Here is a 71,856-nt window from a genome sequence, read left to right as displayed (position 1 = left end):
AAATAAAAAAAATCCTAAACATTCTGTCTGTTTCAAATTTTTAATCATTTACACCAATCGTTTCTATCAAGCATGTCACATCGCAAAGCAAAATAAAGTACGCCAATGCCTTGCTGAACCATTACTTTTCCAAACAATAGACATAAGAACATCCAAATCACATTTGTTTTATCTAAAATAAAATATTGCCAGGAAATGTGCTCCAAAACTTACAGTTATTTTTTTATTATTCTGCTTTTGAGATAAAAAAAAAAAAAAAACCTATGCTGAAAGACTGGTTAAGGGCTTAAAAGCATGCTAGAAGTCCTTCGCAAGTCCTCATCGGCTTTTTACCTCGTCATTGAATTCACGACAACCAATTAGGTGCCACGACAAGTAGGGACACACAAAACGACGACGTTTTGACGGTGAGGAAAAGGAACTAAAATCAAAATCCCATATTTGTTTCATCCTTAAATTAGCTTGTTGGGTGGAAAAGACGCAAACTTTGCTGCTACAGATGACATCACACCATGGTCCCCACACATCTTTGGTCTTTAGTTTCTTCATGTTTTGGGTTTGAAATTTTGGACTTTTAATTTTAGTGTTAAGAACATTTCATGGTAAAAAAATATAGTAAATTTTTTTTTTAAGTTTTTAGCATATAATTAAAAATATTTTTATTATTTGTATTGATTTGATATATCAAGTTAATTTAACATGATAAATATCATCTTAACTTTACCTTATTTTAATTATTTTTTTATGGTTCTTTTCAACTTACTTATAAATATAACAACTCATGTACCATAAATGTATGTTTATCCTATTAACTTCTCTCTTTCCTTCTTACTTTCTTGTCGACTCGATCTTTACTGATTTATGCATCAAAATACAAATATAAGAAACATCTCGTACCTTTACCTTTAATCGTTTTTTTCTTTTACATTCATAAGAATACCCTTAGATTGGAGCTCGGCACCAATATTTGGCTCACCAGGTAAGAGATACTGTATTAACTAAGCACAAAATAATGCCACCAAGAAAAAAGACCTTAGAAAAAGGAGAGGCAATTGCCCTAATTGGAATATAAATTAAGGCCAGCATTTTGTTTGTCCAGCTCAATCACAGACGGGACCGACCATGGAACAATTTCAAACCCTGATAGAACAAATACAGGCTCTTAAGCGGATGTTGCAAACTATAACCTTAACACAAGTTTCAAAAGTGTCGAACTTAATCACACCTGACCAAGAAACCATTGTCGGACAACCATCTACTAAGAGGCAGAAGCTTTTTCAGCTTTCAGAGAAGAAAAACACACAAACCTAACTCATCAACATTCTAGCCATAATTTCACGCATGCCACAACCTAAAAATCTAAACAAGTAGATCATGAATTTTAATCGAATAGAGATTTGAAAGCTCGGATGTAAGTTATAAAAAAAGAACTAAAAGTGAAGGCAATGACATTTGAGGATGAGCTCAAGTTTTCAGAGACCTTACCATTTACTAAAGAAATTGGCAGAGCCATGCCTCCTAAAGGATTTAAAATGTCAACCTTGGAGACATACGACGATAATTTTGACCCCTTTGATCATTCAAAACTTTATAGAACTAACACGATGATGTAGGGATAGACGAGGCTCTAATATACAAAGGTCTAGCCACTACGTTAAAAGGTGCAGCTCGATATTGGCACAACAGCTTGGGGCATAGATCAATCACTACATTCAAAGAGCTCAGCCACTTGTTTCTGTCCATATTTATAAGTAGTCGAAGAGCAAAAAAAATGACCTTAAGCTTGATGTCAATTCACCAAGGGCGAAATGAATATTTGAAAAGCTATGTCACATGTTTTAATGTGAAAGCTTTAAAGGTTAAAGATTTGGATCAGATGGTCGCTGTTGCCATACTGATAAATGGACTCAATGATAAGAAGTACCATTTAAAGTTGATATTATCATTAAAATCATCTAAAATTTTGATTGATATCCTATTAATAATATAGAAATACTTTAATGCTGAAGCTACAATGAAAACTAACTGATGTGAGAGAGGCTTATCCCTTCTTCTCGATGGCTAAGGTAATATAGGCTCATCATTTTTTTTCGATCATAAAAAAGGTAAGGATTTTAAAAATCCTTCACCAAGAAAGAAACAACATAAAGCTATAAGCTTTAGTAGAGAAAGAAGTTATACTGCATTGAATACCTCTCGTGAGAAGATTCTGATACAAATTAAAAAAAATTCCTACTTCAGATGGCCTAAGCCATTGAAACAAAACACAAAGAGGGATTCGACAAAAAATATACCTTTTATAAGGACATTGATTATAATACCGAAGATCGTGTTAACCTAAAAGATGAGATTGAAGCTCTAATAAGATAAGATTAGTTAAAAATATTTGTGAGATAAAAAAAAAACCAACTTAGAATGGACTACAGACAAGACCATAAAATGCTCACCCGAGGCAAAGAAAAAATAATAGAGTAAGGAAGAAAGGAGGTCCACGTAGAAGAGCCAAATAAAAAAAAAAGGCCAAGCTAACAATAGTAGGCTAATTACAGAGGTGATTAACGTGATCGCAAAAGGTAACTCCACCTAGATGAAAAGAAAGTTTAACCCATGTATGGTAATAGTAGTAGACACCTTGACCAAAAAAAAAAAAACTAGAGAGGCGAATCAGTTTCATTTAGCTAAAAAGATTTAGAGGAAATCCAACACCTGCACGATGATGTCATAGTGATCATAGCCTTTGTATATAACTATGTGGCTAAAAAAATCTTATTTGGTAATGGGAGTTCGACCAATGTCATAGACTACGACTGTTTAAAAAAAATAGAGATTAGGAAAGATTAGTTGATGCTGATCACCACCACATTAATAGACTCTGGGAATGAGTAGGTGTTCATAAGAAGAATTATCAAGCTTCCGATCTTCTTAGAGATTGAATTGAAAATAATTACCTCGGTTATAGAATTCACAGTAATAGATGTCTCATCTACCTATAACATGGTATTAGGTCTACCTAACTAGTCTGTTATGTGAATTATAGGCTCAGTTACCCATTTGAAAAAAAATTTCCAACACCTAGAAAGGTTGGAAAAGTTCAAGGAGATTAGTCCATGGTACGACAATGTTATGCCACAATAATAAAGGGTAAGACTAGGAAGCGACAAGTACCTTAATCGACATCAAGATCAAAAGCAAAAAAGAACCAATACAGGAAATCGATAAAAAGTAAAAAATACTAATAAAAATGTAGAACGTAAGATCGACCTAGGAGAAATGCACTTTTATGTCGCTTTAAGCTCATGAGCTTTGAAAAAGTTTAATTTTATTTCATTTCTTGAATTTTTTGAGACAACATTAGAAATGACTGAGGTTCTAAGTTGATGTGAACAATTTGACGTTACTTGGACTGAGCTAACACATTGACTAAAATGTAGCATGAAATGAAAAATATACTTCACTTTTACTAATACGTTCAATAAATTCTTTCATACTAATCATTACGTCGGGATTTATTTTTACGAAAAATTATCCCAACCTAATTGAACAAAAAAAGATAATTGATCAAAGACCATATTTGGATGCAAACCAACTCAAGCCAACAATGACCTTATGACAATCTTATTTTGGAATAATATTTCTAAAAAATACATACAGATCAGAATAAAGCTCTAACATAAAGACCAACTAATTTAACTGATAAAAGATAATGTTGACCTGCTTGCTTGGACATAGTCTAATATACCCAAAATTGATATTGAAGTGATGGTTTACAGACTGCACACTAATTTCGAGGTAAAATCAATTTGATAAAAGAAAATAACTTTTACCCTCAAAAGGTAATAGGCCATTGAGAAAGAAATTGATAAATTATTGAGAGCTGACTTTATCAAAAAAGTTTACTATCTTGAATAAATAGCCAACGCGATCGTGATAAAAAAGCATAGTAAAAAATGAAAAATATATGTGGATTTTACTGACTTGAATAAAGTTTGCTCGAAAGATAGCTTTTTTTTCCTAACATAGATCGACTATCAGATGATAGTATAAAGCATGGCCTTATCAACTTCATAGATGCCTATTTTGACTATAATTAGATCAAAATGTTAAAAGAGGACAAGGATAAAAGACTTTTATTACTGAGAAAGAATTTTACTATTATAAGGTCATACCTTTCAGATTGAAGAATGGAAGGGTGACTTACCAAAGATTGATGAACAAGGTGTTTAAAGACCAGATTGATTACAATATACATGTATATGTAAATGACATGATAGTCAAAAGTAAGAGTATGATTGAGCATCTAAAAGATCTCAAAGGAATCTTCAACACTTTAAGAAAGTATAATATGAGACTTAACCCTAGCAAATGCATTTTTAAAATTACATCAGGCAAGTTCTTCAGTTACATAATTAATAAAAAAAAAATATAAGTGAACCTCGAAAAGGTTAAAGCAATCCTAGAAATAATCATATCGACTTCGATAAAAGAAATACAGAGGTTAACCAATAGAATAGTAGCGCTTAGTCAATTCATGTCCTCGATAGAACAATATCTACCATTCTTCAAAATTTCAAGAATGTCTCTGACTTCAAGTGGACACCTCGATGCTAAAAAGTTTTTAATGAACTCAAAAAAGTTTTTATCCTCATAGTCTATCTTATCTAAACTAAGGATTAATGAAATATTGTACTTATATTTAGCCAGCACAGATCAAGTTATCAGCTCATCTTAGTCCATAAAGAAAAAAAAAATGATCGATCTATTTTACAAGTAACGTATTTGATAAGGCCTGAAGTTAACTACAATGGCATAGAAAATTTGGGCTAGGCCATTATCACTTCAACCAAAAAACTCAAGCTATACTTCTAAGCTCACATGATCCACATCCTAATCGATCAACCATTAAGACAAGTTTTACAAAAACCTAAAATGTTGAAAAGGCTAATTAAATGAGCAGTAGAGCTCAATGAATTTAACATACACATTTCACCCAGATTAGCATAAAAATCATAGGTGTCAACAGATTTCGTCGTAGAACATACCTCGATACAACCGAAAAGACAATTTGAAAAAATGATGAAACCCTAGATAAGGATAATTGGAAGCTCTATGTCGATATATCAACTATAAGTTAAGGCTAAAGAATCGATTTTATTCTGATCAACTTGAAAAGACTACAGTATCCATACGCTTTGAGATTCAAATTCATGGTATCTAATAATGAAATGAAATATAAAACATTGATAACCGACCAAAGTTTGGCAATCGAGCTAAATGTTTAACACATAACTACTTATAGCAACTCCCAACTGATGATTGATCAGATAAATGGAGAGTTTAGAGCTCGAAAAAATGAAATTCAAAAATATTTTGACAAAGTGCTAGCCTTGGTAGCTAGTTTTAAGAAAGCTAAGGTAAAAAAAATACCGAGGTTAAAAAATTCAATAACAAACTTTCTATCTAAATTGGCTTCAGAAGAAGAAACGATAAGTTCAAATTGAGTTCTAGTAGAAAAACTAGCGTATAAAAGTACTAAGGACAAGTTCATGGGATAGGTAATAAAGAAAAAATCCTGGATGCCACCAATTAAAGCAAACGTGACTATGTAAGTATTACTCAATGAAAGAGTTCGGGCTAAGACATTGATAAGAAAGGCTTTCGAATACATAGTGATAAAAAAAATTATATAAAAGATTTTTTAACCTATCCTACTTAAGATATGTTGATGAAAAAGAGGTAGAGTACATCTTACGAGAAATTCATAAAAAAATATATAAAAGTCACCTTAAACCTCGATTTTTGACTTATAAAGTACTAAGATAGGGTTATTACTAGCCCATCATTAGAAAATATACGATCAAATTAGTGAAGATACGGCAAGTGTCAAAGATTTGCCCATGTGTAACATCTTTTCTCAACTGAGCTTACTCTTATCATCAGGCCATGGCTATTCATGTAGTGAAGAATGGATGTCTTAAGATCATTTACCTCGGTCACAAGTCAGAGGAGATTCATTTTAGTGGCAATAGATTACGTCATAAAATGATTGGAAGCTGAAGCCAAATACCATTACCACGGAAGCACAAATTAAGAAATTCGTGTAAAAAAATATTGTCTGTAGATTCAGATTAACTTAATCTATAATAACGGATAATGGCAAACAATTAAAAAATTTAAGGTTCAAAGAATTGTGCTCAAATCTTCACATCAACCTCAAGTTCATGTCAGTTACCCACCCTCAATCCAATGGGTAGGCCAAAGTTACATATAAAAGCATATTAGAAACTCTGAAAAAGAGGCTCGATGTGACAAAAGGGAAGTGGGTTGACGAGCTACCTTTAGTTTTATTAACCTTGAGGAAGACCATGGAAGTGGCCACTGGTGAAACCACCATTCACTTGGTATTTAAAATAGAGGTAGTAGTGTTGATTGAGATCAATCTATCGAGCTTAAAAGTTAAATTGGCATAAAAAAATAAAAATACACTTAAGGTTGACCTCGACCTCACCAAAGAATAAATAGACATAGTCCTAACACGGATTATAGCCTATCAGCAAAAGGCAACCAATTATTATGATAAGAAGGTCTAATGTAAGCATATCAGGAATGTCAACCTAGTACTTAAAAAAGTTAAAGCTTCAGGGGTAGGTGATCAAGACAACAAATTGGCCCCAACGTAAAAAAGATCATATATTGTTAAAGAGGTTGTTCACTATGTGACTTACAAATTATAGGATCTCAATGGTGACATCATCTTAAGGACATGAAACTTAGACAATTTAAAGATTTATTATCAATAGCTCGGTATAAATCGAGCTCATACTTGCATTATTTTATAAATGGCATTACCATTTCAAGGATGTGAAATGCAAATCAAGTATATTACCATTGGATCGATTCAAATCAAGCTTACATTTGTATTATTTTATACATGAACACATGAATTAAATTATCTTCGTTAAGCTTATACTTAAGTGATTTGAAGAAATTTGACCTAGAACTTGTAATTATCTTTAATTTAAATCGATTAACCATTCTCAAACTTGTGCAAACAAAAAAAATGACAATAAATCTGAGCTAAAACTTGAAAAAAAATTTTCTATTTCATTGTAACAAAATACATCGGTTAAAGTATGGTATATCATTACAAAAAGCTAGTCTCACAAAAAAATTTACAAAGTCAAAAATAAAAAATTATAGAATTTATTCATCAGTAGAACAGTGTGAAAGGAACACTCTTATCAGCAAGAGTAGGAAGGATGATTTCACTTTTGACGACCTTCACAATTTTCTCCTTGATCCCCAAGGTAGCCTCACCTTTATCCTCCTCTTGCTTTTTCTCATCTTCATTGGGTTGATTTGGATGAGCTTTTGATTTGATATTGTTGATATTAATATCAGAGAGATCGAGATTGAGAAAAAAAAATTTGAATTGTACCTTATTTTTGACCAGTTGAAAGGCATTAAGTACATTTTTTTTTTTAACTTTACTTTCATTTAAAGAAAATCATCAGAAGCCTTGTACTCCTTTATAGCCTTTACTTTAAGCTCTTTCTTTTTATTATTCCTAGCCTTTAGCTCAGACCCTTAGCATTGTGATTTCAGCTTGAGCATCATTCAGCTTCAATTTTACTTATTCTTTTATAGATTCGACTGAAGCCTTATCAACTGAAATGGCCTTTCAGCTTCACTGTTAACTTATATACCTTTTTCCTCAACTTAACCTCTTTTTTGTGAGACGCATTGAAATTTGACCTAATGTTACCCAATGCTTTTGAGCTCTTTTTGTGCTTATTAGCAAGGGTAGCTATATCCTTCACAACTTTTAGCATATGCTCCATGGCAAGATAAGCATAGTAGAGGCCTTGGCTACTATTTTTCACAAGCTTAGATAAAAACTTCTTTTGGACTGTACGAAAAGATCTTAGACTTAAAAAAATAAAAACAATAATAATAACAAAAAATTGAGTTGAAGTCAAGATATACTCAACATGATGAGGAACCATAACTTTGTAGAACCTCCTAACTATGTCAAGGTTGGAGATGGGGTCATCCGTTAGAGCATACTCCAATCCTGTGGATATTCTCTTTGAGCTAGGTTTTAGCACCCTAGCTTCAGGGTTCTTAAAAGCAGAAAAAGAGGTCTTCACCCATGGTCTTTTAGCGAGAGAATGTGGTGTTAACATTGATATGAAAGATAAGTTCTGATCAGCCTTAGCTTTTGACTTTTGACTTGAAAAAAAACGATGCATAAAGGTGTTTACTACTTTATCTCCCCCACGGGATGGGTCCCCAAGCTAGATCTTCTTTTGGTTTTTTTTGGACCTCAGGGTGTATTGGTACAGTAAAAAGTCAGAGTCATCATTATCGACTATTTTTGAAAAATTGAGCTAACAGTTAGATAAAAAGTTAACTTAAAACAAACTTTACAAGGTTATTTCAAACCTACCCTAATACTTCATCTTGTTTATTACTTTCAGGGAGTTCAAAATTGATTTGAGCACACAACTCTTTTGTGCTCAAAACTTGCTTACCTCTCGCCCTAGCATTCTTTTTATTGCATCGTTACCCTTCTTTAGATATTGGTTAAACTAATAAATTATCTTTGCATAGTTATGTCCTTTAATAATATGGGGGATTAGGTTGTCATCTTGCTACTCTTACTAACCTTTCCTTAGTTTTACCTTATAACTCTCAGCCTCTCCAAAACTCATACTAGAGGATATGGTTAGAAATAAATACTGAAGTGAGTGGAGAAACAACTTTGAAAGCTAGAAAGCTATTGAGATAAAAAATTTTAGGTCAGATTGAACGTAAAAAAAATGAAAGGTGAAAAATTGAAGCCCTACCAACCCTTTATATAGACGCATTGTAGACTAAATAGATGACGTGTTTTGAGCCACGTGTCGAAGCATGGGTAAAAAAACATCTTTTCATTTTTTGGTTTTAAATTTTTTCACTCAAACCACCTCTCTCTTTATTTAATGTTGTCAGATCGACCTAACTGAACGAATTTTAGGTTGGACCATTTATATCGGACAATCGTCAAAGGTAAACCAAGAGCTCGATTCACCTTCAGTGTCCAAAATAGAAGCTCAAATTCAAAATTTTGATAAATACAAGTCTTACCATGGCCAACAAACTCCAGCACTAATCTCGAATCGTTCTTGACAATTATTACCTCGGTAACATTTAAATCGATTATGCACTCAATCCAAAATACACGTGTGAGATTGGATAACTGTTAAGTCAGATCATGACTCAAAGCTAGTTATCATCCAAAATCGACCTCCCCTACAATGTCAGCCTTCGACGAACCAAGCTGTCAATCTATTCCTTCAGCCAATCTGTCCCACACCGGGGATGTCAGTAATAAATTTGACTATCTGATACTCAGACCACCTGATGTGAGGATAGAGTGTTAGAAGCATTTGATGGTTAAAAGAATATAGTGATCTTTTTTCCTCTTAAAGCCTAAAGTAAACAATTAAGGGTATCTTTGTCATTTGTGCTAACCTAACATGTTAGGTTGGACTATCATAGTCAATGCTACTTCAGCTTAGCCCTATCTTAATTATCTCCTTATAGCCCTATTCAGCTTACTTATAAATATGAAGACTTAAATACTATAAAGGCAGGGTCATCCCATTTATTTTTCTATCTTTTTTCTACTTTTTTATCGACCTAATTTTTATTAGCTTGCATATCAGAGTACAGATATAGAAAATATCTCATGCTTTTACCTCTAACTATCTTTTTTTTACATTTATGAAAATACTCTCAAGTTGAAGCTTGACACCAACACTTAAATCTTGGCTAATTTATGAGTTTTTTTAGAAATCTAGTTAGACGAAAGGGTAGAATAAGAAAAATGAAATCTTTGGTGTCTATTTAAGAATTTTTTTACGATGATGAGCAGTGGCCGAAGTGGTTGACGATCATCGGTGTGGCAACAAGTTGTCGAGTTCTGGAAATTAAGATGGTCGGAGGAAATGTTAAAGAGGAGAGAGGAAATATTATGGATTTTTTTGTTTAAATCGAAAATTTTGTTTCATTTTTTCTTCAAATGTTTTGTTTTGTTTTGTTTTTTTAAATTGGTTTAGTTAATTAATGATTTAAGTTGTTAAATTTAATTTTGAAAAAAATTCAAAATTTTTTTTAATATACATTGTCGACGTGGTTTAAAACTAATCTTATGCAATATAGCGTGAATTTAATCCACGTAAGAAACATTTTAATATTAAGACAACAAAAAATGTCAAATCGTACTAGTCAACGATCGGCAAATTTTAATGAAAAATATTAAATGAAGTTAGTATTCGGAATAAAATTGATAAATTAAAATAATATAAAAATTAAATTTAGATAAATTATAGTAAAAAGTAAATTTAAATTTTAAAAAAGTATAGGGCTAACGGGTATAATTTGACAAAAAAATATATTTACTATTAACAATAACGGCAAGAAAAAGAATGAACTGAGTTTGAAAAGAGGTTTGTTTTTATTTGGTCAAGGCGTTCGGGAAAAAGTTGTTTAGAAAGCAATGACAATGGTAGAGTTGTAATAATGTAGCAAAACAAGGACTGACTTTGTAGGAAGCTTAACTGTAACTAAAGCGCATTTTTTGCTATAGGAGTAGAGTAGCTTTCCTTCAGCTCAGCCTCAGGACTCAGACCTCCTCTGTCCCTGACAGCTATAACCTCAGTCAGCTGCCTCTCTCTCTCTCGTATAACACTCCGCCCCAGCGCCCCCCCCCCCCCCCCCCCAAAAAAAAAAAAAAAGAGAAAGAAGAGGGTTGGTTTCTTTTTGCTTATCTATTTTCCTGCGTATCCAAAACAATACCACTGCTTACAAATGATGTATCTTTAGAACCCCAAACCAAAAATCGCTTCTCTTTTTCAACTCTTGAAATGCAGTCTCGTGTTTGAATCAGTTCCGACATTGTCTGTAACAGATGCAGCTGGTTGAGTTGGAGTTTGAGGTTAGTTGCTCATTTCAGTTTCACCAATTTCCGGATCTGAAAGGCCGCCCTGCTTCTTTTACAAATGCGGCTGACTGCTGAGCCCACCTCCGTTCAACCTTTACTTTCACTCAACTCCTGTTAGCTCCCCTCACTCACTCCTCAATTGGATTTGGATGCTGTTTCCCAAGGTTTCATTCTTTGCTCTTCTTCTGAAATTCGCTTTGTTTCTTTCAACTGTTTTTAAGTTGATATATTCTCAGCATTGATTTTGCCTCTCATAATCAAGCTTGTAGATCTGAGCCATCTGGGGAATGTTTCAGTTTTTTTCATCAATTCGTAACATTCCCATCATATTTCTTTAGTCAATGGTGATTCAACAATATGTGGGTTTCTTCTATTTTCTCAAAGTTCTCATTTTTCGTTAAAAAACACTTTTTTTCTTTTTTGCTTATGTGCAAATGTTGATTTCATTTTCATCTTTTCCACCTCTTTTCTTGCGCATTGCAGGTTAGGTAGTTCAACTACTCTACCCTCTGCCTCAACCTGTCTCAATTTTGAAATTTCCCTTTCTTTAAAAAAAAAAAAACCATTACTTGAAACTTGAAAGAAAGTAGCTCCGAGATCTTATGAAATTACTGTCTTAATTATCACAATATATCTATAAAAATTCTCCTTTATTTGTAATCTAAAAGAGTGTAGCTTACTTTTCCCAAGAATATTCTTCTTTTGGTGCTCTTTAATGGAATAGCACTAATCCCTGTCACCATTTTGTTGTTTTTAAGACCCCTTTTCACTTTAGCTTTGAACTTGATTTTTTTTTTTATTTACTTCCACTCCAGGCTCTTTAATAAGATAGTATGATAGCAAAGATTTTTATTCCAAATATTTTCCTTCTCCCATTTATTTTTGGGGACGTTGAAATGTGATAGACGAAGTCTAATCTCTCAAGTTTATTCCTTCTAATTTGTCCTTCTTACTTGAAAAAAGATAAAGCAAATAATATTCATTAAAAAAATGAGATACCTCTTATATTATTAGACATAAAGAGAATGCCATTTTTGTTATGAGAAGCAATTGAAAAAGAATTTTCTTTTGGAATAAGTTGTTTTCTTTTTCTTTGGATAAAGACATGTTGATAATTTGGATTCAACTCTGAACTCACTGTCCACAATCAATATCGTTATTCAAATGCTCACTGGATGTCAAAACCAGTGCCCTTCTTGTGGTCAGATTGTCAATGTTGTTTCTTACTTGATGTGTTTCCCCTTGCTTTTAAAAATTTATATGTTTCGTATTCCTTTTCATGGTGCCTCGTAGGGGAGAATGCCAAACCAATTTCTTATTGCATATGTTTCCCCTTCCTTTCAGAAAATTATTAGAGTGCAGCTAGTTAGAATTTTAACAACTGCTGACACTCATAGAGCAGAGTGCCGAAGTACTTTCCTACTGTGTATGCTTAATCCTCCTTTTAAAATGAATAAAACTGCGACTAGTTGGAATTCAGCACTGCCTCGTGAAGAGAATTATAATGTACATTCTCATTGGGTATGTTTTCCCTTCTAAAGTATAGAAGCACACCTAGTTGGAATTTCAGCAACTGCTGAGTTTATGCTGAATCAAGTCTTTTTTGTACATGAGCATTAATTTCAATGACCTTCAGGGTATGTTGGTTGGTGACAGTTAATTAATAGGTCGTCTGATAGAATCTTAGCTATTTCATTTTCCTTTGCTCTGGGTACATCAGATTGTTCTTGTATCATCCCCTTGTGTTTTGTACTTTTCATGCTTGTGACAGAATGGTTTTGCATCGCATTCTTGCTTCTATAAATATTGGTTTTTAGTTCCTCATCATGCAGGCTGCCTAATATTTTCTGGTCCTTTGTTTTAAACAGGATATCAGCGTCGTCTACAGAGGTTACATTTTCCTCACCATAGTCATTGCCATATTCCCTGCACCAAACCTCAACCTATGAAGTTCTGCCTGAGTTCAGTGTTTTCTCTCCTTGTCATCATATGCAATTTTCTTCCTCTAATAGTTGCTGATCTAAACTCAGATAAGCAAGCCCTTCTTGAATTTGCTGCTGCTGTCCGCCACCGTCGAAATCTTAACTGGAACTCAACCAACCCAATATGCACGTCCTGGGTTGGCGTCAAGTGCACTCAAGATAATTCTGGTGTGTTTTCCCTCAGGCTTCCCGGGGTTGGATTCATAGGCAGTATCCCGTCCAACATCCTTGGTAAATTAGGTGACCTCAGGATTCTCAGCCTTCGATCTAATCGCTTCAATGGTGATCTTCCATCAGATATTACCACCCTTCCATCACTCCAATACCTCTTCCTTCAACATAATAACTTCTCTGGCGATCTTCCTGTTTCCTTTTCCCCCCAACTCAATGTATTGGATCTTTCATTCAATTCCTTTACCGGCAGCATTCCAAAAGCCATACAAAACTTGACACTGCTTACTGGCTTGAACCTTCAGAACAACAACCTCTCTGGACCAATTCCTAATCTTAACCTTACTAGGCTCAAGCATTTGAATTTAAGTTACAACCAGCTTAGTGGTTCAATCCCATTACCCCTTCAAAGATTCCCTAATTCATCCTTCGTAGGAAACTCACTGTTATGTGGACTGCCTCTACAGCCCTGCTCTCATCCTCCATCGCCATCTCCTGCTTATTCTCCACCCCCACCAGCATTTCCTCAAAAAAGAAGCTCCAAAAAGAAACTGAGTTTGGGAGTTATTATTGCCATTGCAGTTGGAGGGTCTGTGGTGCTGTTTCTTTTAGCTTTAATTATCTTATGCTGCTGTCTGAAGAAAAAGGATAATGGAGGAAGTGGTGTATTGAAGGGGAAGGCTCCTGGTGGTGGCAGGAGTGAGAAGCCAAAAGAGGAGTTTGGCAGTGGGGTGCAAGAACCTGAGAAAAACAAGCTAGTGTTCTTTGAAGGATGTTCTTATAATTTTGACCTGGAGGATTTATTAAGAGCTTCAGCTGAAGTTCTGGGAAAGGGTAGTTATGGCACAGCTTATAAGGCTGTTCTCGAGGAATCCACAACAGTGGTAGTGAAGAGGCTGAAGGAAGTGGTTGTAAGTAAGAAGGATTTTGAGCAGCAGATGGAGATTATAGGAAGAGTTGGGCAGCACCGAAATGTTGTACCACTCCGAGCTTATTATTACTCCAAGGATGAGAAGCTCTTAGTTTATGATTATTTACCAGGCGGCAGCTTATCCACACTTTTGCATGGTACATGTTTTCTTCTCTTTGTGTTTCTCTTCTTTCCAAGTAATTCCGTCTCCCCTACCCCCAATTTCAGTTTCAAACAATTTCTAAGTAAATTTGAGGAAAATAAGCATGTAATAATTCATGCATTTTGATAACAGGAAACAAGGGGGGTGGAAGAACCCCATTAGACTGGGAATCCAGAGTAAAAATCTCCCTTGGCGTTGCCAGAGGAATTGCCCACGTCCATTCTATGGGAGGTCCAAAATTTACTCATGGAAATGTCAAGTCCTCAAATGTTCTCCTCAATCAAGATCTTGACGGGTGCATCTCTGATTTGGGTTTGACTCCTCTTATGAATGTCCCTGCGACTCCATCACGGACAGCAGGGTATCGTGCTCCTGAGGTGATTGAAACCCGTAAGCATACTCATAAATCGGATGTGTACAGCTTTGGTGTCCTGCTCCTTGAGATGCTGACTGGGAAAGCACCACTCCAATCACCTAGACGGGACGACATGGTTGATCTTCCTAGGTGGGTTCAATCTGTTGTGAGGGAGGAATGGACAGCCGAGGTGTTTGACGTTGAGTTGATGAGGTTCCAAAACATTGAAGAAGAAATGGTGCAGATGTTACAAATTGCAATGGCATGTGTGGCGAAGGTGCCAGACATGCGACCTAACATGGATGAAGTTGTTAGAATGATCGAAGAAGTCCGGCAATCAGACTCAGAGAACCGGCCATCTTCTGAAGAGAACAAGTGAAAAGATTCAAATGTGCAGACGCCGTCATTGTCCAAACCAAACGCAGCTGCATTGTGCTTTTAGGAATGGGCTAGTAAGGTTTTCCCACACATTATCTGACCTTACATGCATGCCTGGCTTCTCAAAGTTAAAGTCAGTGTGGTTGTGTAATTTTTCTGATTCTGAGGGATGAAGTGTTATGTATTTTTCACATTAATTTAATTAGGAGGGTTTTCTTTTTCCGGATTTGTTGTAATATTCATATTCAGCAATTGATTTGCGCTTACTTCAATGAAATTAAGAACTTTTGAGTATCCTTTTCAATATTGCTTACTGGTCTATTCCTTACCTGCGAAAGTAAATGTTAGTGGGTTGGGTAGGTAGTTGGTCCAAGTGGCTTTTACATCTAACATCTTCATGTTATTACTCCAAGCTTTGCTGTCGTGATCTTAGTTAAGTAATTTTTCCTTTTCCGGTCAAAAATATGTTGGCTTGAGCTAAGGGCCAAGGAGTATCAATAACTTCGTCATCATCGTGGTGGTCATCATGTGGATCGAAATGGTCAGATTTCAATCGCCAAAGAATCGGATTTAGAAGAATCGTCATGTAAATGTAACAAAAGAAAAAAAAAATCTTTTGTAAGGATAAGATTCTTCAAAGTGACAGTTGGTAAGGCAATTAAAAATGTATAGAAACTATTTGCTGTTATTGCAATAGAAGAATGTGTTGAAAAAGGTTGGAGATTGAACAAAAGAAATTGACATTAACTAGCTTTATAAAAAAATGGAAAATGGCTATTGAATTTATTAAAGGGAAGCAGAAACGAGGCAAATTGGAAAGAAAGCAAAAGTTGGAGGATAAGAGTGTAAAATCAAACAAAACAAAGGTCTGAGGATCGGATAGAATGCAATTTGTTTCCTTTCATTTCAATTCCTTAAAATAAAATAAAATAAATACTAGTCCAGAGGCCAACTCCTCTTTTTGACTTGAGCTCGAGGACGTTAATCTTACGCTAACCCAAAAATATTATTGAATGGGAAAATTCTAGAAGAGCAAAGCAAAGCTAGCAAGCAACCCTCCTTTATTTCGCCCTTTTCATTTTCCCTTTCTTGCTCGTCAGCTTGCGGTTTCTAATTTTGAATCTTCACATTTTCTTCAAATTTGGGTGTTAGGTAAGCTGTTTCTCCGTCTCTCCGCTTTGTTTTTGTTTTTTCTTTGCCTGTCGTTTTAGAGAATAATTGAGGGTGGTGAATCAGGTGATTGATTATTGGGTTTGTGAATTCGATGGCATCGAAAAGGATACTCAAAGAGCTCAAGGATTTGCAGAAGGATCCTCCAACCTCCTGCAGTGCTGGTTGCTTTCAACGTCTTCCTTTTTTTCTTTACAATCCTTAAAAAGAATAAAGATGTTTACTATTTTACTTAGTTTCTTTCAAGTTTCATCCTTACCTTCCTTGCTTCCTAATCCTCTCACGTCTTTCCGTCTTTTTCGCTGATTTATTTTTGTGTTCAACCCAGATCCAAAAGCTTTCATTTTGACAATCATTTCCCAATCTTTGTCTCAAAACGGATTTTTGTAACTGCTTTTCACTTGTTCATTTTCATTCAATGTAGGCCCTGTAGCTGAAGACATGTTTCATTGGCAAGCAACCATTATGGGGCCTGCTGATAGCCCATATGCCGGAGGAGTCTTTCTAGTCTCCATTCATTTCCCACCTGATTACCCATTTAAGCCGCCTAAGGTACTTTTTCCTCTCGATACCGCCAACTCTGTTTTACTGTATATCTTCTTTGCCTTACAACAATGCCAAAACCTTATCATCCTGAAGACCTAGTATGTGAGAGAAGGGAATTCTGGGACGGAGGGCTCTTGTTAAATGAGCAACTCTCGGTTAGCTCTCTGACTTAGTTTTAGATGGAGTTGGTGTCGGAACAAACCCATGACTTCAATTGATATGTTTCTGCTTCCCACTCATAAACAATTTTCATCCTTTTTCCATTTTCGGATATCCAAACAAATTTGTCCATTTCTATTAAAGTGAAACTAAAGTCGGGATAATTGTGAAATCTACTGCAATACTTCACATGGATTAGAGTATAGCTACATAAACTCTTATATGATATTGAATCGTGCCAGTGGCTAATATGATCATATTGGCATCATTTGTTTTCTAGGATGAAATTAACAAGAATGAAAAGAATAGCATTCATCTCTGTGTAGTAGGATTGTTGTGAATCAAAAGGGGACATGCATATTTATTGTAACTTTTCTCATTAGCTCTCCTCAACATGGACCTTGTAGCAATCTACAACATCTTTTGGGGAAAATAAATGTTCTCTGGATTGTGGTTTCCCTGCTAGAGAAGAAGTGTTGTTGTTGAATAGGGAGAGTGGAAAATGAATGGAGGGAGGAAGAATGTGGTCATAAGTTGTGGTGAAGAAGAAGGCCTGTAAATTGCAAACACAGACACATTTTCGAACATTTATGCATGTATTCATGCAAACTTTTGTATTGAAGTTGTTGTAGTTGTTGCCAAATCATAATTAAGACTTGAGAAAATAGTATGTTCCTGATTATTACTTATTAAAGATATGAATGGGACAACTTGATTATATCCCTTTTTGTGTTTCAGGTTGCATTTAGGACCAAAGTGTTCCACCCAAATATCAATAGCAATGGAAGCATATGCTTAGATATTCTTAAAGAACAATGGAGCCCTGCACTAACCATTTCCAAGGTTTGATTTAGTAGTTTTCCTCTCCTTTCTCTTTGTCATTAATCAGCTATTAGTCTTTGATGAAATTGAGATCCAGCTGATTTATTTATTAATAGATGTACATGAGCACCAGCTTTTTAATGAAGCTAAGTAGAGTTGCAATGTGCTTGTTTTGACACATTTCACTCGAAAATCTCTTTATAATCCTTTTTAGAAATTATTGCAAATTATGGATAATATACTGGTTTGCTTTTTATAATCCATAATTTCAACTTTTATACACAGCTTGTGTCTTTTGATTGGTGGTGTAATTCAATGCTTGGTTCCATGAGTTTCTCAGATTGGGATTGGATTATAGATGTGTTGATCATCTCTTGGTTGGAGGGGTAGTATCTCAGTATGCTTATTTATTTACTTGAACGGAGTACATTGCCACTGATGGCTTCTTTATTTGCTAATTCATACGGTAGTGGATTGTACCACCAAAGAAAAGTGTCTATGAAGTACATGGCTGTATTTTTGCTCTTAGGGGAAATACAAGCACCATTCTAAGGTAGTGTATGAAGAACCTTGAAATGGTTTTCTTCATTTATCAAATGCCACCAAAACCTCCCAACGTAAATTCCAGGAAAATGAATAGTACTGTTTGTATGCATTAAATGGAGCATACTTTGTAAATGGCGAAAGCTAGGGTAACAGGAATGTAACTTTTGCACATTAATACATGGTGCTTTGCTTTTATGGTTTGATGTGGTTTTATGCATGCAGCTCTGTATTTAAGCCTTACAAATGTTTGGTGCAAAGTAGGTTATAGTGCTTCTTTCTCATCAACTATGTTGCATGTTTTAGGTGCTGTTGTCTATTTGTTCCCTGTTAACGGACCCAAACCCGGACGATCCACTTGTTCCTGAAATTGCTCATATGTACAAGACTGACAGGGCCAAGTATGAGGCAACTGCTCGTAGCTGGACTCAGAAGTATGCAATGGGTTAATGGTAATAAATTCCCCAGTAATGCCCAAAAAAGAAAAGGGATTTTCTAGTTCTAATTTTGTTTAGTTGAAGGAAAAGAACTATGTTAGAGTGATATATCTCTCAATGTTCTTGTCGGGGATTCAAAAGTCTTTGAGGAATTCATTCTATCATTTTCTGAATATTTATTTGAGGACAATAGTGGGAGAAAACTGTAATGTAATGTTGCTGTGTTGTAGCCAAACTGAACGGTCTGCTTGGTGCTTGCCTATCTCTTTCCAATGTGAAATAATGCTTTAACTGCAATTTTTAAAATACTAGTGATGTTTTGCTTGGGATTCTGTACGAGGTCGTATCGTCAATTACACTAACTGATTCTATATGTTTTCCTAAGTTTATAGCTATAAATATAGTAGAATTTTGATGATACAGTTTCCAAAAAGAAAAAACGTCCTGACGACATGAATATGTGGGATGAAAGAAACCCTTTATAAACGTTTTCCTTTTGTTTATTCATCCTACTTTTCATTTTCACCTCCCTCTTTTTCCTCTTATTTTCTCTTGTTCCGTTAACCTTTTTAATATTTTCTGGGCTGTCTTTTGTGTCTTTTTGTACCCTACTTTCCCCTTGGAAGCTCTGCTGCTGGTTGCTGATCTTCTAGATAGGATGCTAGCTTGGTTTCAGTTTGTATTCTGTATGATCTTTGAATTGTTGCAGGAGTAAGATACCGGGAGAAGTTGACAAACCCATTTCGAGAAAAAGAGCGAGAAAGTCTGGAACTGCTAATATCTGATTAACTTGTCCTTTATTCGAGTTATAATGGCATTCCTCAATGGGCCTTCCCAAAAAGCTGATTAACTTTTGGTTGAGCGCAAATGCTGAAAGAGAGTAAACCAGTTTGGTTATTAAGCGTTAAGGATAATCGAGCATGAAAAGCAGTGCGTTGGAAGATGTTGAAACCACAAGAATTATTGAAAAAGCAGCTTTCAGCTGCTTAGGCAAAAAAGGAATTAGTTTTCCGTGGCTCGTGCAGGAAAGGGATGCGTGGCTCCTAAGGATAAAAAATGAAACTGACTTCTTGTCACAAACCTTTTCAATTTTTTCAATGAAATAATGGTGCATGTTTCAACATCGCCAGACTTGTTTTTGGTGGCAGCACACGCTTACCCTTTTCGAGCTTAAATTGAGCAGCTAAGTACAGTGGAAACCATAGAAAGATCGTTGTTTTTAAGGAGTAAACATAAATCACGGAAAACATGGGCATTGCTGATGTTTAAACTCTGATTCATCATTCAGAAAGAAAGCCTTCAATTACTCTGGCTTGAAAGGGAGGGATAACGATGGTTTAACATGATCTGCCTCCAAGTACTGTTGTGTGAGTTCAAATTCGCCACCTCTCTTTTGCACCCTGGATTTTGATTTTACTGATGGTTTTGGGTTGAATGGAAGACATTATAACCCAAAGATTTGGTAAGTTGAGAGACCACATCTGTATACATTTACATTGATTCTGAAATGCATAGTCAAGATATAATGATCGATCACACCCTCAAATGAGCCCATTAGTACATATTAAACGTGCAGACTTCCACAAAAAGGCTAAGCAAATAGAATTAGCAGATGTTAAGTCGCTTGGCCGACAAGCAAAAGAGGGGGCTGGGCACCTGTGCCGCTCTACTCCATCTTGCTTCACATGCTGACCCATTGCTACCTCTTGACTTTGCTTCTTCTTCGAGCCAAAAGCCACCAAACGCTACACTTTTTCAACATTTTAATGGGTAATTCTTTTTCAAGCCTGATTCCTCGCTCTCTTATATGATACTATATGCCACATGATTATTGCTTAACATAGCACATTTGTTTTTGTTAATTAGTTATATGCATTTGTGTTTGCGTCTCTTTATTTAATTTGAAAAATTAATATATTCACATGTGTCTTTATTACATGTATGTGTATATATAGGTTGTTTTCTGCTGAGATTGTTGTTCTTAAAAGCATTCTAATAAGAACAATATTCCTTTTCCTTCTAATAATCAAATATAGTTTTATTTCAGAAGGTCCTCCTCAGCAACAGTAACATGACAAGAAGAGGAGAGATCTTATTCTGCATTTAGGGAATCTGTAGTTTTGTAGCAGCTATAAAGAATATTTGTCATAATCCTGTCTTTCTTAAAATAAAAGATTGCTACTTTGCTCGACTCTGCCAACTTTCAAGCAGCTAAATATATGAATACTTGAGGGAGTTATGGAACATAGAAGATGAAGTGCCACATTCAGGCATCCTAAACCATGTGGTAATTGACAAGATTTGAAGATTGTCGGAAAGCAGCTAGCTAGCTTTTTGAGAGTCGCACAGCACAGGCACAACAACAGGCATCCAAGACGGAAATCGATCTGTGATTATGGGTTTTGTTGTGTAAGAAAAGTCATTAACTATTTAACCCACATTTCCCGTTGTTTTGAAAATCTACATCAATTTGTGGTCGTCTTTCAAGTATGACCAACACTCGACTTGGTAGCAATTAATTGCCTTTTTTTAATTACGTTAATGTCTGTGATAGTATTTACTATTTACCAAAGATTTAAACTATAATAACATTTATCGGAATTACTATACTACTTGTTCGAATTTAGACTGAAATTCAAAATATTTTTTCTTGTCATTTGACAAATACTCGCAATACAAACACAAAATTGGATATGCAATTCAAATAGTACAGCAAATAATATTTAATTTAAACTGCAACTTTTCATGTTTAAAAAAAATGAAGTGGATACCTCAGTTTTAATAATTAAGTAATTTAATCTTAAAATTAAAATTATGGTTATCCAAGGGAAGACAAAGAAACAACTAGTAGTAGTATTAGTAGTAACTACTTGTGGAAAAAAAGATTGGCCGCGGTGCTATCATCTGCAGTTCTACACATCCTATCATAATTATCATTGTTTAGAAGGTTCTACTTCAATATTAATCACAATGGGCAGTGGGGGAAGGGAGAGGAGTTGGACAACCCATTCTTTAGAGTTTAGGAGTCGTGGTCTATGCTTTAATTAATTAATTAATTACCACGCTAGTTAAAACATGGTGAGATAACGGGAAAATGAGGAAAAATGGGAAAACGAGAAGAGTGACTTTCAAGTTTTCACTAGTCAACTGAGGGCAGCTCGACTCAGTGTTTCCGTCTCCTTCCCGACAATGACACAGATTCCACAAGATAATAGTTTACAAATTTAATCACCTTACTCCCAACCAACGTCAAAATGCCCCTATATATACCTCTCTTCTTCTACTTCTTCTTCTTCTCAATTCCTGGCTCTTTACTTCCTCGGTCTGTTTCTCTCTTTTTATTTTTTTTCCAAACAAAATCCACATATAAAATTATTAACTTCGCTTCATTCTCACTCAATTTCGGTGCGTGTAAAGTATTAGTGTCATTCCCTCCCAAACCCCGGTTCCATACTTAGCAGTGTAGTGTGTCAACTCAAAAATATTGGTAGTCATCAAGCTTAAGTTTTGGAATTGGGATCCATGTTAGGACCCAGCCCAAGAAACTATTTTGTTGCAGCCTCCTTCTTTACCCCATGATAAGCACGCAGTCGGAGTCCCACCACTCGTATGCCGGTATGTTCAAATTCACAGAGCACGTCATCACCTCCATCAAACGTCCTCCACAACCAGCTAGAAATATCCCTCAAAAGGTTCTAAGAATCATCCTCACAGACGCAGATGCCACCGATTCTTCCAGTGACGAAGAACATGATGAGCAACCAACACTAACTAGAAGTCGAATTAGACGCATAAACACGGTAAGGAGAGTGAAAAGGCATGTCAAAGAGATCAACTTTCAACCACTATTCCCATCATCATCAGCCTCTACTACTAAGTTACCAGTCAAGCAACAACCAAGCACAAAAAGAGAGAGACCATCCCCGCAATCTGACGTCACTCGCTGTAAAAAGTTTAGAGGAGTTCGGCAGAGGGTCTGGGGACGCTGGGCAGCAGAGATACGAGACCCCAACCAACGCAAACGGGTGTGGCTTGGCACTTTTGACACCCCTGAGGAAGCTGCTACCGCCTACGACAAAGCTGCCCTCTTGCTCAGGGGTCCAAACGCAGTCACCAACTTCTCTATCCCAGTTTTGGAGGAAAAGGAAGCCCCAGTTGACCAAAGTCAAGGCGACGCCTTTGACTCCTCAACACCCTGCTGTTCTCCCTCTTCTTCCTCGTCTGTTCTGCGCTACGAGGAATGGACGCCGTCTGACGGATTGGGGCACATGGAGGTTGACGTTGGCACTTCTGGTTTCCAGATTGATGTTCCCTCCTACTCTACGGATCTCTTCTTATCGGATGAGTTGTTTGCCCAACAACAGGAAGATGAAATCTCCGACTTTAACGTTGACGATTTCTTGGTCTTGGATTAGCACCATTTTCTTATACTATTAACACTACAACTATCAGTATTTTTATAATTATTAGACGAGGAATATTTTTGGCCCAAAAACAGGGGTAGTATTTTAGTCGTCGTAGTAGTACACTACTATTTTGGTGAGTGGAGAGATTCTTCTTGGGTTTTATTATTATTTTTTTTTTGGGTATGCAGTATGTAGTTGTACTTGCCCGGCGGAGGTGGCAGCTGTTGGTTATGTGGCGGTGATTGGTCCGCCGTTCTGTTGATTATATTTCCTAAACTGTCCCTCCTTATTTTGATAGTCAAACTACGGAGTGTAATACTGTAATTACAGCGAGTTTAGCCCATTTTGTCTCTTGAAATCTTTAACTTGATTTTTCTTTGTGTGTATTTAAATTTTATTAATTTATTATTTAGAAGACGCTTTTTATGTATTAAAAAAAAAAAAAAAGCTTTTTATGTTGTAAGTAATACAGCCGCCAAATTGTTACTATTGCTATATAAAAAAACACCTCGTATTCATCTCATATACCCAAAAAGAAAAATCGCTGCTGTTATACTAAGCCCTTTTGTGCGACAAATGTTAGACACAAGTATCCACGTTCTTGTGCTGCGTTGAAAATTCAGAGACTGATATTTGTCAAGTGGTAAGAGATAATCGGTTTCAGATTTGAGATTTGCTTAGATGTCACGCCACGCGTTGAAAAGCAAAGTAAAAGTTTTAATTATTGTTATTACAAAATCAAAACAAAATTAAGAAAGAAAAAAGAATGATAATGGTCTCAGTGGTTGAATAAATCTTCTTCTGCTGCTGGCAATGGGCTAAATGGCTATAGATTGACAAAGACATCGATGAATACTAACAATAATAAAGTGGAGGCATAGTTGAAAGATTCAAACGTTGTAAATGTGCTCAGAAAAAAAGTAGACGCCGCCCGGCTCCCTCAATGGCTTCAAAAGGCTCGCACTCACACCACGCCATGAGGCATCGTTGGCTCTTGTCGGATATTTTGGGCTCCACCCCCGATTTCAGAGATGGGCACGGCTGATTAGATTAGATGCTATATTTCCCAAATCACTCACGCTATCTTTTTAACTACTATGTATCTAACTTTTGTTTTTAGTATCATATATTAGCTTCAAATTTATTTTTTTACCAATTAGTATATATATGCCAATTTATTTTCAAAATAAATAAATAATTACGTGTCAATTTGTTGAAAACTATAATTAACTTTTCTCAAAATTTATCTTACAGTAATAATATTGCAATTGATGATTTTTTATTATCAGAATAATTTCATAATTATTTTTTAAAAAAATTCAAACAAAGTAACACTTTTCCTTTGAAACATTGAGACGGTGCGCCGTCGTTTGATCTTCAATAATAGTTAATAATTAATTAATTATATGTTAATTTCTATTGAGGAACAACCACCAAATTAATTTAAGCATATTCTATTATATATAAAGTTGTTCTCTCCTATGGAATTTTTCTTCCATTAATTTTGATCTGTTGCTAATAAAGGAATGGAGCGTCAACCGGATGCAGGACTTAAATTTGAGCTTGCATGAGACTAATTTAAGTGTTGTTCACCTCCATTGCTTCGGGCACAGATCTTTCTCTGATGGAGTAATGATAACGACGCACGTGCTAAGTAGCCTAAGCACGCATCTGCAGAGAGTGGATATTTAGGGGGGTTGGTGGGGGCGGCCCAGGGACCCAATAATAGGGTGTCGAAGCTGGTGGTTCACAAATTTCAAGGACCCACCGTAATGGATCACGATCACCCGTTCTGCGTAATAATAGTAATAATTTGATAATGGAATTTGAATTGATAACGGAAAATTGGAAATACACAAGAGGCTGTGCACCGACGGCTGCAGAAAGATTTGAAGTGCTGTTTGCCTGTTACTTTCCACGTAGGAAAACGCGGAGGGAATTGCCTTTCTTTCGCGGTTAAAGAAGTTTGGGATAATGGAAATGGCGTCAAGTTTGACAATTCCTAACAAAATGTTAAGCAATGAGTGGTGGAAACTGAAACGGGATTCCAGTAGCCCCACGGTTGGTCACCAAACTGATACGAAAGTTATAAAAGCCAAAATCTAGCCATCACCACCGCCTCCCACTATCACCCCATTATTAAATCCTCTTCTCCCTGTGAAATGTGATCAATATCGATTCAAGCCCATTTAGATTTAAGTACTTGAAAATGCTGACGCCACACACCATTAATATATATTCATCCAACCATCTGCAAACTGTTAGTTAACTGTGTATACCAATATCTAAATCTGTATAGTTTGGATCCGAAGTGAGCTTAAATATTTGTGTAATTTCTCCAAGAAAATTCCATTGACTTTGGTGATACCCTCTCACCCCAAGCCCAACCACTCTTCATTTGTGAATAAAAAGATAGTGTCAAGCTTGGAGCTAAAAGGAGGAAAGTGACGTTGCAATTTTTCATATTATTAAATGCATGGAGTCTTTGGTCAGACTTTGGTTTGGTCAAGAAAATGCAGCCACCGCATACACCGCAAACCAAAGGCGTAGGATATGAGGCGGAAATCAATCAAATCTACATTGTTTAGTTATCATTCCAAGTTCTAAGGCAATTAAAAATTCCACTTTTTTTTTTTATAGATAATATTATACATAAAATAGTCATCACGTCACATAATATGCAAATTAATTGTGTGGTAGAGACTTAATTTGAGTGATTCCTTCCTCTCGATTTGCTTGCAAAACCCATTCTTACAAGTATGCTATTGCTATTGGTTTTACCATTGCTATAGCTTATACAAGACGGTGCAAGTGATATATGTCTGGTGTTAATGCTATAGGCTATTCAATACCATACAAGTGATGTATGTATGGTCTATTGTGTGAGGTGGGTGCTGCGGGGGCGCCCTTTCCCAATTTAATTAAATTAATACTCCAATTCATCGCAACCCCAAAAGTAAAATTTTCTGTTTCAATTAGATCTCTTTTATTTGTTTTTCTTTGGACGACTGAAGTTTGTTTTTTCTATTTTAAAGTTAATAACACTTTACCAAAACTTGCTATAAATTAAGCTGCCTCAAATAGATGTAATAATAAGAGTAAAAAAGTTGTGAAAAGCCCAAAAAAAAGTAAAAGAGAAAAGGAAATAAAAAGTTTTAAGTGACATTCACAACAAACCACATATTCAAGATCATATATAACAAGCATCACTACAAGAAATTTTATACTACGTGCTTAACAACAAGAATCCTTTTAGGCATATATATATGTGTAATAATGAAGCAGGGAGTGAGGCGAGAACTGTTGCTAATTTTTATCCAAAATGGGGAAACGAAGAGTGATCAGTAGCCTTTAGGGCTAGAGAAGAGAGCCGTACGAGTTGCGATTATTAACTTAGAAGTTACTTAAACCAATGGAAGAACGGCGCCGGCCAATCCTTCTTCTCATTAATTTGTCCCTTCGACTTTTCCTAAGTTGACTGTTACCTACCTTGAACTTCTATTATTGGCCTTCCATGATTCAACTACATGTCATAGCTGTAAGAAAAAGCGAACACGATCTATTCTAATTAGCTACTTTTCTGGAATTTTTTGTTTTAAAAAAAATTTAAGATTTGGTCACATTATTAATAATACCTTCACAATTTATCCATGAACATTTCATTTTTAATTTTCTATTATGATCTTTAAAATCAGTAAATCATAAAAAATATATATATGTAGAGTCCATCACTTAAAATTTTTAAAATTTTTATAAATTTTTATGAATTTTACACAATATTAAAATATAATTGATTAATTATATTATAGTAATTCTAAGTGATAATCTTCCAATTAATCCAGGTGAAAAATCAATTTGATAATTGCTATCGTATCCAGTAAAAATTTCAATCCAGATCTATTACATACTCAGTACTTCACTTACTATCTAGAAACTAACAACGTACAACAACGAAAGCGAACTTTGAATCTAAATTCAACGTTTTGAAGGAATCACGATTGAAAAAAAATGCATTTAAAGCCAGCTAAGCTAGGTTGGTGGATGGAAATGGGTCATGGTGCGTGGTGAAGACTGAAGAGCACATGCAAACAAGTGGGGGCAGCGTTTTCAGGTTTGATTTCAATCCCCGTCCATTAACCAAGGTTCGTTCATTGAAATAATCACAGCTGAAATTAATTGGAGCCCGATTTGCCAAAAACAAATCAGTTGTGCTGTTAAATTTTCATGTCTTAATCGAAACATGGAGTTGGGCTAGCAGGCCGATGTTCATAATCATCAGTTGGGCCAGCCTCGGCAGGCACGCAGAATACATTAACCACCAATAAGCTAAAGATCAAAATACATAAATCGCTTTTTCCGTCCATCTATTTGTTTAGCTGCACTCAAAGTTATCATTTATGCATACGGCTATATATAGCAGGTATGCAGTTTTTATTTTGTTGGAATGTGATCATCTATTACATATATTTTCAATAGAAGTAGGGCGTGGATGCATGCACGAATCACGATCAGAGATTCAGATCATGTGAAAAATCATGGATGCCACCATTGAGAGAAATAAAATCCAGGCGGATGCCAACACCTTTATTGCACCACTAGTGACATTGGCCGTGCTTATAGCTGTCAGCAAATCGTTCCCAAAAATAGATACAATTAGAGCGTATTTAGACTTTAATCGGTGCGTATGCAGCTAAATTAAAAGCGAGGTAAATTTAAGTAATTATCTTTTTTTTTACCTGAAAAGCTTTGGCACCCGTCGATAATGGTTTTACTGACAAATTGAACCTTGGCCTTGTTAGCAAACTGGAAGTCTCGTTTTACTGAATGAATACAGTCGAGCACATTCTTGGTCTGGTCACCGCAGCCGCCTTTCTTACAGTATTCTATTGCTTCGCTTTGGTTAACATTGATTAACCCTGATAGCGTCAGTACCTCACTTCCTTTGCATTCGCTTGTTTTCTGTGCATATCATATATGTTGCATTTAAGTACACTATAAAACAATCCAACTCTCCAAGCATAAAAAATTTCATCGAAACAAAGACATAATCTATAGCATTGTTTTATTTTAATTAATTAAAACACAGTTTTATCCATTGTTTTTAATTCTACCGATGGAAAAAAAAAAAAGATGAAGGGTTAAATTAAATTAAACCTTGTATTTGAGCAAGCATTCGGCGGCACTTATCCAACCCCAAAATGGACTCAAATTCACATGGTGTGGTATGTCTGTCTTGTCTGCAACCAGTACCATGTACACATATTTACATATATCCATCAGATACAGTACTCGTTTAAATTAGAATTTCTATTATATACATAATTGAAATGATGAGAAATTAAGCTATATTGATTAAATTAACTACATATACATAGACAATACATAATCTGTTATAAATAGTAAGACAACAGAAAAAAATAAGGAGGGAATGCATGAAGAATTAGAGACTTAATTTGAGCAGCAGCATGGTGAAACAGAAGAAGAGGAATCCCCAACATGAATAACCAAACATTAATTCTGAGATTTTCCATCATCATCTCTTTTGTCACAAAAACTACTTTTGTTATTCTTTGGTCGACACCAACTCCCAGTAATGAATATATAAGGAGTCAGTTTCCAATGGAGAACAAACAAAATTAAACATTGTAGTTTTAAAGAATATAACTTTATTATGTAATTAGTATATGCTGAGGTATATTATGATCAATAATCTAGTGATGAACAAAGTTGTACCTCTGAATTCTCGACAAATTATTTAATATTTCAGAGCTGCAAACAACTTTGTTTTGTTGTGTTTTTGTTGTTTTCATTTCGATCAGTGGTCAATTTGATGCAACTTTTACTATTTTTCTAAATGCATGTTCATTGTTTTAGTTATGTTCAATTTAATTTAATTGACATTAATATGTTACTAATAAATATTAAATATTATTTGAATATGTTAAACTTCGATTTACTACAACAAAACTTTCGATCTCCCCTATTTTCCTTAGAGCTTGGCCTTTATGTAAAAAAAAAAAAAAAAACAAACTTTCTACCTCTTGTTTAATTGGGTAAATTACAAGATTTTTATTTTTATTTTAGTCACTTAGATCATGTTTGATAATTCAGATAATAGATAAAATAAAATGATAATAATTTTATATTATGTTTCATTTATATATAAAGAAAATGATAGAATTGTAAGAAGAATTAATTATTCTCTTAATATAGGATAATTTTAGCCTTCCAAAATAGAGATGATTATTTTTAATTAATAAGATTAAACTTACATATACTATTATACCTTTAAAAATTATATTAATAATTTAAATTATATGAACTTTGAGGAAGAATAATTTTGGCCAATAAATTATCATATTTTAATCCATTTACACATCAATCACAAGATATGATGATATTATTTAATCTAATTATATTTATAATATCATTTTATCATATCCTATTATAATTTTGTACACCAAATATATCCTTATGAAATTATTTTTATCATGCAATCATTAAAAAACTAGCGAAATGCTAACATGATATTACAATATCATTTGTCATTAACTCTTTATAAAAGTTCTTAAAATAAAAAAATTAATTTAAAATGGGTGAAAATAGCAATTAATCAATCATATATATATATATATATATATATATACCAAAATGCTGAGTGTTGGTGTTAAGCTCCGACCTGGGGAGTGCTTCTGAAAAGATAAAAAAAAAAGGCGGTTAAAGGCAAATGTAGGGCATGTTCTCTGTGTTTACACTTTGATGCGCAAGTCAGAGAGGTTTAAGTCAAAAAGAAAGTAGGAAAGAAAGCAAATGAGTAGGTTTAACTTCCCTTAATGGTGTCTAAACCTTCATATTTATAAGTAAGATATGGGGGATCATCAGGGGACAATAAAGATAGTGTTAAGTTGATGTGGCATTGAACATGTCAGACCGACTTGATATGTCAGGTCGACACAAATGATAAAAATACCTCTCATTATCTGTTGAAGGCTTCAAAGAGCGAAAAAAACTATTGTACCTTTTTGACCATCAAATGTCCTAACACTCTATCCCTCCACCAGGTGATTTGAGTGTCAAATCGTTAAATATATGATCGATGTCCCCAATGTAAAACAGATTGACTGAAAGAGATAACCTTGAAGTTTGATTCTTCGAAACCAACGTTATAAAAAGAGATCAGTTTTAGGGGATAACTAGCTTTGAGCTGTAGGTTAACGTTACAGTTGCTTGATCTAGCGTGTGCATCTTAGGTTGAATGCATAGCCTGCTTAAAGGTTACTGAGGTGATAATTGTTCATAATGATTCGAAGTTAGTGCTGGAGTTCATCTGGCTATGGTGAAACTTGTATTTTATTTCAAAAACTTAGATTTGGGCCTCCACTTTAAACTCTAACAATGAACTGAGCTTTTGGTTTACCCTGAAAAGTCATCCGATTTAGTTAGTCCAACTTGGGGTTTATTCAGTTAGATTAATCTGACAGCATTAAATGAGGAGAGAAGTAGTCTGAGCAAGAAAATTTAAAATAGGGAGATGAAAAGACATCTTTCCACTTGTGCTTCGACACATGGGGCGACTTATGTCATCTATCTTATCTGTAGCGTGTCTATATAAAGAGTCGCTAGCGCTTTAATTTTTCATTTTTTTACTTTTTTTACTCTCGATTCGATCTAAATTTTTCAATTTCAAAAGTTTTTTTACCTTTAAAGTTTTTTTACACCTTCTTTGGTATGCATTCTTAACCATGTTTTCTAGTATAAGTTTTGAGGAGGCCGAGAGTTATTAGATAGAACTTAGGGGAGGTCAGCACGGGTAGTAAGATGGCAATCTAATCCCATAAATTATCTAAGGTCATAATTATGAAAAGATAACCAACTGGTTCAATATAGTATTCAAGGAAGGGTAGCAATAAAATGAAAAGAACGCTCGGGCAAGAGGGGAATGGGTTCTAAAAATGAAAAAGTTGTGTGCTCAAATTGACTTTGACCCATAAATTTACCTTTTTTTTATTTTTCAGATCAATCCATCTTTTATGGTTGATCTTCCTTTATCATCAATTATTTCTCATTTTAAAGTTCAATCTCATTAACCTTCTTCTTCTTTTTTTACTCTCCCTCTTATCAACACTTTCGTTGTCACTTTCATTCCTCCAATCAATATTAGTTGATATCTCTTCTTCTCTTGAGGGGTTTCTATTTCATCTTTTTTCTTTCAAGATTGAGTTGTTCACATCTATTACTCCACCTCAAAATCTTACTCCTACTCAAGAGTTAGAGTTTTCTAGTAGTGAAAATTCTAATAAAGAAGGTTTCAAGGAGGAACGAGAGAAAATGAGTGCCTCGACCAAAGAAAGTGATGGTAGGGAAAAAAACCTTATGGTGTAGGACAAACTCGTCAAGATCCTCATATATACACTTTGTGACTTTGACATGATCCCCAAAGACGTGATAAGCGAACTAAAAGATAAGATAAATCATGAAAACTGTTCTAACATTTGTTTAGTTCATCACTTTCATGCTCTAGATAAAACTTTTTTTTCCAAAAAAGGGTATAGTATAATAATACCAAACTCCTCAGACCAAGTCACTAATAGACTAAAGTCACATCGACTTTATATGTGTTAGGATTTCTTCATGGTCGATTTGAAGTTTCCACTTTATCCCTTATTTGTTTTAATTTTTAATTCTTACAATTTGACTATTAATCAGCTTTCTTCTAACTCTTTACAGTATATAGTAGCCTTCATCATTCTTTGCCAAGACTTAAACATTTTTTCTTTTCTTCATCTATTTAAGAAATTTTTTCTCTTAAAAAAATCTCAGTGATCGCAAGTGGTATTACATAACATCTCGATCAAATAAAAAACTTATTGTCGATTGCTTGAGCTTAATAAAAAATTGAAAGCTATTTTTTTTTTTACCTTTAAAAGCAAAAGATAAATAAAGATGGTGAGCTCAGGGTTAAGGTTACTCTTGAGGTTGAAGCCTGAAAAATAAGGAGTATGTCGGGCTCTTTTATAGACTTACTAGTGACTCTCTTTATCTTAGATCTATTAGATCGACATAAAATTTTAAAATATACTTATAAAAGAGAGGTTTTCATTGATGCCTACAAGTTAACCTCCACAGAAGTATTAAACAAGAGGAAGTATTCGGATAAGTTTAAGGTAACCTTATAGGATTTTACTTTAACTTGACTTTTATTTAACTGTTAGCTTAGTTTTTTAGAAATGGCTAGTGACGATGACTTTAACTTCAGGCTATATCACCATGCCCCCAAACCCTAGAGGGATTAAAAAATTTAACTTAGAGCTTGTTTCAAAAGAAAGATAAAGTGATTAACACCTCAATGCATCGTTCTCCCGTAGGTCATAAAATAAAAGCCAGGGCTAGCAGGGACTCATCTTCAACCTTAACATTAACACCACATCATCTTCTTCTCAAAAAGTCATGTGTTGAGGCCTTCTCTTCCATCATGAAGAATCTCGAAGCTAACATATTAAAGCCCAGCTCGAAAAGATCTTCATCAGTTTCAAATACACTTATATGGATGACCCTATCACTAATTTGGCCATGGTAAAGAGATTCAGCAAAGTCATAGTGCCTCATATTGGTAAGCAACGTCTAACTTTAGCTTAGTTTTATTAGTATTCTTCATTTTGCTAAGTTTAAGGTCATTTTATGCAATCTAACAAAAATTTCCCTCTTAATCCCTGAAAAATAATATGAAGCCTTCTACCAAACTTACTTCATAATGGCCTACCTATTGAAGGTCGAGAAAGATATGGTCACCTTGGTTAAGTAACACAAGAAGAGCTTGGACATGTTGGGCAATGTTTAATCTAATCTTAGTGCATCATACAAAAAGAAAGCTAAGTAGAGAAAAAGAATTGACAAGCTGACAGTGAAACTAGAGGTCATCTTAATTGACAAAGCCTTAGCTGATTCAATAAAAGAATAAGTTGAGCTCAAACTCAATGACGCTCAAGTTGAGATAGCCAAGGTTAGGTTCAAGTTTAAGGCTAGAGAAAAAGAGGAGAAAGACTTAAAAAAAAAGTAGTAGAATAGTTCAAGGCCTTCAATGAGTGCCTCGAAGATAAATGTAGAGTTTTTAAAGAAGAATGTGCTCGGTGCCTTTTAATTGGCCAAGGACGAGGTGTAGTTCAAATTTTTCACTCTCAACCTTGACATCTTTGCTATTGATATCTATAATATCATATTGAAAACTCATCCAAATCAATTCAAGAAAGATGAAGATGAGGCCTTGGAGGCTGAAATAAATGTAGCTTTAGGGCATGAGGACGAGGTGCTGAAAGTTAAGAAATGTGAAGTCATTGTTATTGCCCCTACTGATAAGAGAGTTATCCCTACCACTGTTGTAGTCAACATTACCGATGAATAATTCTTTGATTTCTTATTTTTGATTTTGTAAATTTTTTTATTAATATACAAGGTCAATTTTTTATAATGACCTCAGGTAGGGATAATCTGCCTAACCACCAACTAATGTACTCAACAAAAAATGAAATAAAAAAAAATTATTTGTTCTGTTCAAGTTTCAGCTCGACTTTATTATGATTTTCTCTTTATTTGCATAAGTTTGAGCATGGTTGACTAAACTGAGAATGGATAACTAAACTGAGGGTTTACATGATCATTTAGATCAAATTAACTTGAGAATTCATCTAAGTTCTAGGTTAGATTTTGTTAGATCAAATAGGTGTAAGCTCGTTGAGAATAATTTAACTCATGTATTCAAGTGCAAAATAAAATACAAGTGTGAGCTCGGTTTAAACTGAGCTACTACTAGTAGACTTTCAAGTTATTTGCATTCTACATCTTTAGGATGACATTGCTATTCAAGTACTATGGTTTGTAGGTCACGTCATAGATGATTTCTTTAACAATATATGGTCTTTCCTAGATTAGAGCTAATTTGTTACCTCAGTCATCTACTCTTTTCCTTTGTGCTTGTGTCAAACTCTTTTATTATAATAGTTGGCCACTTTTTACTGATAAGTCATTATTTGTATTAAGGTTATATCACGTTGTTCTTCGATGAAGTTGAGGTTAACCCGAAGCATTTTTTCATTTTTTTTACCCTAATTCGACTTTTAAACTTAAAAGACTAATCTCAACAGGTACCACAGCCTCTGTTCCAAATGCCAAATGGAATACGGTTTCACTAGTGGGTACTTTCGTAGTCATCCTCAGGGCCCACAACACTCTTAGTAGCTCATGGCCCATTTCTCTTTCGTTGCATCGAGTCTCTTTTTTGATGCCTTTAATATTGTTTTGTTCACAGCTTTAGTTTGTCTATTAGACTAAAAGTAGGCAACCGACGTAAACCTGAGGTCGATGTGAAGGTTTGAACATCATTCTTTGAACCTCGAGTTTTAAAATTATTTACCATTATTTTTTATTATAGATCGAGGTAAGCTGAATCTATAGACTATTTTTTAACTCGAATTTCTCAACTTGGGCCTTCGTAGTGATGGCCAAGGCTTCAGCTTTAATTCATTTTATGAAGTAATCTACTATCACAACTCATATGACAACTAATTTTTGTCCTATTTTGTAAGTCAATAGGGTTTATGCGACAATGAAAATCATATTGAAAGGGTCTATTTAGGTCTCAATTGTGCACATCATCACCAAATTGGATAGTGGCATGAATTAGGTAATTTTGGGACAATTGAAACATTTTTTTTTTGTCAATATGCCTCTAGATAAAATGTGCATTTGTGTATTTATGGCTATCTAGATGACCTTTTGTTTGAAGCATAGTCTTGACACCTATCAACTCACCAACATCTAGATAAAAAAAAGCATCATATTAGTTTGATTTTCAAGAAACTCAGAAGGTTTTTCCAAATTAATCATTTCAGTATTTGTTGCCTTGACGAAAGGTATCACAAAGTTTAAACTTGTATCCTTTGGAGCATTAAGATTTTTTCAAGTGATTTTTGGAACATGAAAATGACATGGAAATATTTTATTCGGATAGGTTCATAATGATGACTAGCAAATTTTTGAGATTTTTTATTATGAAGAGAAAAGTATTTTTTAAAAAACTTGAGCCAAAAAAAAAGAAAAAAAAAACTCTCTCAATTAGCATTCATATTCAACTTTCATACAAGTTAAGAAGTTCATACACATGTCTAATGTAAAAGTGAAAAAGGAAACAAAAGGGGCACGCTTTTTATTTTGAATCAATCCACCTCTTTACAACACCAAACAAACCATCATTTTTCGAGAAAAGCCATAGAATCATTCTCTAATTCCTAATATGTCCATTGCATCCAAATTATTCATATCAATGCTTTAACACTTCTGGTTCATCTTTTTTTCAATATATCAAGGATATAATGATCACTATTAGTTTTAAATTTTATTTTTTCAGCTTTAATGAGATATCTAACCTTATATTTCAGTGTGGGATAGTTTTTATCGAGTGACCCTAATTTTCATTATGGTAATCATATTTTGCATTAGGATCATACCATTTTGGGTAAGAAGGTTGAACGGGTTCAAAACACACAGGCTCCAAAAGCTAATTCTGGATAAGTTGAAATAATAATTCTATGTAAGATATGAGAATATGGTCAAAAATGGTTCTTTCTTTAGTATTTCTAAGGGCTCTCGGATAACTACTTGGATTAGATCTCCATTCTGATTTGATAGGTACAACAAGATAGGTAAGTGTCTAAAAAGATGGTTAAAAATATGGTGGATAAACTGGTTGTTGTAGTGACTGATATAGATGAATGATGGATGTAACATTATTTATGAAAGGCTAATGGGTTTGGTACACTAGTGTGAGGTATGACGTGAAACCTCTGAACTGTTACCCCACATAATTCACTATTTGGGCTTCTTTTTCTTTTTTTTTTGGTAGCTCTGCCTTTCTTTACTTCACTTGTCTTTCCTGTATCGAGCTTATCATTTTTTATAGCATTTTTAATAATCTCACATGATATCATCATATCTGTAAATTTTTTTGTTGCATTACCGATTAGTCTCTCACTGTATGATGCTTTCAAGGTATTCAAAAATAAGATAGTTATTTTTTCTCAACGAGAGAAGGTTATACTTGTGTAACCATATCTCTTCATCTCTGTACATACTCTTTGAAGCTTTCTATTACTTTTTTTCATGTTCTGTAAAGATAAACGATCTAAAGCTAGATCCATGACATGTCAATATTGTGTAAAAAATATCCTTGTGAGCTCTTACCAGGAACGAATATGAGTCTTATCTAATTGAATGTATCATTTGGTTGTAGAACTCTTAAGGGTATTTTGAAATATGTGCATCAATAGCTTCTCGTTGTGAGCATGTGCTACCATCTTATGACAATATATGGTGATATGAATTATTGGACGTTTTGTGCCATCATATTTTTTAAATTTTGAGACCTTGAATTTAGGTGAAATGACTATGTTTGGGACCAAACAAAGCTCAGTTGCATCTATAGAGCCATAAAATTTCATTCCCTCTATAGCCCTAAGTTTTTCTTCTAATACTTTCATCTTCTGTTTAGCACCGTTATCTTTTACTTTCTCAAGTGTCTTTATCCATAACTTTTTTCTTTCCTTGGGATCATCTAAATCAAGAATCAATATTGGCTCGAGTGATTTTTTTATCATAACAGGATTAGCAAAATTTTGGAACTATCCTAAAGGAGGTGTAAATGTCACTCATGGATAAGGATTGAAATATCCTTCAAGAGTAGGAATTTGCACTTTGGCTCCTTGAAAAGGTTGGGTCGATCATGGTTCAAACCCTAAATGGTATATAGAATCCATCATGTCTGACACTTGTTCTTGAAAGCTAGGATTTTCTTCCATTGTTTTTCTTTTATCAAGATTTTTGAGCATGTCCATTATCTTATCAATATTTCCTTTTAGTTTTTCTTGAGCCTTCTCCATCCTTTCAAATCGACTAGCCTGTTCTTGTTTCGTGATTCTCGTTTTAGCTTTGGTGTTATATGAATAACGGATAGGTTGAGTCAAATTTTTTTATGAGCGAGCTATTCTCGAACCTTTATTACCATTTTTAAAAAAAAAAATCAAAATGCCATGCGTTGAAAATTTTCATTGTTTTATTTTTTATTTTTTGAAAAAAATGATACACATGATGCATGAATGCAAGTGGAAGATATTTGCTCTTGGACAAATTCTAGCATTAGAAACTTTCATTGATTCATACAACTTTTATTACATGAGATTTATCATTCTAGAAGAGGATGAGCAAACCTGTAGTTCTAGGGGATCCATGAAAAACTTATCGGGAGAAAGATATCCTAAGGCAAATATGTCGGTGTAAAACTATATTATATGATTTATGTAAAAAAAAAAAGAAAGAAAAATAAAATTGAGTTAGTGTGAGAATGTGGTTTGAGATTAAAAAAAATTTTTGAGAGATTTTTTTTTTTTTTGTTTTGTTATTTTGTTTTGTATTTTTACATGTTTTGGACTTAGGTACTTTCTACAAAAAGGTACTTTCTACAAAAGGGTTAGCAAAGCTCTACCTAAGGTTGGCTTTCTATAGCTTATTACGTGCTTAGTTTGGATTGATACGCATCTAAAGATTCTTAAATTGTTCCTCACTATCTTCCATGTTGGGCTAGTAAGGTACTCCGATCCTTACACATTACAAGCTACGAATAAAAATGGTTTAATTTGACTAGAAGTATTTCACTTGCTATTACAGAGTTTATCACCTCATAAAATCATAAGTACTTTTATTTCTTCTTATAAGGGATGAAGTCCGGGTATAAAGCTCATGTATGAAATGCAACGTATCATTATGTGTTCAAATGTATCCTAATTTATTAATATATATAGAAAAATAAAGCATAAAGGGGCATAGTAAAAGAAACGTGTATGAAATTTTTTTGTTTTTGATTTGTTTTTAATTTTTGGTTTTTTTAAAATAAAAATCTAAGAAATTAAAAATTAAATACTGATTAAGACTGTTTAAATCAAAATTTGAGGATAACACGTACTTAATTTTGGCCTGACTCTTGAAAACAAATGGCACCCTCAGTGGAGTTACCAAGTTATCATAACGATTTTGAAGCCACTCGATGAATTTGAAAATAAAAATGAAAAACGGAGTCGTCACCAATCTTTTTTAGCTAGGTACGATTGATCACTTATTAAAATTTATCATTTTAATAAAATCTTAAAGTTAATTAAGATTTATTAAAAAAATAATTTTAAGATCTACGAAACAGTCTAGGTTCAAAAGTCGATTATGTGTAGGAAATGATTAGCATCCCAACAACGCCCATTTAAAACGGTACCAATTAACTATATGTTATCTATTAATTTTGATAAAGATAATCTTATTTTCAATGTTTGAAAAATAATTTTCTTGATTTTTTCATTTATTGGAAATTATTTTTTAATGCTCAAATTTTATTTGAGAAAAATAAATTAGAACCATTTTATCAAAATAATTCTTAAAATGTTTCAATACATTGGTAACATTAGAAGAACTCTTTCTCACCTAAAGATTTCTTAGGCATCGCTTTTTGGGATAACTTTGAACTTCATCCTCGGAGGTTTAAATTTATTTTTCGTAAAAAATTATATTATGCATGCAATGCAAATGCCAACACGTTAATGCATACGTTTTATTTATTTTTTTAGAATTTTTATTGATTTTTATTATTTTATATTATTATTTAAAACTTTGAAGAAAAGAGAAATTTTTATTATATTGAAGATTTTTTATAAATATTTCAATACACTGGTAATATTTAAAAAATCTTCTCAACTAGGGATTTCTTAAAGTATATCTACTTGAAATACTTTTAAAATCTCGTCATTGGATAAATTTTTTTTCTCATTTTTTATTACTTATTTTTAACAAATTAGTTTGTTTTTATTTTTATTTTATAAAAAAAAATTTATTGTATTGAAAACTTTTTATAAATACTCTAATATAGTAGTAGTATTTAAAAAAAATTTTTTACCTAAAGATTTCATAGGTATCACTACTACTTGGAGTACTTTTCAATCTTAACGTCAAATAAAATTTTTTTTCTTATTTTTATTATTTTTGTATTATTTTATAAGATTTATTTTAAAAATAACAAAATTATCACAAATTTTTACTATATATTTCATTATTTATTTTTATTAATAATTATTATAAAACAACAAAAATTTATTCTAGCAAATTTAAATATTTTAACATGCATAAATATTAATAATAAAAATTTAAAATAACAAAAATCATATATCAAAAAAATATTTAAAAAATTCAAAAAAATATTTTTTTACTTGAACCAGACTGGTCAACGTTGGTCTGGTTCGGATGGTTCAATGGTTCGAGGCCAGTCTGGTTCGATCTAGGCTGATTCAGTTGAATCGATCAAAAACTAAAGGTCAAGTGAGTCACTAGGTCAGGTGTGCGGACCTCGAGTCAGGTTGTGGGCTGACAAGCAGATCCTTGGGGTTCAAAACGATGTCGTTTTAGTCATTTAATGAAACAATGTCGTTTTGGCTTTCAGACTTCTATAAAAAGTCAAAAAAATTTTCTTTATTTCATTTTTTTCTCTTTTTTCTCTATCTATCTCTCTCTTTTTCTCAGAGCCTTTCTCTAGATCGAATGGTTGGTTATCGACTGCTGCTTTGGCCATCATCAGTGGTCGTCAGTCACCATTGTTGGCAATCGAAAAAATTTTAAAAAATACCAAAACACTCTCATCGATCTTCTCTCATTAGATCCGACCTTCTTTTCACTGAGAACAAACCCTGATCAACGTAGATTGGGGTTTAAAGTTTCGGTATCCCTTTTTTTTATAAACTAAAATTAACTTTTTTTTTTGTTTTTTGTTACAGAAGCTTAACGTTGATGGTTCCTCCCTATAGGGAGGACTGTGTTTTTGTTTTTTGTTCGTTTGTTTTTTTTTTTTTTTTTTTTTGCTTCTGATGGTTAGGGATTTTGTAGGATGTTTAGGGTGCTTGCAAAGGGGTAGCTTTGCGCAAAGAGGCTGTGGAAGGGTTATGGCTCTATGGGGTCCAGTAAGGGTGAAGGCTCATGGTACAAAGACTGATGCCTGGGTCTTTTAAGGTTAAGGGTGTGCAGGTGCTTGAGATTTGGGCGTGAAAGAGAGCTGAGGTGCCGACGAGTAAGGCAAATAAGGGTTTGAAACCAGGATTTCCTCATTTTGGTCTCTTTCTGGATTATGGGTTTTATAGGGTCGGTTAGGGGAGTAGGTGGTGGTTGGTTTGGGGTAAGTTTCAAGAGTCAAAGGATTAAAAGGGAAGGTATAATGGTGATGGGGCTATAATTCTGGTGAACAGAGGGTGGATAGGGTGTGGCAGTGGTATCGTGCACGACACCCAGTGCCATCCACCCTTTTTTTTTCTTTTTTTGTATTATTATTTTGTATTTAATAAATTAATAAAATAAAAGATAAATAGGCCTTGGGATTAAAACAAAATTGGACCTCAGACCCAATCAAAATTAAGTCTTAGACTCAGTTGAAATGAAATTGGGCTTTCAGCTTGCGAACCTGATATACCTGACAAATTTTAAAACAAGACCCAATTCAAAATCTGAACAAATTTAATGTCTACACTCGAGCTTCTCTTCTTTTATGTTCTACTTTTCTTTTTCTATCTTAGGTGGATGCTTTATAATCTTGCCTATAGTCCATTCTAGATTGATCTTATCTTCTTTATTCCATAAATCTTTTCAACTGACTTCATCTTATCAAAGCTTCAATCTCATTTTTTAGGTTAACACAATCTCATTGTTATAACCTATATCTCTATGAAAGGTACATCCTTTAGTCGAATCCCTCCTTATGTTTTATCTCAATGATTTTGGTCATTTGAGGTCAGGATTTTTTTCAATTCGCATCAGAATTCTCTTTAATGAGGTATTTAATGCAGTATAACTTTTTTCTCCATTATGACTTCTAGCCCTATTTTGTTTCCTTCTTAGGGGAGAATATGATCGAAAATAAGAGATAAGCCTCTCTCACATCAGTCGTCAAGGAAAATAGATGAGCCTCTCTCACCTTGATTAGGCTCTCAACAAAAGATAGGCTGGGCGCATGGGGATTGTTTGCTTTTCAGGTAGGAAAAAAAGAACAGAGATCACATATTTTTTAGCTGCAGGTATTCGAAAATTGTGTGGAAGCAGGTGTTGGGTTTATGCAACTTACGCAAGGAAGTCGTTGGATGGGAAGTTGAGTTTCAGTGGGCAATAAAGAAGCTAAGAGGAAAGTCTCTGATATCTTTTATACTTGGATTAACTTTAGGAATGTACATATTGGAATTTAGAAAGAAACAGGAGGATGTACATCTTAGAAGAGCAAATTGTAAGGCAGATAATGGACGTAGTTCGAATAGATTAACTGGATTAAAGGGCCTTGCTCTTGATAATATAAATAAAAAACTATGTGAGATATGTTTGAATTGTAAATTGAAGTGTGCTGTGATTATAACTTTCTGACAAGTTTTATGCTTCTTGAACAACGAATCCACCACTTACTAAAAAAAAAATCCTTTTCCATTTCTTTTGTTGCTGGACCATAAATGAAAAAGAACCAGAACCACAGAATCCAGGCCTAGCAGAGATATCTACAAGAGATTCACAACCCATACGAGTAAATATCACCTTCAATTCAATTAATGGTTCTTATGCCGACTCAAGTTATATGAACCTCACCTGATAATCCAAGTATCATTAAACGTCATTGGCAGATAAATTTGGCCATTTAAAATTGGGAGTGGTTTAGTTGCGCTTAAGCTTAGCTAGATTGGAATTGATGGTGGCCTCTAACGTCAAGGTGGGTAGGTTCATTAATGTTCACGTACCTTTCCGTGGTAGTAGGTGAGCCCCCAACTGGTCTCTTTCTCAACCATTTTTCTTTTTATAGAAACAAAAACAAAACTTTTTTCCTAGTGACCATCACCATGTTTCGTGCACTCACGAGCTACCATAAATCTATTTAATTAATTGGTTTACCGTATACAATATATCAAGAAAAAAAAAAAAAAAGTCTTGGCTTTTGTCCAATAAGAAATCGATGCGTATCATTTACTATATGCATGTTAAATTATTACGAATGGGATAGTTTGCATCATAGGCAATTTGAATAACAATTTTAGGTTTCAAATAGCTTCGAAAAAGATTATTACCAAAATAAATTTTTGACAAAATGATTTAGTCAATCCCATATATATATATATATATTACAAGGAAGAGTTTTATATATTAAAAAATAAAAAAAATATTTCAAATTATTTAGATGATATTAATTTTCAAAAAATTTAATAAAAAATTTTGATTTTTAATGTATTTAATATTAAAATTGAATTTTTTTAATAAAATTAATATTTCATAATTTTAATGTCAACAAATAAAATATAATTTTAAAATATAAAAATAAAAATTTTAGATATTTAAAAAAAGATATAATTTTAATACATAAAAAAATGAACAAAAATAATGGAAAAAAGAAAGTACTATTATTGCATCCAATTTATTCTAGCGAATTTAACGTCTAAAATTCAAAGATAGATCATACATAGAAAATGAAGTCATTAAGCTCTAAAATATTCAAAGATTTATATTTACTAATCTACTTCAACATTTTTCAATCCTGTCAATTTTTGATATCTTTTTTAATATAATCAAAGATTTTAGGACTTTTATAAATTTTTATATAACCTATTATTTCTGTCCTTCCACGATTGATAAATATAAGCACACTCAAAGTAATTCTAATTTTCTTAATATATATATAAAGAGGTAAAAAAGAACTATTATGAGGTAATACAAGTAAAACAAACAAGCAAGTGATGGAAAAAATCAACCATAGATGTAATAAAGTAGTAATTAAGAAGCGGTTTATTTTAATAAAATAATAATATTATTATATTAATAGCAGTTATTATTATGAATATGAATGAAGGGTCTGAAGACTTATCTAAAGATGAAATTAAGTTAAAATTAGAGAAGAAGAATAATAAATGATTAAAGTTAAAGGTGATAGATGTATTGTGAATGAAATTAGTTTAGAGGATAAGATTTTAATATTTTATTTATAAAATTTAAATTTAAATTTTGTTATCGAATAATTATATAAATAGAAAAAAATTATAATCTACTATTATCCTAAATTATATAAAAAAATTATCTTCTCTCACATTTTGTTCGGCCAAAAAGAAATGGTAGATGTAAGTGTCACGGCCCATGACTCCCAATTTAGAGAGAATTTTTGGGTTTGAACCAGCTTGCGGATAATAACATAATGATGTAGGATGGGGCAACTGCAACGCCACTGCCCCCGTCAGAAAAAATCTTACTCCGTATTTATGTATTTATTTATTTGAAGTTGATGTCGATTAACGCCGTTACATCTGAAGCGTCAAGACTCAGTCTTTGGCCCACTTGAGGTTTGACTTTGTCTTTGATAAAATAGGAAGAATTAGTATTTGGTTTGCTTCTAATCGCCAACTTAGACCGGTAGGCGGTCCATGTGCAAATATTAAGATTTTATTCTTCGCCTGATCTGATCATGTCATGACCGTGTACTAGTAGTATACATATAGCCTCATACCAGATTCCAGATACCCTTGAATTGGCTAGATTCGAATACCGAGATCAATGATGTAAATTAACAAAACGACAACAGTGTCATGGTTCTTGCGCCATTGCTTTCTTCACGCAATTGAAAATTTAAGTATTGGAGTTTTTTATTTTTAATTTTAATTTTTTTCCTCACCAACCCCTCTCACCTACTACTCCCCCACAAACGCAGACGCAAAGGCTCATCCAGAACAGATCCTTTTTCAAATGTCGAAAAAATACAGGAAATGGGCCGTCAAATCAAACGGCGTCAAACTCGACAGTTCAAAGCTCACCCACTTCCCCAAAACGCACACATGACCACAAGATCCACCTAACGCCTACCATATCAAACCGTCGTCGCCACAAGCGCCTTTCAAACCCCCTTTACCTGTATCTAGTTATCTGCTTGTCTATAAAAGCTCGCTCCCTTCCCAAGTTCTTCACCCACCAGTTTCTTCTCCACCAAAACCAACTAGCGACAGCAGACCAACAATGGATCTCCTCCTCTTGGAGAAGAGCCTTCTAGGCATCTTCGTGGCGGTGGTAGTAGCCATCACCATCTCTAAACTCCGGGGCAAGCGTTTCAAGCTCCCTCCTGGACCTTTACCCGTGCCAGTCTTCGGCAACTGGCTCCAAGTGGGTGATGACTTGAACCACCGAAACCTGACAGGCTTGGCCAAGAAATTTGGTGACATATTTTTACTTCGAATGGGGCAGCGTAATCTAGTGGTGGTGTCTTCACCAGAGCTAGCAAAAGAGGTACTCCATACGCAGGGAGTGGAATTCGGATCAAGAACCCGGAACGTGGTGTTTGATATATTCACGGGTAAGGGTCAGGATATGGTGTTTACAGTTTACGGTGAGCACTGGAGGAAAATGAGGCGGATCATGACCGTCCCATTTTTCACCAACAAGGTTGTCCAGCAGTACAGGTTCGGATGGGAGGCTGAGGCTGGTAGTGTAGTGGAGGATGTCAAGAACAATCCTGAGGCAGCCACCAACGGAATCATTTTGAGGAGGAGGTTGCAGCTGATGATGTACAACAACATGTACAGAATCATGTTCGACAAAAGGTTCGAGAGTGAAGATGATCCTTTGTTTGTTAGGCTCAAGGCTTTGAACGGAGAGAGGAGTCGATTGGCACAGAGTTTTGAGTACAATTATGGAGATTTTATTCCCATCTTGAGGCCCTTCTTGAGAGGCTACTTGAAGATCTGCAAGGAGGTTAAGGAGAGGAGGTTGCAGCTCTTCAAGGACCACTTCGTCGAAGACAGAAAGTAAGTTGTTGATTGATACAGCAATTTGTGTGCGGGTTTCTTTTTGTTTACTAATTTGGAAATGACAGGCTGGTAATAAGTTGTACCCATCAAATTTAAGTGATTCTAATTCATATTTATTTTTTCAGGAGACTTGCAAGCACAAAAAGCATGAACAACGAAGGATTGAAATGTGCCATAGATCATATTCTGGATGCTCAACAGAAGGGGGAGATCAATGAGGACAACGTTCTTTATATTGTTGAGAATATCAATGTTGCGGGTAATGCTGTGCTCTCTCTGTCCTCTTTATTTTCTACTATTACGGAAATTTGTCCTTATCTATGGAATACAAACTAGCTACTTCTTTTTGCTTATATATTTTATCTAATTTTGATTGTAAATTTTAAGAAATTATTATAAAAAAAATTTAAATTAGGTTTTGACTTTTATTGATTTGAAATATTTATCCTTAAGTTGAAAATTTTTTTTAAAAATGGATACTTATAATTAAGGATACTATAAAAGTAAGAATGATTTCTTTGTGTTATAAAAAAATTAAATGTATGCAAAAACACAAAATTTATGAAATTGAGTTTTATTTTTTTTTTTTTCAGTTTGTGTTTTTCAACATTAAATTGCATTCAATTAAGCATTAAATATAGACATTAGTAAATGTTGGAGGCTACAAACTCAGGCAAATATCTTCCTAATTATTTAAAAATATCAACAAGTGTTTGGTTCAATCAGTTAAGATTATTTTTTTTAATAAAAAAATTTTAGTTTCGAGTTTTATCGATGATCATTTGTTATGGTCATTATGAATACATGACTTATAATTATTTATTTTAAATTATCAGATACGATACATTTTATTATGATCTGAAAAATTAAATAATTTATTTATTTTAAAATTTTTTTTTACTAAAAAAATTATTTAAAAATAATCCGTGAAAGTTTTATTATTTTATTTTAAAATAAATAAAATATTTTTAATTAAATATAAAATTTATGGATAAATTTTAAATATAAAAATAAATAAAATTAATTTAAAAAATAAAAATAATTTAAATAAAATTAATCAGAAATAAAGATGACAATAAATTAGGTAGAAAAATATTTTTATTTGTCACCTGTTGCTCTGTACTAGTCCGACTTTCCAAAATCGGCCTAAAAAAAGATGTTGGTAACGAACGGATCAACTAGCACAACCAGAGTCTTTTACTTGCCATATCCGTATACTATTCTTCTTCCAGTAATCTTCTATTTTATCTTTGTTATTTTTACACTTTTACCCACATATATAAATCGGCTTATAAAGCTTGATTAGGATATACATGGTGTAGGCCCCGTTGTTCTAATTATGAGCCCAAATTTCATTGTCACATGATACATGTGACCAAATATTTTTTAGGTAAAAGAAAATTTAAATATAGATAAATTGTTTAATTTTTTAGATCAAAATAAAATGTGTTGTATTTGATAATTTAAAATAAATGATTATAAATTATATATTCGAGATAATTTTAATAAATAATTATCAATAAAATTTAAATTCAAAATTTTTTAATTAAAAAAGATGAATTTTAATCGAATCAACTAATTACTTCTTGATAAATGTGATCAAATTTAGAGTCGTGCTTTTGACTTTTACTTTAAGCAAGGTTGTACTTATCCATTTGCCATAATTTTTAAAAGTTTTGTAGCATCCTTTTTTTTCAGCTTTGACGCTTAAAAGAAAAAGAACACCTGAAACATTCAACCCCACCATTAACTTTCATATTGGGGTGGGTTATTGACTTACTGTTATAGTCAGTCAGAAGGGTTAAAATTTGTCTCACTTCAATAATTCAGATAAATTGTTTTTAATCAAAAGTTTGGGGACTGATTATAAAAGAAAGCTGTTCAGGATCAGGGGTCAAATTACAGTAGCATAGATTGTTCTGTTCTACAGCAATTGCTGAGTTAAATTGTTATGTTCTACAGCAATCGAGACGACACTATGGTCAATTGAGTGGGGGATTGCGGAGCTTGTGAACCATCCTGAAATTCAGAAGAAGCTGCGCCACGAGCTTGACACTGTTCTAGGAGTTGGTCACCAGATCACTGAACCTGACACTTACAAACTCCCATATCTTCAGGCCGTGGTCAAGGAGACTTTGAGGCTCCGAATGGCAATTCCTCTGCTTGTACCCCACATGAACCTCCATGATGCTAAGCTCGCCGGCTATGATATCCCTGCAGAGAGCAAAATCTTGGTGAATGCATGGTGGCTTGCCAACAACCCTGCTAACTGGAAAAATCCCGAGGAATTTAGGCCTGAGAGGTTCTTGGAAGAGGAATCTAAGGTTGAGGCCAATGGCAATGACTTCCGTTACCTCCCATTTGGTGTTGGGAGAAGAAGTTGCCCTGGAATTATTCTTGCATTGCCCATCCTTGGTATTACTTTGGGTCGTTTAGTACAGAATTTTGAGCTCTTGCCTCCCCTAGGTCAATCGAAGATTGATACCACGGAGAAAGGTGGACAGTTCAGTTTACACATTTTGAAGCATTCGACCATTGTTGCTAAGCCAAGGGAATTTTAACTTCACGTGTATCTTTTTAGTGAACTCTTTGTGAGATTGTTAAAAATGATTGTGGAAACATTGTCTTGATAAATATTTCTGCGGTGTGACAGTGTATGTGAACCTGAAATGATGAAATAAGATTTGCAGTAAGTTTAATATTTTTAAATTTAATGTTCTGGTTCTATATTATTTAAGTATAATTGATAATTTAAAAAAAAAATTTAACTTATTTTTAAGCTTTATTTGAAGAGATAATTCCACGCTTAAATATTTTTTCTCCATGCGTGATTCAATCGATGATAATTAATTTAATATTAAATATTATATAAATCAAATAGCAAGAGTAGTGATTCGATTATGTTAATGTAAGTTTTATATTTTATATTTATAGATTAAAATTAAATTTATGATTAATTTAAATCAAAATAATATTTTTAATCTTAATCATTTTCATTAAAATATTAAAAAATATAAAATTTTTTAATCTTAATCATTTTAATCAAAAGTGTTTGCCTCCAACAACACTATATAATTAATGCATGTTTAATATTGAGCACATTTATTTGGTTTCATTCATTTATTATTTATAGAATTCTATTTTTTTCATTTGTCAAATTTTGATTGGTTTCTTATTAATTATTAATAACTATGCGTTTTGTCCTTAATGTATGGGCTCCACTCATTTCTTTTGGAAGAATGGACTTAGTCAATTGCAATATGGTTATGAAAATAAAGTGACTAATCATATACACGAGCTTTACTCCATTTTTAAAAAGAAAAAAAAAATGGATTGATTAAAGAGCATATACATTAGGATGAATATTGGTTATAGGTTTAATAGATTTTTTTTCGTTACCTATTATTATATATTATTATATATTTAATATTAGTTATTAATTGCAATCTAATTTTTAATTTGCAGATTTAAATTTGCAATATGTATCTAATATAATAATAGTAGTAATAATAACAGTAACATTAAAATTAACTTATTTATTGCAATGTAAGTTGTATATTTGAGACTTAAATTTAATTTAATTAATTTGAATATAATATTACATATTACATGTTGCAAATATCAATAAATGGAAAAAATGAAAAAAATTAGAAAATAAAATAGTATGATTTCTTTTTTTTTTCCCTAAAATAATAAAAAAAATCCGAAAATTTCATTACTTTTATTTTATTTAGATAACTCTTTATATTTTTATTGCATCAAAATAAACTCTTAACATTTACTTTGTACCAAAATAAACACTTGAATTTTAATTTATATCCAAATAAATCATTAGCTTTTAATTTATTCTTAAATAAGTCATTAATATATGTCAATTTTTTATTTGAAATAAAAGTATACTTGGGTATAAATTGAAGAATAAGGACTTGTTTAAATACAATAAAAATATAAAAATTTTAATATTGTATTAATTTCTAATAAGACAAAATTATAAAATGAGTTAATTAAAATTTAATGAGACTTTTTTTTTTAAATAAAAATTTAATGAGACTTTACATTGGAGCTTTTAAATTTAAAATGTTTCAGGAATAAATAGAAAACTGTTTTGGTTTAGATTTAAAACTATCATCAAATCTCACTATTTATTTTTCTTTTTTTTTTATTCTTTTGATAAGAGTGATTTTATTTATCTATTCATTGACAAAATTTCATATTTTTTTCCATATTAATATTTTTACTTTTATTTTTCTAATCTTATAAAAAATTTAGTGGTTTCTCAATTGAGGTGATTGTAAAGTTTTGTTTCAAAGAATTTTAAAATTTTCATTAGACTTTTGGGTCACTTATATTGATGAAAGATTTAAGTTTAGAGTTCGATTATTCAAAATAAAAATATTTTGTGAAGAATTTCTTTGTTTACATTTACATCATTTCATAATTATTTACTTAGCTACTTGCTTGCCTGGCATGTTGCACTGACTACTTGAAAGACATTAGTGAAAAAGAATTGAGATCGTTGCGTGAACGACATTAGTGAAAAAGAATTGAGATTGTTACGTTTTCTTGGCACAACGCACGAGATAACAATTGGGTTTGATTGAAAACGACCTTGGAGTTAATTTTGAAATTGATGATTTTTGTGTACTATACGGGAGGAGATGTATGATTGATTAGATTTGATAATTTTAAATATGATACAAAGATATGATATAAAAATAAAAAAAATAAAAAATATATAATTTAAAATTTTAATAAAAATTATTAATAAAATTAAAATATGTATTTTATTTGTTCTGTCAACATAAATCGTTACATATAATTTATATATAAAATATAATATGAATATATAAATTTTAATATTTTATATAAAAATACAGAAATTGTTAAATCTAAGTTTAGTTTGGTTGAGGCCGACAGGTTCCATGAATAATAGGCTAGGAGCCCATATGAGAAGTTGGGTGGTGGGCTTGTGCAAGTGCATCATCAAATTCAAATCAGGTAAGCCCTGAGCCCTCTCTGTTCCCTATTCCCTCCCATAGTTTAAATTAAAATAAAGCCAATGTTTCTATACAAAATAAACTAAATCGGCAGAGATGAGACGAAATGACAGGAGATAGCGCAGGGCGTGAAAGAAGTACATGTGCAACCAAAAGGCGGTCGCTGTAAGGCGCAAATAAAAGCATTTGGATCGATCTGAGATATATGGATGGCCTTCCGCTTCATTCTCTTTCTTTGCAGAATCCGAGTGGAGTTTAACCAATTTATTTCTCTTTTACTATCAGTAATATCGCTATATCAGCCCAGGTAAGATTAAGATCGATCCTACATATCCATTAATGATTCTGAATATAGATTAATTTTCCTTCCTCTCTATTCTAAAATATTTCTTATAAAAATGGATTTTGTCCTCCTCTTTCTACCATCCATATTTCCTTTCCTTCATTAATTTATAAAAATGCTGCTTCCCGATTTCCGATTTGCGTTACTCTTTCTTTCTTAGGGTTTTACAGCTTAATTCATGTAATTTACTTGTATGCTGATTTGCTCAGCTTCTTCAACCATATAAATTTGTTCTGCGGCTGACGTAAACAATGTTGCAATGGATGGGAGGATCAAGACGGAAAGTCACAACGGTAAGCGTTACATAATTTGGATTGAGGTTTTTACTTGTTGCTACTCAGCACTGCCATTTTTAACTCACAACAGAGAATATATATATGTGTGTGTGTGAGTGTGTGTTCTCTTCTGTTTTGACATTAATTTTATGCAATGCTCTGTCTGCGGAGAACTTCAGTCAAGGAAGTCTACACAGAAGAGGTAAAGAACCTTATTCTAATTGTTCTTTGATTTGTTATTCATCAATTATTTTCCAAGATTGGCAACATAACATCCAATAAACAGTGATATACTTTTTTCTATTTCTATTCTAATGTCGAGGCAAAAGCAATACTTTGAACAAAGGAAACGACGACAACAACAACAACAACAGACTGCAGGTTCTGAGGGTTATGCTGATGAAACTAGCGTTGGTGGAAAGCATCAAAAGGAATGTCGGTCTCTAGATATTCTCAGCTTGCTAAACCTCTCAACTGTTTCTGATGAACGCAAGTCTTGTCCCAACAGCAGTAAGTGTCCAAAATTTCTACTGGCCAACTAATTTATGAAAATGAGACTGCTGGAAATTTCAAGCTGATAATGGGCTACATCCTTGTCCTCCATGCTTTGCTCTTTTGCAACACGCATTTAGCATTACCTTTTTTTTTTTTTTTTTGTCTTGAAATGGTCTTCAATCAAATTTTCCCATCAGAGCCGTCCTTCCATATCTGTCACTGATATTTTTTCATTGCTTTATTTGATATCAAACTTAATTGATATGTAGCTTTGGCGCTAATGCATTATCCACAAATTTGAAACGATATGCTAATGTGTATCTACAAGGCAGCTATATCTAACTAAATATAAATAGACATATATGTAAGGGCTACCATGTGCTAGTCACAAGTCACAAGAAGTGCCTCAATAGAGCACTCTGCTTTTTTATACATTGATGGCTTGTGGCACAATGCTTTTTATGCATTTATTTTTCTTGCATTGTGTTTAAATTTGTGACGAGCTTTGTTTTTTGTTTTTCCTCAATATTCTAAGTTTTCAGCCATGTAAGAAGGGATGGTAAGATTGACACTTTAACAATGAAGTATCATATCCCAAAGGATCCAACAAGAGTCATTACAAATTCAGTCCCTCCTTCCTATTCTGTTGAAATTAAGCAAGCAGGTATTTATTAATATAAATCTGTGCTTAACTTTGTGAACTTAGTTCTGGCTTCTTTGGAATTCATAGGTATTCAGTGCATACTGTCATTATGCTGGCACAGGTGCTCCACCATCAAGCTACCAAGGGGATCCAAAGTAGGTGATTACTTTTATGTCGCTGCGATGGCGCTATGCATTCACATTTATGTAACTAAATTATCCAGACAGACATCAAATCTCTTTTCATTTGGATATAGTCATAGATGCTAGTTAGAGAAACCCCCCAAATTTAAACACGGCTACAATTATTTATATTAACAATTTTACATAAATATTTAACTACGATTGAGTCCGCTTAATTATATATAAAAAAACCTGAAAAAACTTATTTTGAAATAATAACTGTACATTGATTGAAATGAATTCGACTCTCTTGAATCATCACAAATGCTTGCTGACCTTGTGAAAAGTTAATGCTTTTGTTGCTACACAGGGTTTTATTTTGCAATCATGAAAATCATGCATTAAATGGAATCAATAGTAGTCCGGATCTGTGGAATGCAGCCACTGAGAAACGTAAGTTGTAATATTGGTTATTCACAAGATCTCAACTAATGGTTAGCAGTTGCCATATCTCCTGATGGAACTGTGGATGGCCAAAAAAGTATATGATCTTGTTTAGTTTGTCAGTAACTGCAGCACACTATTAGGATGTTTACTTAATGTTACATACTAAAATTTAGTTCTCTTCAAATTTTGCTTCCACTGTTTATTTTTCCAGAATTATCTGTTTTCGACATGCTTAATGATGAAGCATCAGAGGACAGTTCAGACAAAAGTCTGGTTCATGAAGCTCATGTTGCATTTTCAGTTGAAGGTATGATCTTACTCATCAACAATTGAGGGAAGATTTAAGGTAGTAGGTCATGTAGAAGTGAATTTTTTAAGAAACTGAAAGCAAACTTACATGAAGAACTGTTTTTTCTTTAAGTTTCCTCTTTTTATTAAACTTTATAACTGTTTGAAAAGAATAGGTAATTTTTGAATTGCCTCTGGATGTAAATAAAAGGGCAGGTAATGAGCCAAAAGCTGAACACTCTGGGAATGTCACAAAATAAGTGTATAACTTAGACAAAAATTGCAAAGAAAGTGACTGGAGTCTGAAATAGGAAACAATTCTATAACAGTCATCCTTATCCACTTAGACTCTATTGAACCTGCTAGTGCATCATTAAAGAAGGAATCTCTAATTTCATAATCCTTCTTCTCCTGTATGTTACCAAGAACTGATGCAATGATTTTGGTTTTGAACATTTTCCTAAAAGCATGCTACTGTTGAATTCTATGTTAGGCTTTATTTTCGTGGCCTTAATAGTTCTATTGCTTGCTTTGCTGTATCAGGTTTAGGTAAGATCAGAACAGAGACCCCACTGCATTCACCAAAGCAACAGACCAGGTAATGTGTAATTCACAAAATCTCTCATCTTCCATATTGATCACATGCTAGATAATTGGTTCTTGGTGGTAACAACTGTTAGTTTCAGTTTCTTAGACTACTTTCAGCGTCATAGTTGCCATAAACTGCAACCTGTATCAATCTAATTGTCTGTTTTCCATTTCAAATGGTATTTCTACTTCCAAGCTGCAAGTAACTGGTTCTATAAATTATAAATTAAAATCTGCGGTCTATCTACGTAAAAGAATCATAAAAGAAGTGAATATGAGATTTCTCCAAAGATTTTTTTTTTTTTTTTTGTGGCCAATGCGTGGAATGTCTGTTGATGGATATGATTTGATTGTTGAGGTATTGACTGGGAAAGTGCAATTTCAAGTTACATTGCTGATATGGCTCATTTAACTGTTGTAAGATGTTTCAAGGTGTGCCTGAGAATGATCCTTTTATGATTTTCTTACAAATTTTAATTTTTTTTCATGAAAAAGAATAGATGATAAATTTCCTAGAAAAATTCCTTATTGCTTTTGGGTCTCCAAGAGGGAAATAGTTAAGTTCCTTTGATTGCACAAAGCTGGACGGTGCTTGTTAAAAAAAGTCAGAAGTGCTCAACAGATTTGTAGTCATCAGTTCTCGTTTCTTAATATTTTTCTGTTTCTCTTTAATATCATGTGGACTCTAATCAACTTTTTTTGCTAAGCCAAATATTTATTATCGCAACCAAAAGTTGCGAAACTAGAAAAAGCTAGCAAAGAAAATAACAGAGTTCCAGTACAAACCCCAAAGAAAAACTGTCACCTCAGTGAGTAAAAGAAAACCACCCAAGCAGTAACAACTAACAACACTACACCATAAGAATATTAGAAGATTACCATTCCCAACTTTATTGCAGTCAACCGCACCAAATAATCTTTTAAATTCTATGAGAATGAGAACACGTTCTTTAGCAGCTACACTAATTGTTCACTTAAACAAAGTTTATTCTTTGAGAACCTAAAATTATAGAGTTAAAGAGTGGTAATATTTTATATCTACACATCTTAACTTTTTGCAATTGCAGAATCTCTTCTGATGATTGCTCATTAACCTGGAATGTTGGAAGGCAACTAAACTCATCAAAGAGTTCTAAGTCTGTACTGAATGATCTTGAACTAGAAGTGGTGAGAGCACTACGTCATCTACTCTCTAAGTTTCTTATTCCTATATGTTCTGTAAATTCATCCTTTACTCAAAAAATGATCTTCATGTGAGAGCTAAATTCTTTCTTTTTCACTTTACCTTGCTTCTGCAAGTTTTGCCTGGTTTGAAAAGTTTGGTTCAGCCATAGTTCTTAAGTATTATATAGAACAAGTCATGCAAAGAAGAATAACTTAGTAGCATATAGATATACAGAACTAGAATTTATGTGTAACTTTGGCCTGCATAAAACTTAATGGCTGAAAGGATCTGCTTGACAGGAAAAAGAGACAGACTAATTGCAACGCTGACCTATTTCACCACAATAGTCTCCCAAGAATATATATACATTCGAATTATGCATCTTAATGTTGTTTAAACTTAAATGCTGGAGTCATATCAGATGAAATGCTCAATTTTTTCTTCATTTGTTCTTGTAAGTCTTCACTGAGTTGAATGTAATTGTATGTCCCTTAAACATTAAACTCTAGTTTCGTGTCTTAATTTTGGTTGAGATAGAACTGACTATTATAATATGTGCTAAATGCAGGAAGTGATGATGCAGGACAACAATATTCAACTTGGTGGCAGTCCTTCAGAGTTTTCAATGGACACAATGGATTCACATGGAAATTGGAAGCCAGAGCTACCCACTGTCACAGACCACATGCAACTTTACAGCCATTGTAGCAACAGAAAGTGCTCTCTTGGTGATACAAACATTTTCTACAACAGAAGAAGAAGGGAAGATATATGGGATGGTAAATCTCAATTCTATTTGGTCTTAGTTGTTTTTTCCTGAATCACAATTCTTATTGTTCATTTCACACATTGCAAGAACTTATGACTAAGATATTCAGAAATTTTGTTTACCTATAATCATTAATTGTTCCGAAGATAGATTTTGTGTTATTCATGTACATCTCCTTCATCAAGTTTGGTTGACTTAATCATGAACTTAGCAACATCCCCTCCAATGGACTATAAATTTTGTCATCGGGCCACTTTTGTTCTCAGTGTCAATAAGTACTAGTTTGAACTAGGATTTTTATTGACAAAGCTTTTCTCCTATTTGTACCCCATTATACTGTTGGAGACTTCTGTGCTGCCATATCTGTTATTTCCTTTACTCATTTGGTTTGCCAGCTAGACTTAGCTTCCTGGATGATGACTTTCTCCATGAAAGGAAAGATGATGTTTCTTGGGAGTACCAGCCACACAAAATGGATAGAGATTCTGGAGATTTTTTGGAATATGAAAAGGGTGAGATTTCAGATGATTCTTTTGAAGCCCATCACATGCTGAAGAAAAGGTGATCTATCAACAGTGAATATCCTTGCTCTGAGAAGTAGGAGCATATATATATTTTTGATGAAGTGTTACATCTATGCAGGGATGTGAAAGCAACAAAGTTGAGAAGTTTAGGTGCTATTTCTCATTCAATCTATGGAATAGCTTAGCTGAATGCTTTGTAATCAGCAAAGTGAATAAGTTTATTATTATTTTTGCGTTATTGTCTTTTTTGCCGCTGTATGTTAATTTTGAAGCATAGACACAAATGATTAGTATTGGCTCTATCCAATGTCTTTTAAAAATTTGGAGAGCTATATACACTTAGTTGAGAAATTTCCAGGTGGTGATCTCCAGATACTTTGGATGAGTGGTAGCTAAAGTTACACCTAATAGATTGGAGTTACATGCGGATAATTTGTGTTTACCTTCTTTCTGATCATGCTATTATTCTTTCCTTGATGTATCACACTATGGTGAGAATTGTAATTATGAATGTAGAACTACTTTGCTATCATCTCTTATGTTTTCTCTTTGTCCATGATCAGAGCCACCTTCTCCAGAACGTACATCATCAGAAGTTGATCATCGATTCACAACTTCAATTGGTTTAAGGTATGAAAATTCTGGGGGAAACTCGGCTTTTTTTCTTCTTTTCTAAAAAAATTTGCTTTTGTATGGTGGCAGGCATAACCCAGTTCAAGGAAATTATGATACTAGAGATTTCGCAGGCCAACTAGATTGGCCTTTTCTTGAAACTGAAGATGCAAAGGATACTTTGAGCTTGCTGAGGTAAATTTCAGAAACTTTTTGTGTTTCAAGGTGATTTGGTTTGATGGTCCTACTTTACCTTACATGTTTCCTATTTCTTTTACCTAAAACTTTGGCAGTGAAGAATCATGCTCATCTAGCGCAGGTTACGCTACTGATTTCTAAGCTGCTTTAACTATTCGTTGTCAGTTTGTTGCAGTCCTTAAAGAAAAGCGCCTCTTGCGAAACTAAAGCAATCATTTAAAATATTTCATTGCAGTGAAAGGTGAAACAATAAACATTTCACCTCCAAATCAAATGCCTAGGCAGAGCAGAACAATAAGCAATACTTTTGGCAGAACTAGAAAGAAGTATGATATGGACAACGCTTTTGCCGTGGAAACACATTGCGAAGACGGGGATAATCTTGGGCAACGATCTAGAAAATGTGTGAGGACGCCAGTGCTTCCCAAGTCAAAAGCCACCAAATCCATAAGCTCTTGTTTCCGAGGGAAAATAGGACCATCTCAAACATGGTTTTTTGAGGAAGGATGCAATTCAGTTGATATAGATTTAGGTTTCAGTTCTTCTCATTGCACGTCAGAGGCAAACCTTCCATCTTTAGAATCCAAGCTGTGGACTGAAGATCCTATTGGTGCATTTCCTGTTCCTGAACTCAATTTTGATGTCAAATCTTGCTTTGCTAGACCTAAGCCCAGTGAATCTATCCAATGTTCTCCTTTTGGCCGTTTCACATCTGAGAAGTTTGCATTCCGCCAATCAATTAATCACAAAAACTCTTATAACTCTCCAGTATTCTCAAATGTTGGGTCTGGATCAATCCAGCGTGATTTATCTCGAGATTCTAGAATGCAAGGTGTTCCCCTGGATTCGTCCAATACCGCTGGTCCACATAGAGAGACAGGATTTCCTGATTTATCAGTACAACGAAGTATCAGGAGAGATGATAAAAGAAAATCAAATTTCCGACCAGCCAATTGTGAACAGTTTCCACTTGAAAAAGAAACTTACCCTGGAGATGATTTATTGTTTTCAGAGGACCCGATGGCAATGGATGGTTCAAATCCCAACAACAACGATGTTGAATGCGAGGAATCAAAGGATGGAACTCTAAAAGAAAAGGAAACATATTCTCCCGAGCATGGTGAGGAAGAATCATCATCTGTTAAGATCCATGACAAATCCAATAGCAGTCCAAATGAGAAAGGGTACTTACGACATACTTAGAACTCATGTTTCCAAATTGGCCGATTCTTTTCCTTACCACCTGACTGTGGTATGATACTGAAAGAAGGTGTTCATTGTTGCTAGATATAATTATGAAGAGATTCTTCTTCCTTGTCAAAGTGGGGCTGAAGGTATATCTTCTTTCTGTATACACGTTTTATTTTTTATTTGGTTTGTTATTATGTTGAACTTCCATTTGCCACTGTAAGATCTTTGATGTATACCGTTTGAATCATACGCCAATGCAGGACCGGAAAATGCTAAACTTGAAGAGGGAAAAGCGATAAGTGGAAGACAGAACAATGGTGAGGACTCATCATCTAAGCAGGTAATGATGCTTGAAAGCCATGTTATTCAACTTCTTTGCGTAGAGAAGTGGTAAAGGAGGCATCTACCTTAGGCATCATGAAGAAGGTATAAATAATACAAAACAAAAAAAAATCGCAGATTGAGTAACAGTTAACAGGGGATGCTTTCGATCCAACACTTTCACACTCATCTATGACTTTATACGCCCTTAGTCCCTAACTAGTAATATCGTGCGAAAATGGAGTTTGAGACTGTCAATTGTTCAAAACTCTATTGGGCTTTCTTGGGCTCAACCAACCAAGGATTAGAAAGAAGATTGATTTTGGGTTTTTTGGACTTTTAGAGATCCTGGTAGTCTGGAAAAGTCCTTCAAAGGTAATGGGGCAAGTGGCAACCACCCATTTCCATTATCCTTATTACCAGGTTTTCAAGAAGCCGAGCCAAGCCGAGGCAACAATTAACCAAGCATTTCTCTTTACTGCCACTCCCACACTACGTTTGTGCATGCATGCAGTTAATTGGCTTTGTCACATCAAAATTTCCTTTTCTTTTCTGTAACTCGATTTCATGTTCGCATTTGGTAGCTAGCAAAATTAATAAGAGAAAAAGATCAACTTTTCGATAAAAGCATGACTAAATTAAGACATTAATTTACAAAGTTAATGTTTTCTTGTTGTGTTAGTGACAATATATATATATATATATATATATATATCAATAGCTTTTTTTTTCTTTTATAGAAAGTAATAGCAATGAATTAAGAGTAGGGTGAGAGGATTAATTGTGCGACTGAAAGTCTTATTCGGTGATGATAAAAGATGCTGAAAAATTAACTAGGGGCAAGAGCTATGAAAAAGTCAAATCTTTTATGCAGATGGATGCAGTTCAAAATTCAACATTGCATGTTGCAACGTGACCCCAAACACAACAAAGAAGGATCAACGGGGGTGGATTCTTCTCCTGCATTATTGTTTTTGCTTAATTTGTGTATAATTGATTGGAGCTGGAGAGAGTTGCGGTGATTAGACATTAATAAAATAAAATAACTAACATGATAAACAGCCCATCTTTTGACCTCTAATGAGCAAGGAATCCTTCCATTTTTTTTTACTTACATACATACATATCATAATCATATTATATACTATATTATACATGCAAATATGCAATGGCATCTACTTGTCATCCGGTCATCATATCCATCCTAATACATATATTATATATATTTTATTACCTCCAATTAAAATCAACCATGGAGATGCACACCGATTAAACATACATGCAATTAATGATATTGTTGTTGAAGATGTCAACTTCACAGTAGTATGTTATATGTCATCTATATAATAATCTGAAAAGCAAATTGATTACTTAATAGGGGTAAAGCGAAAAAAGGGTTGTGAGAACCGCCACTTTAACTGTCAATCTGTCAGTCTCATGAGGCCTATTAGCATTTTTTTTATTATTAATTTGGGTTGGTGTTCAATACATTAAGATTGGATCTGTAGAAACTTAGAGAAAAAAAGAAGAAGAGAAAGTTAGGAGTGAAAAGGTAAAAAAAAAAAAAAAATTCATTTAATAAATTTGAGTTTGGGTGTTATGTATGTGTCATATGTGCATGGAGTATGGACATAATTAATATTAAGAGTAATAAGACATAAGTAATGAATAGTGTGACAGAAAAAGGGTGCACCCATTGGAAAAAGGAAAAGAGGGCCGATCTTGATATCCAAAAGACAGGTCCCAGAATCCCAGGAAACGGCCGGGTGACTGGATCAATGTCCGAAAAGGAGAAAAGGGAGAGAAAAGAGAGGACTTTGGGTTGAGTTAAGAAGCGGTGTGGTGTGTCTTCAAGTGTCGTGCATGCATTTTATGCATCTGTTGCTCGCTGTTGGCTGTTGCTGACTTCGCTGTTGCTTTGCATGCACTCTCTCTCTCTCTCTCTCAAAACATAAAACTCAAACAAAAACACGTTTTCTTTGGGTTTTTTTTTTTTTTTTTTTTTTTTAATGTGGAATTGTAGTAAGTAGTAACTTTAACAAGGATCGCACACATCCACCGCCACCGCCGTTACGCTTCTCTTCTCTTTGTTATACACATTTACTCATCCACCACTTGCCGGTTGACTCACTTCCTCTCCTTCTCTTCTTCTTCTTCTTCTTCTTCTTCTTCTTCTTCTTCTTCTTCTTCTTCTTCTTCTTCTCGAGCTCCCTCTTCATTTCAAGTGAAGTGGGTTATTCCTCGTTGCTTCTCTGAATGACTGATTTGTTTTGATTTCAACAAGGTTGGTCGGTCGCTCGCTTTTTATTGTTATCATCGTGCTTGTTTTTTATTCATAATATTGAAAATTGGATATATGTTGTGCATGGGGATGTTGCGTTGATGAAATTATAATTAGACTTGTGGGTGAATTTGAAAGTGGTATTTTTTATTTGGGATTTGATTTGGATTTTGATTTGGATTTGGATAGAGAGCTTGAGCTGAATGGGGTCCAAGATTTGCATGAATTCCTCATGTGGAACTGCTACCACCCGTGAATGGAAGAAAGGATGGCCTCTACGATCTGGAGGATTTGCTCATCTCTGCTACCGTTGCGGGTACTTTAATCTTCATTCCTTTTTTTTTTTTCACCAATTCCATTTTGCATTCGACATTTTGGGTTTTGGGTTTTAAATTTAATGCTTTGCTTGCTACTGGTCTTTGGATTTATTTTATCACGCTTATTACTTTACGTTTTTCTTTTTTTTTTTTATTTTTTATTTATTTTCACTTTTCTCTAAATTGAGATTTGGCTCCCATGTATCCAATTCCAGGTCAGAATTTTTCATTTTAGAGTTTTACCCTTCTTAGGATATTTAGCGTGATTATGAAAGATTAAAAAGAAAAAACAAAATCACAACAAACTAAGGCCAAATATACTACTAATTGTATTATAATCTTACAATATGGGCTTATACGTGCTTTTGATAAAAATTGCACTTGCTATTCTTTCCAATCCCCTTAATGTTTTGTACATGTATACTGCAGGAGTGGAATTAGTACTAGTCCTAAGCAACTACTATCATCTCCCTTCCCCTACCACACCAGGAAAGCCCAAAAATAAAAGAAAAGTATAACTTTATAGACCCTATAAGCACGAAGGAAAACTTCGTGGTTAATCAAAAGATAAGATAAACAAGTTGTTTGTGCTTTAACTATTCAAGTGATAACTGCATTTAGGTAATGATACTATAGGGATGATAATGGCCCTCTAAATTTTGAGTCATTATTTTGAGAAGTTATAGAATATGCAGCATCAAGGTATAAGTGCTGATGCTGCTAAGATGGGGGCTGCATGGAATTCCTCTCTTCTCCAAGGGTGTGCATTTGGTGCATGATTTTCTACCTTCAACTGAGAAATTGTTATTAAATAAGTTTATACTTTTAAGATGATAGTGTTATTTTGTTCATGTATTCACTCTTTCATTCTATTTATTTTCAATGCTTCCTCTTACTTTTTTTTCACGGTTTGTTCACTTCTGTGCTTAAGCTCTGCCTACGAGGATAATGTTTATTGTGATACGTTCCACGTGGAGGAATCTGGATGGAGGGAGTGCCGCTTATGCAGCAAAGTAAGCTGATAATCCTGCTAATCTTATTAAAGTTCAAACAATATTCAATTTTTTAACATTTTAAGTAATTTAATTTGGTATGGCAGCGTCTTCACTGTGGTTGCATAGCCTCCAAGTATCTGCTGGAACTCCTAGATTATGGAGGTGTTGGGTGTACCAGCTGTGCAAAGAGCTCGCGATTTCATTCGGTTAGAAGAATTCAGGTACTTTTTTCCCACTCGTCTGAAAGATTTAGTCACCTGGTTTCGTAGTATAAAATCATGTTTTGATGTTTAACATGAATTTTCCTTTCCTTACTCATCTATGAGAACCCTGGTTCAAGGTCATGGGAAAGAGTTGATGCTTCTTTACACCTACTTGGTTCTTCTACTAGTTTTTTTTTTTTTTCTTTGGTATGCTGAGTCGGTTCTAGGAAGCAATATTTTAACAGTAGAAATGGCACATTATTGTATTGGTCTTTAGACCATTTGATGGGTTGTAATCTTGTTGCTTCCTACTGTTATTTTCTCTTCTGTGATGCAGACTCATGGGGATGAAATTCCCAAAGGATTTAGTGGATTGCCAATGAATAATGCTGGATCCATTGCTGTTGAAGGTAAAGCAGTTGGTGATCATGTTGATGAGAGAACACTTGCCCAATTGTGCAAAATCATGGAGGTTACTGAATGCAACCTATTGCCTCAATCTCAGAGAGGTGATGCAAATGCATCTCTTGGGCAACGCAGAGGAGAGGAAGTCACGTGTCCCATTGGGGAAGTGGGTGCTGGGTTTTCAAATGCTATGCAACCATATGTTCAACCACCTAGCTTTGCAAAAACAAACAATGCCAGACCAGCATTAGACATTAGAGATCTTCATGATTCACTTTCACAACCTTCTTTGAATATGACTTTGGGAGGACTATCTGGGAATCCAAATTTTGCACTACCTTTTCCCAGTGGGCTAGCTGATGGAAAAGAACAGGGAAAAATGGCTTCCTCTTTTCAACAAGGGCAACGATCTCGTCCAATATTGCCCAAACCCTCAAAAAATGGTCTAGCAACAAGTTCAGAGGTGAATAAAAGTGTGGTTCCCCAGGCACGGATTGCAAGGCCACCGGTTGAGGGGCGGGGGAAAAATCATTTACTTCCTCGGTATTGGCCAAGAATTACTGATCAAGAGCTGCAAAAACTATCGGGAGAGTATCCATGAATGTTAGCTTAAGTTTCTAATTTTGGTTTTCTTAGAATAATATCTTTTTATGTGATATATGTAGTTTTTGGTAAGTCTGTTGATTCAAATGTGTTGTTTACCTTAAGTTTGCAATTTTAAAGTTTAAAATCTACCATTGTGCCACTATTTGAGAAGGTTCTAAGTGCCAGTGATGCTGGTCGAATTGGTCGATTAGTGCTTCCAAAAGCATGTGCTGAAGTAAGTTTTTAAGTTACTCACTTTGATGCCTTTTCCTTGCCCTGCACCCTAACCTCCCCAACAAACTCCCTCATCTCCCCCTCTCCAATCTTTTCCTCGTATTGCATTTGCATGAACTAGAAATCAATGCAGGCATATTTTCCTCCCATTTCACAATCCGAAGGCCTTCCTCTAAAGATTCAAGATGTAAATGGGAAAGAATGGACGTTTCAGTTCAGATTTTGGCCAAATAACAATAGTAGGATGTATGTCTTGGAGGGTGTAACACCTTGTATTCAGTCCATGCAACTTCGAGCAGGCGATACTGGTATGTTTTGTTCCTTTATTGTTAAGAGCATTATGTATAACTTTGCTTGATATCTAGGCTACTGTATCTTATTTGCTTTTTATAGATAGTTCTTTTGTGAAAAAATATGGATTTTTTTTGGTGATGCTCCATACAGAAAAGCTCATAGTGGTTTTCTGGTGGAATAATTCTGTGACCAATGAAACAACTTTCTCAAGCATAAAAACTTAGGAATGAAATGGACTATTGTTTTGCTCAAAAGTACATCTAGAGACTAGAGCTGAGAACGAAAAGAGCATGGTTCAGACCTTGAGAGCGGTCATTTGATGCACTTTTTATTTAACACGCTCTTTATCTGAAGATGTTAAAAGATGAATTGTTTCTTTGAAGGATCTCACTTGATGAGACTATAAGTAGGAATTGTCCCTTTATGATTCTCGAAGGGATAAAACCCTCCTCCATCCCCCCCATTTCTCGTGTAGCCTATATGACTCCACAATCTCATGTAGATATCTGAATCTGTTGGCTTTATGCTATGTTAATAGTTAGTTTCCTCAACTCCAGTTAATAGCTTATTATGGCTTTCAACATCTTTAAGTATTTATCTAATGTGAGTAACTGTTTTCTCATGCTCCATACATAGCTATGGAAATTATAACATTGCTGTCCATTTATTTTCATATTTTAATAGTTATTTATGTTGAGAAACAGATAAAAATGTTAAATTTCTCCCTTAGGGTGCTCTGAAATTCTTTTCCAATAGAATTGAAGAGCAAAAATACTACTTGCCTCCCCCCCCCCCCCTTTTTTTTTTGCTTCTTTGCAGTTCTGTCTGTGGTTTGTGATTTTGGATTTTTTGTGTCACAATATGTGCGAGCTTCCTTATGTATAATTTTATTGACTGTTAAGATATTTTGGTACATATAGGAATTCTCTTTTGTTAATAACCTGATAGCTTTCTTCCATATTCTGCTACATCATGCTAAGATATTTTGGTACATTTAGGAATTCTCTTTTGTTAATAATCTGATAGCTTTCTTCTATATTCTGCTATGTCATGCTAGTGGGAAGTCAACTTGTACTGCAGACCTAAAGTTTTCTTTCTCTTATTTACTAGTAATAAAATTCTCTTCTATTGCAGTAACATTTAGTCGAAAAGATCCTGGAGAAAAACTTGTTATAGGGTTTCGAAGGGCGACAAACACTGATACACAGGTGTTCATGGCAAATTTAAATTTTTTAAAGTCATTCTCATATTCAGACTTTAGAAATGATTGGATTTCTTCTCTAAACTAATAGTTTACATGAACATGTATTTCATAAGCAGGAAGGCCAGACATCTTCCCTTCCTAATGGTGCACATTCTGGGGAAACTTCACATTCTGGTGGCATTGAGAATTTGTCTACAGTGAGTGCTTATTCCGGTCTTCTTCAGACCCCAAAAGGTGGCAAGGGTCCTCTTCTAAATGCTCTGTCCGAACATTTGGGTTTACCAGATGGAAATATTAGTTGGGGTAGAGGTGATAACCATGGAGATGGAGCAAATGAGGATCCAATGCAGCAGCCAGCAGTGAATGCAGAGAAGAGGAGGACAAGAAATATTGGGTCCAAAAGTAAGAGGTTGCTGATGCATAATGAAGATGCGTTGGAGTTAAGGCTTACATGGGAAGAAGCACAGGACCTGCTTCGACCACCCCCAAGTGTTAGGCCTAGCATTGTGACTATTGAGGACCATGAATTTGAAGAATATGATGTATGTAACAGTTACAGTTTTCCTTTGATGAAATGATGCCATGATGGTTTGCCAACGCAAATTCATATTTTACCATGTTTATTTGTAGCTGTGTGATCAATGCTGTTTGTTTTATTTAGGAACCCCCTGTTTTCGGAAAGAGGACCATATTTGCTGCCCGGCCTTCTGGGTAAGACTTAATGATATATTTCTCTATATTTTCTTGTTAGAGTATTGGAAAGATGACAGTTGACAAAATTATTATCCGGTTATGGTATTTATCTATATTTTTCAGTTCATGGTAGAGCTTGAGAGATTATGGTTAGGTTATCTTTAGCGAATGAATTTAAACTCTAAACATTATTTGAACATGTGTGACAGCTTTCTTGAGTCTATTGCAGAGCTCTAAATTTTGGAGCTATTTCTTGATTATGCATACTGACAAAGTTTCAATGTTGAAAAGCCTTCCTTTTTAGGGTGTCAAGCCCTTGAATTTTCAGTTTGGAAAACTTTGATTTCATATCCACGCACTGGTCTGTTATCTCTCTAGTTTTTTGTTGTGCGGTCTCTTTCAAAGAAAAACTTTGACTTTTTTAATTTCCTTCCATGTTTTTGTTCTTTTTTTTTTTTTTTTGAACTTAGAATGATATCATTTCATAATGAATTATAGTTTCATAAATGCTGGAACTTTAAGATCTCACATTGCTGCAAATATGATAAAAGAACATTTTCATATGATTTTTTTCCTAAATACATACATATAATGCTGAATGTTATTAGGACTTCCTGTAGGGGACAGGAGCAGTGGGCCCAGTGTGATGATTGCTCCAAATGGCGTAGGTTACCTATAGATGTTCTTCTCCCTCCAAAGTGGACATGTTCAGATAATGTTTGGGATTCAAGCAGGTGCAACATTTTTCTTTCGTTTTTTGTGTTGTGAGATTGCTACTGATGGGATGTATCTGTGAGATGAAAATTTTTTTTTTGATGTTTGTGCTCCACTGATTCAATGATGTGCTCCTAGGTGTTCATGTTCTGCACCAGAGGAGATTAGCCAAAAGGAACTGGAGAATCTTCTTAAAGTGGGTAGAGGTAGGACGCTATTTCAATGGCTCATTGTGCAAAATGGTTTTAGGAAAATGAAGCAGGTGTTCTTTCTAGAGGGAGACGGTTCTTGAATGCTTGTTATAAATGATCCTCTATTTATATGTGCTAATGCTCATTAGTTCTGCAACATTCAAGCAAGTAGACGGATGAAAATCTGTATGCCATGCTATTTGACCAACTTACCATTACTACAAGTCTCTGTTGAGTTCTGCTTTGTGAAAAATCCATGAATTTGACAGTGATACATTATTTCTTTTGGCATGAATAGTCTTTTTTTTTTCTTTTTCGGCATGTATAGTTGTGTCCTATACGAAATTCATGATACCACTTAACTTCCATGTATACCTTTTTCCAGATTTGAAGAAGCAAAAACTTCCAGAAAGCCCTAAGCTGGCCCCTGATTCTGAACCTTCAGGCTTAGATGCTCTGGCTAGTGCTGCAGTTTTAGGAGACAAATTGGGCGATGTGGGGGAGTCTTCAGTTGGAGCTACAACAAAACATCCCAGACACCGCCCTGGCTGTACGTGCATTGTTTGCATTCAGCCTCCAAGTGGAAAGGGAAAGCACAAGCCTACATGCACCTGTAACGTGTGCTTGACTGTAAAGCGCCGGTTTAAAACGCTCATGCTACGGAGGAAGAAACGCCAATCTGAACGTGAGGCAGAAATTTCCCAGAAGGATAATAATGAGCACAAGGATGAACCAGAGCTGAATGACACAAGACACGGTCATTCAGAGAATGAAGGAAGCCAAAGCAGAATTCAAGCTGAGGTGGCTGAGACTAGCACCGGACAAATAGATCTGAATTGTCACCCCAATCGTGAAGAGCTGCAACTTGAAGTACCAGGATTGAATATGACGAGTCTTGTTCAAACTACCGGCATGCCAGTAGAAAATTATATAAAGCAAAATGGGATTGCAAGCTTAATGAGTGAGCAACAGGGTAGCCTTACTTCTCATTTACTGTCACAAGCTAATAGAGAGAATGACAGACACCTTTCAGATGAAGAGTTTCTTGCATCTGTTGGATGGAAGCGTGACAACAGAAGTGATGAAGGGCATAAGGAGTCCAGTATGGAAAGAAATGGTCTTCAATGATAGTCTCCTCCATTTTCTACTTTTTTGTTTTTGGGTGGGTTTATTTAACAAGTATAATAGTTTTGTTTTGCCTTTTTCCAATTTGTTGTGCTCGTCTCATACCTCCACATGCACTGTAATTTCCTTGTTAAGTTGCTCCAAGTAAAATGTAACTGATAGATCATATGCCCGAAATAAAAAAAAATAAAAAAAAAAAGTGGATATCATAAAACTAAACGGAAAAAAAAAAAAAAAAAACACATTAATTTTTCCATATATCGATTCAGCAATAACTAATGATTGCTCAGTTTCTTGTCTAAAATAAAATAATCAATCATGTTTCTTTATATATTTATAGGATTATGTTTGCCGAAATATATTTATTGGATTTACTATCTAACTTGTAAGTATCGAATTGCGATCCCTTAATGTCCGGTAAATATATATACAAAATTTATCTGAAACTTATGAAAATATATATCTTAAAATAAGAGTGCTTTTGAATTTTTGTTATTTGCTGGATGAATTATGATATAACCTCCTTTGATAATGATATACAATCACATAGATGGTAGACGCGAAAAAAAAATTTGTTTTAAGTGTAATGTACTCTGTAATGAATAAAAAATATGATATTTACCTATTATTTGAAAAGAAAAAAATTACTAATGTTTTCGGTTCTAATATAATTAAAATAAAAAATTGAGTCAAATTAAAACAAATTAAAATGTGTCTCAAGTTGATTTCCAAACATCTTAACAATATTTATATACGAATCACACAACTTTAAGTTAGTCAACTATTAACCAATTCAAATCAGTCATAGAATTTCCACATAGTATTGGACAAAAAAAGAAACGATAGAAGAGAAATTTTATATATATTCTAGAGAAATGTCCCTGCTTTGCTATAGGTAAAAATTGTTTGTTTTGTCATCTTTATTTATTGTATTTTTTTTATAAAATATATTTAATAAAAAAATAAATATACTTAAAAATAAAAAAAGTGAAAAAATAAGAAAATTTAAAAATTTAAAAATTTAAAAAAAAAACTCATATAAGGTTTTACATTGACACTCTATATTGAATTCAAAATATTAATTTATTAAATTAAGATAAAAATAATTTTATTAATACAATATATATATATATGTATAAAATTAAATAAATAATATATATATTTACATATACTTACGTCATAACATATAAATCCATAAATTTATGATTAGACCTGACTTAAGAGAGTCATCACTAATTTTTTTTATTTTAAGTACAATTGATCACTTAAGTAAATTTATTTTTTTAAGAAGTTCCTAAGCTTAACTAAAAGTTCGTAAAGAATAGGTTCTGACTTTCTAAACAAAACTAGGTTCAGAAGTTAAATTACGTGTGGGGAAGATTATAGTACCCCTATAATGCTCATCCTAAGATGATGCCATTTTAATTTTAAATTATCTTAGCAATCATCTTGATTCTATCGGTCTTGATTGATATTGGAAATAACTTTTAAGACTTTCTATCAATCTGGTAAAATTTTTAAAAATATTTTTTCAACTCGAGAGTATTCTAAAATCTTATTTGTTTTCTTGAAAATGTTTCATTGTTGGAAAGTTTAATCAATTATATTTTTTTATTGAAAATATATCTAATTCTTCCACCATTTGGACTTAAATTAGAAATATTTCATACCTAAAAATCTTTTAAATAATCATCTATTTGCGAGTACTAAAAATTTCATCATTAAAATTTATTTTTTTTATTTTACAAATTTTATTTCTAAATTTTCAGCCATTTGGATTTATTTAAAAAAATTTCTCACTTAAGAATATTATAGAAATTAACAATTTGAAATTTCTATAAATTTCATTATTTGACAATTACTATTTATTCATAAAATTTTATTAATATTTTATTTTATTTCTATTTTTTGTAATTTTTACAACTTTCTTAAAAATTTAATCAAGTAAAGAAAACCAAAATAAATAAACAAATAAATAAATAAATAAAATACCAAATAAAAGGAAATCAACTCGACTTTAGGGGCTAGAAGGCTCGGTTGGAATGACTCAGCTAGTGCTTGATTCAGTTAAATAGTTGGCCCAACAATTTAAGAAATCCAGTTTGGGTGTGCTACAAACCGAGTTTACTCACAGATCTTCCCAAATCAACACGTGGATCTTGAATAATTTTAAACTAAAAAACAACATCATTTCCTAATACTACAAAAACTCAAATTTTCATTTTTTTTTTCAGATTTTGCCTAGACTTTTCTCTCTCTCTTTTTTATCTATTCTCTCTCTAAAAAAAGATGAACTTCAGTTGAAGCTTCACCAAATTCTGAAAAATGACATCGAAATCTGAAAATTTTCAATGGAAGATCCATTAGAACCTGGGTTTGATCGTTGGGTTCTACAATTTCCACACCGAAACCTAGGATTTCCATCAAAAATTAGGATTTTGTCTGAAAACTTAAATTTTTTTTATAGAAATCTTCAACTGAATTCTGAAAATTTCCAAAATTTGTCAAAAATTCCAAAAAAAAAAATTAAAAACACTAATTGGACCCTTCAATCTTTCAAAATCCTTCTAAACCACCTTTCAAACTAGTCAAACCCTTAATTGCATGAAAGCCTCCTAAAAATCTCTGACAAAACTTTGTTTTCCTTTCAAAAATTTTTTGGTTGCTTATTAACTACCCTTTTTTACTTTTTCTACCTTTCAGAACATGTTATTCTCTGTTGATTTGTATGTTTATTTATAGGAAACAACTAAAAGAGTTCCTGATTAACCATAACTCAATAATTTGTGTTATCATAAAAAAAAATTTTTGTCTTTTACAAATTAAAACTTACTACAATTTTGAAAACACCTATTCACACCAAAAATATTTATGTTCAATATTTATTTTTTTAGAACTCTCTTCTCTTTTTTTTTTTTTAAATTATTACTATTATCTTAACACCTAATTTGATAATACATAAAAACTAAAGATAAATCAAATCAAAAAACAAAAAATCAAAGATAAATAAAAAATGAATAAATGAATAATCAACAAAAAGATAAAATGAAAAAATAAATAAAATAAAAAACCAAATAAAAAATGAGTAATTTGGCTTGATAATTTGGACCCTATTGAGCCAAGCCCAATTGATTCAGACTTAAACCAAATAGGGTGTCAACAGTTGTCACTCTTTACTTTTTTTTATGTAATAAAAATTGTGCAAAGACATAAATAACCTATTATATCCAGCCATGGCTTAGCAACAATTACTAAATCTTAAAACTTCAAAGATTCACAATTTTAAACTATTCAAGAACTTCACAATTTGACAATTCGCAATGCAAGTTGAGACTCAAATATTCACAATTAAAGTGCAAATAATCACCATTTTGAAATTCAAAGGTTCGTAATTTAAAGATTCGCAAAGTTCAAAGGTTCGTAAGGCTTTCAGATCACAAGAATTTTTAGTTTCACAAGAATTTTTAAATTTGCAAGAATTAAACATTCATAAGAATTAAAGATTCATAAGAATTTGATTGTCAAAATTTTAGATTTGCAAGAACTTAGATTCATAATAATTTTTAGGTTCGCAAGACACAAAGATCGTAAGATTTTCAGTTTTGCATTTGATAAATTCACATCCAAAGTTTAATTTAGAAATTGGCAAGAACTCAAATTTGCATCAAAGTTACCAGGCTCACATCCAACATTTAAATATTTACTTTCTAAAATTCTAGAGATTCACTGTTAAAGATTTTTATTTGAAAAACATTAAGGGTTCACTTCTAAGATTTCAAATATTCCAATTCAAAAATTATTGTGTTTCACTATGATATTTCTCATTTAAAAACTTCAGGATTTCATCCAAATTTTCAAAGTTTCTCATTCAAGTTCAAAGATTCACATTCAATAAATTTTAGAGTTTCATATATGAATTCAAAGGTTCACATTCGATAAACGTTTAGGATTCACATAAAAAACTTCAAGATTCTCATTTAAAACTCAAATATTCTTTTTTAAAACTCAAAAATAAAGATTCTCATTCAAAACTCAAAGATTCTCATTTAAAACTTAAAGATTCTTATTCAAAAAAGTTATGAGTTCATATCCAAAGTTCAAAAATTATCATTTGAAAACTTTAGAGATTCACAACAAAAAAACTTTAAGATTATCATTTAAAACTCAAAGATTTTTTGTTCGAAAGTTCTTAAGGATTATACTTGATGATCTTACAAATCATCTTCAACATTAAAAATGTTCTTTAAAAAGGCTATACCACTTTAAAATTCTAAACATTTTCCTCATAAAACATTTTTTCATTTGGGGATTCATAATCTTATTTTAAAAAGCTTTCCTCAAAAAGTTTAAAATTTCTTGCCATAAAAATTCTTAATCTTTCATCAAAGTCAAATTTTGGTAAATAAAAAATATCGCGATAATGATGCAAATGTTTTCTTAATGATGCAAATGCAACAATCTAAATTCTTATAATAATGCATATGCCATACTCTAAACCATGATTCAAATGTTTATTACATGATACAAATGCATGGACAGTTAAGATTCAAATATTTATCAAATTATATACATGTATTGTTCAAACAATAATGCAAATGTAATGTTTGTAATGCATATGTCACTAACATTAATGTAATGAATTTTTAATTAATTATGGCAATATGGTTCGTAAGACTTCACCGTCTCATATTTCCTTTTTAGCATCTTAGCACTAACAATTTCAGAACAAA

At 33.5% G+C, this 71,856-nt stretch overlaps 5 protein-coding genes across 14 annotated transcripts; all 5 read left to right on the top strand.

The window, feature by feature from the left end:
* The first annotated feature begins 10,628 nt into the window (after window positions 1-10,628).
* Window positions 10,629-15,262, top strand: LOC111286576 (Leucine-rich repeat protein kinase family protein). The gene is made up of 3 exons (XM_022876610.2): window positions 10,629-11,148; window positions 12,853-14,205; window positions 14,343-15,262. Exons 2-3 carry the CDS (start codon window positions 12,930-12,932, stop codon window positions 14,942-14,944), a joined length of 1,878 nt encoding a protein of 625 aa, XP_022732345.1. The 5' UTR covers window positions 10,629-11,148; window positions 12,853-12,929; the 3' UTR covers window positions 14,945-15,262.
* A 579-nt stretch (window positions 15,263-15,841) lies between these two features.
* Window positions 15,842-18,926, top strand: LOC111286578 (ubiquitin-conjugating enzyme E2-17 kDa). The gene is made up of 5 exons (XM_022876612.2): window positions 15,842-16,095; window positions 16,180-16,277; window positions 16,538-16,665; window positions 17,557-17,661; window positions 18,490-18,926. Exons 2-5 carry the CDS (start codon window positions 16,208-16,210, stop codon window positions 18,631-18,633), a joined length of 447 nt encoding a protein of 148 aa, XP_022732347.1. The 5' UTR covers window positions 15,842-16,095; window positions 16,180-16,207; the 3' UTR covers window positions 18,634-18,926.
* Window positions 18,927-21,521: 2,595 nt separating this feature from the next.
* LOC111286577 (pathogenesis-related genes transcriptional activator PTI6-like) lies at window positions 21,522-23,412 on the top strand. The gene has a single exon (XM_022876611.2). The coding sequence runs from the start codon at window positions 22,196-22,198 to the stop codon at window positions 23,033-23,035; it is 840 nt and encodes a 279-aa protein (XP_022732346.2). The 5' UTR covers window positions 21,522-22,195; the 3' UTR covers window positions 23,036-23,412.
* A 20,657-nt stretch (window positions 23,413-44,069) lies between these two features.
* LOC111285045 (trans-cinnamate 4-monooxygenase) lies at window positions 44,070-47,616 on the top strand. Its single transcript, XM_022874265.2, has 3 exons — window positions 44,070-44,904; window positions 45,033-45,166; window positions 46,870-47,616. The coding sequence occupies exons 1-3, from the start codon at window positions 44,120-44,122 to the stop codon at window positions 47,466-47,468; spliced, it is 1,518 nt and encodes a 505-aa protein (XP_022730000.1). The 5' UTR covers window positions 44,070-44,119; the 3' UTR covers window positions 47,469-47,616.
* Window positions 47,617-49,983: 2,367 nt separating this feature from the next.
* LOC111286460 (B3 domain-containing transcription repressor VAL1) lies at window positions 49,984-67,384 on the top strand. Of its 10 annotated transcripts, XM_089761931.1 has the most exons (20): window positions 49,984-50,211; window positions 50,457-50,540; window positions 50,702-50,724; window positions 50,809-51,032; window positions 51,553-51,681; window positions 51,782-51,815; window positions 52,153-52,235; window positions 52,441-52,536; window positions 53,061-53,115; window positions 54,173-54,272; window positions 54,839-55,049; window positions 55,435-55,600; window positions 55,682-55,713; window positions 56,127-56,193; window positions 56,266-56,370; window positions 56,469-56,494; window positions 56,609-57,557; window positions 57,661-57,707; window positions 57,825-57,904; window positions 58,760-58,999. In XM_089761931.1, the coding sequence occupies exons 2-20, from the start codon at window positions 50,499-50,501 to the stop codon at window positions 58,799-58,801; spliced, it is 2,511 nt and encodes an 836-aa protein (XP_089618057.1). In that variant the 5' UTR covers window positions 49,984-50,211; window positions 50,457-50,498; the 3' UTR covers window positions 58,802-58,999. The 10 variants fall into 10 exon arrangements, with proteins under 10 accessions (XP_089618057.1, XP_022732172.1, XP_022732171.1 ...); XM_022876437.2 differs by lacking the exon at window positions 58,760-58,999 and having other exon boundaries at window positions 50,852-51,032; window positions 57,825-58,512; XM_022876436.2 differs by lacking the exon at window positions 58,760-58,999 and having other exon boundaries at window positions 50,845-51,032; window positions 57,825-58,512.
* Window positions 67,385-71,856: the final 4,472 nt, after the last annotated feature.

The sequence above is a fragment of the Durio zibethinus genome, chromosome 6, assembly GCF_047325235.1.
Source record: "Durio zibethinus cultivar Kanyao isolate XHJ-2024 chromosome 6, ASM4732523v1, whole genome shotgun sequence".
Taxonomy (NCBI): domain Eukaryota; kingdom Viridiplantae; phylum Streptophyta; class Magnoliopsida; order Malvales; family Malvaceae; genus Durio; species Durio zibethinus.
The sequence above is the reverse complement of the archived record's forward strand: the minus strand, read 5'-3'. Positions and strand labels throughout refer to the sequence as shown.

Bases quoted from the DNA above. Each gene is read 5' to 3' on its own strand.
- LOC111286576 (XM_022876610.2), top strand. From the start codon at position 12,930: ATGAAGTTCTGCCTGAGTTCAGTGTTTTCTCTCCTTGTCATCATATGC. The intron at 14,206-14,342 runs GTACATGTTTTC...TTTTGATAACAG, and splicing joins CTTATCCACACTTTTGCATG to GAAACAAGGGGGGTGGAAGA.
- LOC111286578 (XM_022876612.2), top strand. From the start codon at position 16,208: ATGGCATCGAAAAGGATACTCAAAGAGCTCAAGGATTTGCAGAAGGAT. The intron at 16,278-16,537 runs GTTGCTTTCAAC...CATTCAATGTAG, and splicing joins TCCAACCTCCTGCAGTGCTG to GCCCTGTAGCTGAAGACATG. The intron at 17,662-18,489 runs GTTTGATTTAGT...TGCATGTTTTAG, and splicing joins CTGCACTAACCATTTCCAAG to GTGCTGTTGTCTATTTGTTC.
- LOC111286577 (XM_022876611.2), top strand. From the start codon at position 22,196: ATGATAAGCACGCAGTCGGAGTCCCACCACTCGTATGCCGGTATGTTC.
- LOC111285045 (XM_022874265.2), top strand. From the start codon at position 44,120: ATGGATCTCCTCCTCTTGGAGAAGAGCCTTCTAGGCATCTTCGTGGCG. The intron at 44,905-45,032 runs GTAAGTTGTTGA...TTATTTTTTCAG, and splicing joins CACTTCGTCGAAGACAGAAA to GAGACTTGCAAGCACAAAAA. The intron at 45,167-46,869 runs GTAATGCTGTGC...TATGTTCTACAG, and splicing joins TGAGAATATCAATGTTGCGG to CAATCGAGACGACACTATGG.
- LOC111286460 (XM_022876431.2), top strand. From the start codon at position 60,370: ATGGGGTCCAAGATTTGCATGAATTCCTCATGTGGAACTGCTACCACC. The intron at 63,214-64,333 runs GTATGTTTTGTT...CTTCTATTGCAG, and splicing joins ACTTCGAGCAGGCGATACTG to TAACATTTAGTCGAAAAGAT. The intron at 65,115-65,704 runs GTAAGACTTAAT...GAATGTTATTAG, and splicing joins TTTGCTGCCCGGCCTTCTGG to GACTTCCTGTAGGGGACAGG.